Source organism: Neurospora tetrasperma (genome assembly GCF_000213175.1).
Source record: "Neurospora tetrasperma FGSC 2508 unplaced genomic scaffold NEUTE1scaffold_6, whole genome shotgun sequence".
NCBI lineage: Eukaryota > Fungi > Ascomycota > Sordariomycetes > Sordariales > Sordariaceae > Neurospora > Neurospora tetrasperma.
Window position 1 is genome coordinate 2758455 of NW_009799104.1, and position 72089 is coordinate 2830543.

Below are 72089 nucleotides of genomic sequence, written 5' to 3' on the forward strand. Positions count from 1 at the left end.
TAGGGACGTATATATAGATGGGTAACCCAGCTACAGATGTTACTAGACATTGAAAATATGGAAATATACAGCTAAAACTCCATACTTTACATAACAGCTAACATTTAGATTGAGAGGGTGCTAGTAGGAAAGGATAGGGTGCGGGGAGGGTTACTCTTCAGTAAATTCTGCCGGGCTACCCGGAAGACAATGTTCTACTCTAAATACTAACGTTTACTAGTTCTAGTAGCTTAGATAATTCGTTAGACGAGCTTAATAATAAGATTTCGATAACCGTATTGCTCTTCTATTTCGCTATCTATTCTCAAACCTTTACTTCTTAGTATCTACTTAATTTATTATCTTTATCCTCCTCTTCTATATCGTTGGTTATATTAATACAATTGTATATCATACTCTAAGTACGACTACGAATATCGTTATTATATAATTTTCCAAATATAGGACCAATCTCATACTATCAATAATTGCGCCGCCCTACGGCTCGGATGGGTTGGGTGTTCTTTGATTCACTACGCGGCGCCGCGGCTTTTTTACCAATCATGTTAATTTATTTTAGTAGAATGGCCTCGTTACTAAACGGGTTACCCTACTTAGGTGGGCGTCCTTTGGGTATAGCTTTGGCGGCCGGGCGAAAATATAGATATTTATCTATTATATTCTAGTATAGGTATTAGTATATAATTAATCTAAAGTGGGAATAATTGTAGTTTTACTCGCTATTAAATAGAATACTAGAATAAATAGTCGTCGTCTTCAGTAATCAAGGTTCTTTTACTAATTTCCTTCTTAGTTTCCATTTTGTAGGTATAAAGCAAATTAAATTGCGTTCTAAATTATTAGGTATACGGTTAGAGAGTTTTACTAGGGTAATTCGAAGTAGGGAGGCTACCCTTGAATTAGTTATACTAATTAATAAGTAAATTGTATACCTAGGTTGTAATACTAAGCGGAGTATTGCCTCCCTATAGGAGCCCGATTGCATTCATATATTCATAGGAGGATAATTTAGTAACGATCTCTTCAAAGTAGGTATAGCAGCGGAGAGTATATTGTGTACTAGTATAGTATAGATGAATTAAATTACTACGCGTAAATAACCTATATAACTTAAGTAAATTATCATTAGATTCATTAAGCAATGTAGGTTTCTACTTATAATTATAAAACCCTTTAATATAGTAACTAGCCTATTTTATCTTTAAGGGGAGTAAATCGTTTGTAGTCTGTTTAATAGTAGCTTCTTATACCTCCCCAAATTAACAATGTAGAAGTAATAAAGCGCTTTCAAACTTTGGTATCGATAGCGTGTAGATTATATACTACTATATATAAAAGAACCTTATTTTAGTATCAGTAATTCCATTAGCAAGCAGGCTCAGCCTAGTCTATATTCTAGTAATTATTTTAACCTTCTTGTACACACGGCGTACTTTGCCAAGATTATTTTAATTACGTTATTCTATTGCTTTCCATTACAGTTTTTATACTATTACTTCATTATTATTAGAATTGTTTTTACTATTGTCTTCTTTATTAATTAATCCTATCCTTATCGTCCTCTTTATTATTCGATTGCTACTCATCCGCCTTATCCTATACTACATCGTCTTAATCTATACATTACTAATTATCTTCAAGGTCCTTGACAATTTGGGAAGATTTGACTAATAGCTTTGATTAATTGATTACTACCGTTGATTATAATAACTATTAGTTTAGGGATTGAGAAGTTATTTATCGTCTTTTTAAAATACTTAATAGGCTAGCTAAGTCCTTTATCCCTCTCATTATTAAGAACTGATTAAAAGACTAGTATAGATAACTTCTCTAGCGTAACTACAATACCTTATACAATTGGTATATAATACCGGTTCGTTTTGTAAGTGGTATTAAGTAGGAGGGTATATAGGTATTACCTCTATATTTTCTTTTGCGTGGTTGGATACTACCCGTTAAGTCTTCAAAACCGACCGTCTTGTCACGATGCCGACCAACAAGGACTTTGGAAAGGGCGTATTATTGTACGAAGGGGGAAAGACTAGAAGAGAGCAGCGAAAACTCTGTTCTCAAACTATATATATTGTGGGGTGGAGATAATAGTTGAGGATATAATTCGGATTTGTAGTACTGCGGTAGGGGAACGCCAAGGCTTTAGTATTGTAAATTCTAGTATTGTAATTGTATACCAGCCTTTAAAACGCAATTAATTTTAATTATAAGCAAGCTTAATATATTAAAATATAATTATTACTATAGTATTAAGGGATGTAGTTTATATGTATAGTATTAAGCTGCGGTTATTCCGGGTAGTAATTACTTTATACGCTAAGTTTAAAGTAATTTAAGTCCTAGCGCCCGGGCCCCCTTAAATAAATATGTATATTTTGGCGCGTCTTTGCCTTTATAGTTAGGATTCGTCCTCCCCCTCTTCCTTCTCTCCCTCCTTCTTCTTCTTTCCTTTCTCCTTTAGTACGTACTTTACTCTACTTCTAATATAGAGTTACTATTATAGAATATAAGTGCGAAATTCCTTCTTCGTTCAAAAAATGCCTTCGTACTATTAATTCCTATTCCCTATTCTTTTTCTTTAAATTCTTAGCGCTATTATTATACCGCCTCGCTTTAATATCGACCTTAAACCTTATATAGTAAACTAATATATTAATAGGGTCGATCATATTAATAGTATTGTTATTAACAGCCTTAAATAAATAAATTATTTTTATATAGTTACGACGTATATTATTCTAGATGGGAGCGAAACTATTTTATTGTATCACTATTTCCCTCTCAATTGGCGCCGGAGTACTTTTTTTATTATAAGAGAAAGAATATTTACGTTTATGTGATTTTTTTTTTCTATGGTATTCTTCTAACGTTCCTAGGTCATTATTCTTATAGATAGAGATAGTACTAATATAGTAGCTATAATTTGTAAGGCTACTTTTCTCTAGGAGAGGGTACGTAATAAATTCGTATAGTCCGAGGAGGTAGGTATAGTACTATATTACTATTGAGTTAAGAGATTTAATAGTTTATTTTAATATTATATATAAGTTCTAAAAACCTAATAAATCCCTCATTAGTGCTATGAAAGCTATTGAAGATACTTTAAATTTATAGTTATAATATAGGTCCTATATTATTCCTTTAGTATTTTATTGATATTCTTATAGTACGCTACTATCAATAAAATTACCAACGTCTACTAATTTATAGTTTAGTAGTTAATTCTTTACCGGCTTAACTATAATATGCTAATAGAGGCGTACTATTATTGACGCAACGCGTAGCGTTTTTATTTAATCGATAGTAATATTAACTATATTAATTAGTCTTTTATTAAATTCCGGTTCTATACTGCTATTAAATTGGAAATAGCTCGTACGTTTAGCGAGTTGGGTACTACCTACGAAAAGCATATCAATTTTTAAATTCACGAAGTTATATTAGATTTCCCTCTCTTAGTAATATTTTGAATTGAAGTTTCTATTCATTAATATAGTAGTAGTTAGGTAATAATTATAGTAGAATAGTAGTTATTCGGTAGTTATTGACTAGTAGGGTTTTTATATTAGTAATTAAAGTTCGTAGTTAGGATTCTATAGTAGTATAGGGTAGGGTTAACCTTAAGAATATTAGTTTGAAATTGTAGTAAAATAGTAACCTTCCTACAGACTACGGATTAATTAGGTTCTTTCCGGGGTAGCGTTTAGTTTAGGGTATCTTGGGCTGAGCTAGGTTAATATTAGAAATAAATTACAATAATACCGCCCCATTATACTATTTAGAGAAATATATCCCACATACTTTATGTATATATATAAATTATTAGTCCGTTTTATTGTCGGGCGTCCTTCTTCCGGGTTTTAAGTTCTTTTTCTATTCCTAGGGAGTTAGCTTAGTATTCTTTTTCTAAATTCTAAATTATTTCTCCATTTCCCAGAAATTTACTAGGGTTAATTAAATAGTTTATTAAAGGTATTTAAGGGCAATTCGCTAATATTTCGGGGTAATTATTAGGGTAGTTGTATCGGTACTCCTATTCGCAGTCTATTATAAGCGTAGATTCCTACGGGTAATTTACTATCATTCTAGTATAGTTCCCTTATTATTATAATATTCTTATATTATTGTATTAATGTTTCTTTGTAAGGCCGGATTTAGCTTTATTAAGTTTTTAGTTTAGAAATCCTAAATATTGTTAATATTCTCCTAGAAGTCCCTTACCGACCTTCGATCGGGTCTATATAGTTTCGGCCATTTTATTTTATATTTTAAAGTATTATTTTGATTCTACTTCGAATTTGAAATCTATTTGAAATACTATTCCTCCTCTCTAAAGTTAATTAAGGATACTAGACGCTCTGACCCCAACCCCGGTCACCCCCCACCCTCGGTCATGTAACTTTATTACCAGAATCCAGATAATACTACAAATTGGCCACTTTTGTAAGGATTTCGAGGGTTTAAAATGTTACAATTCTATTCTTGATGCTTTTGAATAATATAGAATATCGATTCGAAGGCTCTCCCTAGTTCTTATAGTAGCCTTATCGCTGTTATTACTGTAGCAACCATCCTTCCCTTAGGGGCTTACTTCAAAACTTTACAAACTTCTAGAATTTTATGATTATATATACAAATCTATTTTTACTCACTTTTTTAACCTTCTTTTTACCCTTAGGTTTCATTGAATCTAATCAAATTTATAAATATTGAATTTAATGTTCTTCTATAGCGAGTTTAGTATTTTCAATATTTACGGACTTAGTCGCCTTGGTGTAAAGAGTCCTAATATTATAGGTGAGGTTAGATATTTCGTTGTAGATACTTTCCAGTATATTCTCAGACTTTTAGGGAATTTTCATTATATTATTAGCTTTAGATATTTCGCCCTTAGGTAGCGTTTTAAGTAATAATATTTGGGTTGATCAGGCGCTATTATTTAGTATAGCTTTAGGGTCGTGGATAATAATGGATGTAATTAGCTATATTTCTGGTTTTTTGAACCTTGATTCAAGGCTTTTAGTATTTACCCCCCTTCTTAAGGCTTCTAAATAATACTTGAGGAACTCTTGTTTATTTACTAGTGTAAATATTATGAAACTGCCGAAATCCTTAGTTAAATCTCTAAAGTACAATTTTATTGCTTAAAATATTGAGCGGTCGAATAGTTGGGTTTTATATAATATATAAGGAAGTAAAAAGAGTAGTTGAACTCCACATTCAAATGCTTCAATAGGGGAATTATTGGAAGAATAATTTGAATGCTTATTGAGGATTAAGAAAAAGTAATTATTAATTCAAGTCTTAGGAAGGTAAGTTTAGTTTAATTAGCGTAAAGTGATTTTCAAGTTACTCTATTCATTTATAGTGAAGGAAGAGACGAGATCAGTTCGCTGTATCGGCGGGTGAGAACCGTCATAACTATAAGCAAAGTAGGAGCGGCGTAGGCAAACCACAACCGAGATAAAGCTAGGGGTTTTCATCCGGCGGCGCTTAACGCCGTACGGGTTTCCCCTCCAGAGAACTGGAGAAGGACCTTATGCTAGTAAGGCGCTATAGTTATATAGTAAGGGCAAAAGAATATTATTATCGAATTTCTGATTCTTAAGTTCGTTATTTATATTATCAGGGAATTATTAACTTTGAAAGGTTGCCCTGAAGAAAATAATAATAAGAACTAACTGCTTATTTCTAGTAGCCCTATACTTAATAATAAATATTTAGGTTATGATATTTATCGTTATTAGGTATACGTTTCTTATTGAAAAACTTTTAAGAACTTTATTATTGTTGAATTCTAGTTTTTAGATTATATTCGTTTATATTAGTAATATCGGCTAGGGAAATAGTTTTGTCTCGAATCTAAGCTTCTAGAAGGTCGATGAATTTTGTAACGGCTTCCTTAGTAGACACTCTCATTCTCGTTAATTCGAGAGGATTAGAGAATTTAGTCCTAATATTAGTATTCCTTTTAATAAACCGGTCTACTTATTACGTCCCCAATTTATTATTATCTCCTCCTCTTTTTGAAATCAATATAGCAAACCCTACTATTTAACAATAATTAGAAGCCCGGTTAGCCTTCTCTTTATTCAATATCTATTTGTATCAAAAGGATTCCTAAGCGGGGGAGAGTCTTTATTGTAGTATTTTGACCTTATAAAGGAAGGGGACACTTCGAATGTGGTCGGATAGGGTGGATTGTAGAATCCCGTCCTTCTTAGCTATTTTACGCTGGGAAAGTCCGTTGCGGACCTTAGTAATCACTTCTTCGACTAAAGAAAAGTTTATTGCGACTGGAATTAATTAAATCATTAGTGTTCCAATAGAGTTGTTTTTATTGAAAGAATAAGGGTGTTAAATTACATAGGGAAATGGCGGTGTAGGGATGTGACCGAGCGTGGGGGGTGACCGGGGTCGGAGTCGCGACTTCTATAGGGCCCTAAGCCTACCTATCGAAGCTTTTATTAAATATAGCTTAACCCGGAAGGTTATTGTAATATAATTAGACGAAGGAAGTATAGAAAACTAGGGAATATTTTATAGAACGGATTTATTATAAGGGTAACGGCCCTCTTATAAACCTTCTCTACTACGAAGGGGTTAACCTATTTATTTAATAATTCAATAGAAGGACGGCCCTAATTTTAGTAGTAGGTATTAATTTAGATTTTATCCCATATAGTATAACGTAGAGGGTTAAATTTTTTACGTCGGTAAAATAGCGGTATTTCTCTTAAACTTCTTCTATAAATAATCTAATTCAGGTAATAATTCTATTTATTCTCTCTTTAACGTACTATATATCTAAAACTTACTGGCGTTATATATTCGGTATAGGGGCACTACAAGGTAGTAGCGGTTCCATTCCTATTTTAGGATATTATTTATGATTTGTAAAGAAGAGGTTTGGGCTAATTGTTTCGGAAATATAATTGTTAGTGGTGAAGTCTATTAGTAATAATTACTATAACTAGTTGTCTTCAGAATAAGAATAGAATAATTCGAAGTATTACTCAATAGTAGTATTAATAACTTTTATTTAACCGTTAGTTTTAAGGTATACCGATAATAAAAATCGCTATTGGATATCTAATTACCAATAGAATTCCTTTTAAAAAGAGGCAATAAATTAGGCGCCCCAATGGGAAGTAATAGATTCAGGTATATTATAAAGGCGGTAAACCTCCCCTAAAAAGGCTTTAATAGTAGCCCGGACTAGTAAATTATAAATAGGGACGTAGTAGTATATTCTTATTAAGTAGTCGACAACTACTATAATATACGAATAAATATAATTATTAAGTTTTACTTCTAGGAAGGGACTAATAAAATCTACTAAATTATCGGCCTAAGTTCGAAAGGGGATTAATAATATTTCGAAGAAGCTAGGGGGGGATAGTTTTTAGATTTTAATTCGTACCCATAAATAGTAACCCTAAATAAAGGTAACTATATTATAGGAGAGGTTAGGCTATATATGTAATTAATTAACTACATTATAGGTTATAAAGTAGCCGGGGTAGTTTCTAGGTATTGAATTGTGTGTACAAAAGATAGTTTAGAGCTTAGTCTCCGGAAGGGGGGGAATAAATATCGGCCTATTAATATAGATACGATTATAAAGGATCTTATAATTAATTATAGCCGCACTAACAACGGTCCTAAAATACTAGGGAAACGCTTTGTGTTTGGCGTTTTGGAGGGCCGCGGTGGCTACTAACGCCTTTAGGGACGCCCAGTAAGTGGCATTAATATAGTTATTAATAGGGGATTCCGCGTCTAAAACAAAGAGCCGTACTAGTAGTTCGGTTAGCAGTGTGTTCTCATTTTCGGGTAGTAGGAATATCTGTATTCTATTCGCAATACGATCGTTAGTTATATTCCGTTTATTTACTAATATATTACTAGGTAGGCGGGATAGTACATCAGGTATAGCGATATAGGACCTAGGGTAGTAGACAATTCAGAAATAAAATTATGAAGGAATTCGGACTACCGAACTTGATATTAATTAAGTAACTTTATAGGAATAAAGTATTAGAGGCCCTTATAATCCGTAACGATTTCAATTAAGTCCTTAGTACTTTATAATGAGTTAACTTACCGACACGCACTTTTGGGGTCTGACAGCCGACATGTAAAATAGGTCGTTTTGGGTGTAAAAATCGTAATTTTCAATGTCTTGAGGTGGGTTATGCTAGTGAATCCCCAGTAAATGCCTTATGAATTTTGATCTTCAGCGGGCAAGCAAATCTAACAGCACCAATCTAGTGATACTCTTATAGAGTTAAGAGGTTCTCTAATCTAGTCGAAATACTTATATTTAATAGTTCACAGCTTATATTTAGTAGAATAAAGAGTTTAGAGAATTTATTAGATACCTTAGACAGGTAGGAGGAGTCTAATAATAATTTAATAGTATTATCCTCCTTCTCCCTCCCTTTCCTTCGCTATTTGCTCCCTTACCCTCGCCTCCTAGTATCTCTCCAATTCGTTATCCTCCTCCTCCTAATCATTGTTAGCCACCTCGATATAGTTATATACCTTATTTTAAGTATCAAGCTCTTCAAAAATAAGCCCCTTCTCGTAGTGGGAATAGTTATGGTGCGCTAAAGCTCGAATAGTGCTTGGGTTATATAATTTACCCTTTGGCGCGGTTAGTATACGTATAGCCTTAGTTTTTGGTAGAACGACGAATATAGGCTTATTAAATAGCCCCCATTATTTACGTAGGGGACCTTGGGGCAGAGTAACCCTCCGCACACCCACCCCATTCCCTATATACACCCAAATACCCCTAAAGCAGCTGGCATGTACATAACCGTGTTTTGGGTGTAATCTTACTCGTATTGTAGGTAAGGGACCTTGGTCAGATTTCTGGCTCTCTACACACAATCAATACCATCTATAGGCAATTAAAAGCAAATGACTTAAGCGAAATTCGATACGGTGGGGATAATAATAGGTGTTAATATACGACGTTGTTAGTATGCAACGTTGTTGGTATGCGACGTTGTTGGTATCCGACGTGTAAATGGCTGGCGGTAATGGGTGCAATTGACTGTGGGAAAAAGCGTGAAAGAAATGACCCGAAAACGGGATTTACAATGTCAGGTGTCATCAGCTGCATGGTCCTACAATTTTTGGATTTTGGGTGTATGTAGGGAATGGATGAATGAATGAATGAATTTTACAACTACTTTCTACCAATACTAAATAATAAATCGTGCCCGCGACGGCGGTTGGGCATAGGTATATAAGTGCGGGGAAAAAGCCTCTTAGGTTAGCTAGGTCGGACCCTAGTATGACCATGGGCTGGAAAAACCCTTTCTTTTATTGGTGTGGTTTGTCGCTATCCTTATTCTAGGCCTCCTAATTCTAGGAGCGCGAGTAGCACTACGTATAGTAGTAGCTCGTCGTCCGGATTGGGAGTTTCAATACGTACTATCCTTATCCCTTTCGTAACCTCCTCCTTATATAACCCGGATGTATATATATCGCTCGTCCTTAAGGGCTTATACTTTTGCGAAAAATGTAGTATAATTAATCCCGAAGGCTATTAGTATATTTTATACTACGTTCGGATTACAGTATATAATTAGTAAGTAGACGAAGAAGTGCCCCTTTTCGTAGGCCGTACTGCAAAAGTAGTACCGGAAGGTCTTAGGGGGATAATTGAAATAGTTATAGTATAAATAGAAGTCCTAGTACCCTATTCGTTCTCCGACCTATTTCGCTAGGTATTTATATAGTAATCTAACGTATATATTTATTATTTTTATATTAAAATAGATTAGTAAAGCTATAAAGTTTATTATCGGCCTACTATAGGTTGGGGTTGGCTTAGGGTAGTAGTACCTACTATTTAGGGTAGTAGTTTTATTTTTCGGAGCCGGGCGTAAACTAATTATAGAGGGCTAGTAACTGGGGGTATTATATTTTATTTAATAATTCCTCTAGCGGGAATTATAATTCTACGAGGGAGTATAGTTTAAATTACCTTTTAGGAAGGGGTTTCCTTAGTCTCTACGTAAGTAGGTAATTGCTTAGGAGTATATATAATTTTATTACTATCTTTACTATTTCTTTTCCTATAATTTCTAGTAGTACTATATCTATTAGTTAGAAGGGGATTTACCTCGGTACTATACGCTAAATTGGTATAGTCTTTCTAAATATTTTTAACGCCGCTATTTTTAATTCGTATAAAGTAATTCTAATATTGGTAAATATTAGGTTGCCTCTTTTTTTAGGCTTAGTATACCCTAGGAATAATACCGCTATTCTATATACTAGTATTAATATAAAGTAGGAAGTGAAGAATTGTTTGGCCGAGTATAGGGTAAAGCCTTAGGAGACTTAGTTAATTTTCGCCGATAGTCCTATTACTATTATCGATTTAAGTATATATTTCCGGACTTATATAGTAAGTAAGAGCTTAGTGTTTAAGTGATACTTAATTAATATATTTCTTTTTATAATTATACTGGGCTAAATAGAATATTTATAATAGTACTAATTAGGTTCCGCTAAATCTTCTCTATATTTCTACTATAGGGTAATAGGTAGAATACTTCTATCTTCCTATAGTTTACCTTAAGGCCTAGGTCGGTAGCTTACTTATATAGGTCCGCTACTCTATATAAAGTGGTATATAGTATTTATATAGTATTACAGCCTACTATAAAGTAGGTAATATTATCCGTATATAAGAAGGCCAATCCTTAGTATTTCTTAGGTAAGGAGGTTATAAATAGTAGGAAGAGGATGGGGGATTATAGGGAACCTTATAGTAGCCCGTTATTCGAATAGAAGCGTTTTTTAACCTATTTAAATATAAAGCTTCTATCCGTATAGAAATCTATAATTAGTATAGTTAGGAGGGGTAATTATTTTTGGCCGGTTAGGACTTTATTAAGTTTGTTTATCCGCGTAGACGGGAAGGTTAAATCGATATCGAATATAGTAATAATCCTATATAGTCCGAGTCGGTTAGTTCCTTCGGCGTTATAAATTAGGGTTATTACTAGGTTTATTATAAACTAGGTTAATACTACCCCGGCCGTATCCTTCGGAATAAATTCGGTATTGAAGGTAATTATAATTATTCTTCTAACAACTAAACGTTCGATTCCTTTACTTATTATTAATAGTAGTACAATTAATCTCTATCCTTTATAATTATATAGGTCTCTTCCCAATTTAAAGAGGGTAATTATTTATACCCGCTTGAAAGCCGCCGGGAATTTACCTATATCTAGCGAAGTATATGTAATAGTATAAATAATAGGGAAGATTGGTTCCCAATTATCCTTAAGGGTAAATAGGGTAATACTATCCAGTCCGAAGGTATTCGAACTATACTTTAAAAAGGCCTCCCGGATTTCTTTATCTAATAGAATATTTAGAACCTATTATACAATATCCTATAAGAATATTAGGCTATAATATTAGTATAAGGGGAGGGGGTTTTATTCTACCGGGCGGAAAATTATTATAGTTAGGTATATTGTAATATCCTTTAAATTTATTAGCCTCCCGTCTTATATATTAATTAGGGTCGGTCTATTATCTAAAGGGTCTTTTCGCTATTAGAGTATATTTCTTAGCTCCTTAGGGGATTTAGTAATATTAATTTTATTATAGTAGAAGTCCGTCCGCCTTTCTTTCAAAATCTATTTATACGCCCTAGGATTTTCGTCCTTCGTTTCTACTAAGAATTTATTCTATTATAGTATACTTTTTAATTTCCCTTTGAGTATAATAGAGTATTCTTTAATTGTACCTTTAAGGGTATTTACGAAGGATTATATAAGGTTATTAAATTCTTCGGGCGATTATAGGGTTAGGATTACTTTAAGTAAACGCTTTATTAAAGTTTAATATATATCCTCCGTATTTATAGGTAGGAGGGTATATTTTTTGAGAGGAAGAATGTTCTTTTTCGCTAGGATTATAATAATAAATTTATAGTAGTCTAAAACCTACGCGTTTACTCTTATATATACCGTTTCAATACCGAATACGAGGTTTAAAGTAAATTACCTATTTGTGTATTTATATATCGGTATATTGGGCGTATTTAGGAGGTTAAGGCCCTATATTACTATAGTTTCCTTAAGGGCGTTTCCTTTATTAGATTTCTAGAACTAAGGGTTTTAAGTAGAATAGTAAATATTGAAGTCTCCTATTACAAGGGTATATTATAAATAGATTATCGGTAAATATTCTTTAGCCGGTTCCGCCTATCTATTTTATAGGTACTAATATATATAAATAATATTAATATTATTAACTATTACTATTATTATATATAATTAAGAATTGACTAGTATAATAAAGTTATATACTTTCGTAATATATATCGCCGCTGTTATTTCTTAATTATCAAGGCCGATATTATAATAGCCGGGGTATTTGCAGATTCTATTTTAGATTATAGTAGGTTCCTATATGTAAACTATTAGGGTCCGGCTTATAATTGCCTATTTAAGAATACCGTCTATATTCGTTAGGGACTTTTAAATATTAATAGATATAACCCTTAGTTTACTTATTATTAAGCGAAGGGGTCGGGGCTAGTTTCTCTAACGTTTAGCCTACTGTCGGCGGAGGTATCCTATTTATTTTTAGGGAGGGGCGGTAGAGAACGGATATTAAAGGTCTTAAGGATAGTAGGAGGGGTATTAAATACTACTAGGAAACGGCCTTTAAATAGGCTACTCTAAGTTTCTAAAGGCTTTCTTCCTTTGCTATAGCCTATAAATCTAGTCCGGCTATATAATTAATTGAATATGAAGGGTTTAGCCTCCGTTGATTTATTACTTATATTACTTATTAAGTTTCCTAATCCCTTAGTAATTTAGAAGCGGCGTTTAGAATTTTCCTACTATACTTTAACCTTACTATTTGGGCTAAGGGAAGCTATAGAGCCCAGTATTCTAATCGGGGCGGAGGGCGGGGATAGGGTATAGGGTAGGGAAATTAGGGCCGGAAAGGCCGGGGCTAGGGAGGCCCGGGGGGAGTCTAGGGGCAGAGAATTCTCTAACGTTGTATCCCCATCGTTATTAATTATAATAATTAGACTATTCTCCCTTTCGGGGCTATCCTTAACCTTCTCTCCTTCTAGTTTCTTATAGTTAATTATTCTAATTATATTACTTTTTATAAGGCCGGTAGGTTCTTTTCCTTTCTTTAAATTTCGTATAGCGATTCTATATATAGCTTTTTTGGCCTTCTAGGCTCCTACCTACTATTCGGCGGAGGGTTTTTTAATATATCCGTCTCTAATTTTTAAAAAGATAGGGTAGTCGGTATAGTTTAGCTTTTCGGGTCCTAAGTAATTAGGGTACTAGGGAATTAGTTTGTATATATCCTTATACGAAGTCTTAGGTGTGCTACAATTCCTACAAACTGTAGCGAAGGTATATTTAACTATATTGTAGGCGCCAAAGTACTTTTTGTACGTATAAATACGGGGGTTCCGTTTTATTAACCGGGCCGGCTCCGACCCGAAAATATAGAAGGGTTAGGTCTTCTTATTAAGGATTATAATATAATCCCCAGCTTTTTTTCTTTTAATAATTTTAGTATTTTATTTAGTAGCGGCCTAAATTTCCTAAGCGACGAGTAGTTCCGTATTTCTAGCGCTGTTATAAGCGTAGAATTTGGGCGGAATACTAGCTAAATAGTATAAAACTATATTAGTTTCGGGTTCGATAACATATTAGGGGGTATCCTTACTAAAATCTACTAATAGTTATCGTTAGTCTAATTTGACCGTTTCAATACAAAAGCTAAATTAAACGGAATAAACGTATTTAATTTATTAGTAGGGGAATTTCACTTCCTCTATAATATATAAAATAATTCCTTTGGGCGTCGCTTTCCGAAGTTCCGCGTCCAATACGAATCTAAGGAAAGTCCTATAGCTATTTTTATAGGTGGGGGTAATAGTATAGGTATAATTATCGGCGGGAATCGGACCGGTCTTTTTAACCTTCTTATTATTCTTTAATTTAACCTCCTACCAGGCAGTCTATTTCGTAGCGGCCTTAGTAGGCGCCTATATTTCCTTCTATTTAATTAGGGTAGGGCCTACGTAAGGGGTAAATAGGGATATATCTAGGGTAATTAAAGTAAGGGGCGGAGGTAAGTCTTTCTATGTGCATTTAATCGCGGACCCTAATTAGTTGCATTAGTTGGGTATCGTTGGGTAGGCGGGAGGGGGCGTTGTTCTACTAGTAGTATCAACTTGGAAGAAGGAAGAGAGGAGGGCATAGAGCTCCTCCCTAAAGGGGGCTACCGCCTTCTTCTAAGCGGGTATTTTAAAGCCTTTGTAAACTTCGTCGATAGCCTTAATAGTAATTTCCGCGACTTCAAATTACGCCTAGAATCTCTCGATGAGCTCCTCGTTTGCTTTGCGGATTGTAGCGACGATATCGTCCTTAAAGGGCGCCATCGTAGCCGTCTTATCGAATTGGACGCGCGCGCGCGCGTCCGCTGGTCGTAGAATAGCGACTATTCCTAGGTTACCTAGGCCTAAGGATGGTTAATTCTCGAATGCTCGTCTCTAATTGGCCGAAGCCGTCTCTGAAAGATGATGTTCGGGAGAAGGTGATGTAGGGAATGGGGTGGGTGTGCGGAGGGTTACTCACTGGGTATTACTCTAGCAGCTACTTTAAATCCAAAATATTTATTTAATATATTCCAATATAGTAGTTAATATAAAAGTCACTCGGAATATAAACAATAATATATATATTATTGATATAAGTACCAAAATAGATAGTAAGCTTCCTTAATTACCAAGGCCGTTTTACCCTCCTCCTTTAATAACACTTCCATTTTATAAGTACAAAGTAATCTATACTAGGCTCTAAAGCTCCCTATATAAAGCTTTAGAGGGATACTAGGGAACTTCAACCATATAGAGGGTAGTATTATATGAAATTTATAGTATTAACAGTCTGTAAAATTAATTATTCACGTAAATAACTTATACAGGCAATTACTTTTCTACTTACAATCAACCTACTTTATATATATATTATAATAGGCTAGGGTGCATATGCCTAGTTAGCCAAACCTAAAAGATAGGACGATGTTCTGCTTGCAAGGCAGAACACGTAATGCACACTATAAACCAATGTCAACCTGAAACATATATAACTATTAGACTTCGCTAATAAATCGATATACACCTTATAATAGTAATTTACATACTAGAGACAAGCCTTATAGAGCTCAACTAACCTACTACGAACTAACAGACTATAACTTTTAATGGGACTATTTTTAAATTTATTTAGTAACGTTATTTATTACCCTTAATTAAAGTAATTTAAATTTATTTAGTAACGTCATTTATCACCCTTAATTAAAGTAATTCTTAATAAAATAGCCGGCTTACTCCTCCTTGTAAAGCAAAAACTTCCCCTTAATCTACAAAACTACGTTTTCCTATATATTCCTAAACTAGCTATATAGAATGGACTAAGCACAAGTAAATTCTATAATATTAGAAGAGTAAACTATATACTACTATATAAAGAATAGTACGGACCTTATTTTAGTAACCTTATTTAGTAAAGGATGAAATCCCGCTTTAACTTTATTAGTTGTTATAATTCGAGTATTACGTTACTTTAAATCCTTAAGATACTCTTTATTACATTCCTCCAACTCTATATTGTAATTAGGGGAGAGATAACCTCTCTACACGCACCAAAAACCTCCATGTACGCACCCTCACAAAGAAAAATGGGGCGGTTCAGCTAATGACACCTAATATTGAAATCTCCGTTTTTACTCGCAAAATTTCGTCTTTTGAATAATGTACAATATTGTTCTAATGTGGTTATTTCTTTTCCCTTTTTTTTATACGGCCAATTACACTAGTACTTTGCACACAGTTGCACCAGCTAGCGCCAGCACTACAATCTACATATATTTACACTAATACTCTATACTATATCTATCAATATTACCCACGATGTACAGGAAGTTATCGTATTCAACTGATTTCTATACTAATCAATCGCTATAAATATCCTCTAGTAAGCGCCCTCATCGTGCATCGACCTCCTCAACTTCTAGCCTCGCTTCCAACGCCTCCTCCATCAATCGTGATATAATATGGATTATACTGGCGGATAACCCCCTCTTCTCAATAATTATCAAGAATTACAATAAGTTTTTTGCCTACCTCGTTGCTTTTTGCTATTACTATTGTCACGATGCCGACTAATAAGGACTTTGGAAAAGACGTATTATTGTACGAAGGGGGAAAGATTAGAAGAGAGTAGCGAAAATTCTACTTTTAGACTATACAAATTAAAGAATCGTTTCGTACTAAAATATTCGAGTGTTTAATAATAAATAATAATAATAAAAAGCTTCGACTACCGCAAACCGACGAGTTCGGGTCGCTAAATTTATAGGGCTCTAATAATAACGAATAATTCTTTATTATAAATCGGGTAATTATAGTCTACCTATTATATAGTCTTTAAAAAGTGGGTAATAGAATACTATTCCTTCGTATTTTTCTAATATCAGGATAGGACTCCCGCAAAGACTCTATTACTAACGTCTATTTTAACCCTAATTTAAGTATTGTAGCGGAAGTATTTCAATAATAGAACGTCTATCAATGATTACTTTAATCCATCGAATGCCGCTTAATACTTTTCGGTCTATACGAATACTTTACCCTTCTTAATTAAATTAGTAAGGTGCTGAACTACTTTACTATAGTTTTGAATAAACTTTCGGTAGAAATTATAAAAACCTAAGAAAAATTATACTCCTCTAAAATTAGAAGGTACCGCCTACTCTTTAATAACTTCTACCTTCTCTAAATCGACCGAAACGCTAATGTCACAGGGCTAGCCTGTGACTGTCATCTGGTCGCGGTATTACTACGGCTATAGTTGCCGGTTAATATACGCTCTCTAATTGGTTAATTCGTTTAGCCTTACTATCGCTACAGCGGCTACTAGGCCAACGCGGGCTCCCTAATTGGCTATACGCTCCCGGAGGCTCCGGTTATGTATACCAAGGACGCGGCTTACCCTCGCCTATATAGGACAAACCGCTACGTACAAATTCTATAATTTCCCTTCTTCCTTATATAATTATACAAATTATATTCTACCCTATACGTTTAATATCGCCTTACCCTGTAATAATTAATTGTACTTTATTATTATACTACGAACGTACTTTATTATAAGGAAGAAATACGAGTTTTAATACTATTCCATAATGCTATTAGTCGTTGGGACTCCTGTAATTTATTGAATCTAATAGAGCCTATAGCTCTTAATAATAATATTATTATTACCGACGAAGGTACCCTCCTAGAAGTATTAAATAAAGATATTAACGTCCTAGACGCTTCCTAGGATAGCGAGTCCGAGAATTCCGAATTACTAATAAATAAAGACGTTTATTTAATTATATTAGAAGGCGTATTGCGTAATTAGGCTATTGAATACTTTATTAATACTATTATAGAAAATAAATCTAGACTTTTATAAACCTTTAGAGGGTCCTTTATTAATATTACTATCTTTATAAATAATAGTACTTTCCGCTCTATTATTTCCCTAATCGCTCAGATAGTCTAAATATTTAACCTCTTTAATAATAGCCTTATAAATTAGTTCAGAAAGTTTAAAAATTAATTCTATATAGAGAAAACGAAAAATAAAAGGTTTAAAATAAATTTTAATAAAGTTCTAAAAATATAAAGTATTATAACTAATTAGGACCCTAATAGAAGTAAGAGTAGTTGTACTAACGGTAGATTAGGTACGGGAGGCGGAAATGTATTAGGATATAATTCGGGGGCCGCCTTTTTAATTAGTATTATTGGGGCTCCTCTTAAAGCTACGACCGTTTTTAGAAAGGCGTTATTTTCCGACCCTAACCCGTTTATAGCTAATTAAAAGAATCATATTCTATACAATAAGGCTTATATTATTTAGAAAAGCAGGATCCTAATAGTTTGGGAGCTGGATTGTTTCCGCTTCCCTAACGAATGTACTAAAATCCTTTATATAAATTATTTATTAAGTCCTAAGGTAACTATTACCTTCGAGAAGGATTTTATAATTATTTTACTCTAATTTAATACGCCCGAACGTTAAAAGTAGTAAATAAATAGGGAGTTTATTAATTTTTTAAACTCCTACTATAGTAATATTGATTTAAGACTTAATATGGTACGGCGTTTTAACGAATATGAATAGAGTAATAGGTTTTTTATAAATTTCGAGATTAAGTTCGGTAAAATAATTGACTGCTACTAATTTAATAATATTAAAAAAATCTATTACCTTAGAAATAAGATTTTGATTAAATTCCTTATAATAATTTCTAATTAACATTAATATTCGAAGGACAATGACTTTGAAAGTTGGCTAGCCATTTATAGAAATTTAGCGCGCTATTTGGAGGATAATGAATATTATATTAAAATTAACTAATTATAAATTAGTAAATCTAGCGGAAATGGTAATAATAATAATTCCACTAGGAATAGGAATAAATTTAAAAACTATACTATTAATTAGGGCAGCGATACTATAAGTTTTATTACGATTTATATATCCCGAACTATTTATTTTAATATTATTAATTAACGGATAAAGGAAGGCCTTTATAGGAAGTATAATTAAGAGGGTTATATTATATATAATTATAAGAATAATATTGATTATAGCGGTAAACCCCTACAATATACCGGATTTTATAATAATTATATTTACCGAAGTTGCGGTGGCCGAAGTAACTACGGAGGGCGCAGCGCCTATTCTAATATTAGCCGACCCTCCCCCGGCTAGTATAGTTATAGTAATACTAATTTGCGGGCTACCGGTATTAAAGGAGGCGGGAGTAAAGAAAATGAATATAATATATTTAGTACTAATAGTTAGGGAAATGGCCAAATTTTATAAATAATTACTTATAGAGGTACTAAGGGTCTATATAGGAGAATTTCAAAATACTAACGAGATATTCGAAATAATCGTTATTAGTTTACTAGATAATTTTAGTTAAAATTAAATACTCCTCTCTTTTTATCTCTTATCTAGATTGTATAAAATACTATATATTATATTCGTTGATAGCGCCTATTTTATTCTAACTTTCTTAAATTGTACTTTTATAAGGCGGAACGGCCTTATTGTATTCAAATTAATTTACCCTAAAAATCTTATACTAGCCGATAATATTATAAAGGGTTTTATCACCGAAGGTTTAGCAAAGAACTTCTTTATTGAGTACTATATAAAAGCCGTTGTCTTTTTAGTATACAACCTCTTATTAATTTACATTGTAATTTTAAGCCTATTATAATTAAAGTACTACGAACTATTTATTTTATAAATTAATAAAAAGGTTGTATTCTTTAATAAATATAATATTAGGTACTTCCTTATTAGGTTATTAGTATTTCTAAGAGTAGTATTAAGCGTTAATTACTATACCTTTCTTCCCTAATATTATTAGGCTAGCGACCCAAAAAATAATATAGTAAATAAATGATAGCCTTACTTCCTTTAGATATTAGACGAAAATAGGAAATTATATTATAAGGACGGGGGTATTTCCTTTAATTTTCAATTCCTAAAAACGGTTGTTGAATAAGGGTATTTTAAGCGCTTTACTATTTAATCCAATCTCCCTGTACTTAAACGACCTATTATAATCTACTATTTAGAACCGGTTCTAATAAATTAACCCCCCCCCCCCCCCCCCTTATAAATTCCCTAAAACCTTAAATAGAAATAGTAAATTATATTAAGAAAATATATAAAATTCCTATCAATTTTATTATTAGGGCCGGGAAGTTTAAATAATATTAGGAATCCGATTATAAACCCGACGGGACTACGAATAGTATAAAGACTAAAATAGAGGTTTATTAAATTAGAACCGAAATTAGGAAATTAATAAATATAAATTCAGAGGATTAACCGGTAGGAATTTAGTATAGTAAGGCCGGGTTAGTAATATGTAAAACGCCCTATTATAAGCCCGTTGAAACTAACGGGCCGGAGGAGTCGGATAGGAAATATATAATTTCTACCGCTATACCCTATTATAGGCCTAATAAAGCTTTTAAACTTAAAAAGCCCAATTAAGAGAATATAGTAAACTTCCCGCCCTCGATTAGAATTAGGAATTATATAATTAAATTAGCTACTAATATTAGGAAAATAAAAATAGTATCTCCCGGCCGTCCGGACGGGATGGAAAACCCTTTACCGGCCCTCCGGGGGCTATTCTTTTATAGAGTACAATAATTAGTAACCGGTTTCTTAAATATAGTTATACTATTATTTGAAAATAATAATTCCGTCGACCTCCGGCTACTTTATTTGAAATTATATTGCGGGAATAACCCTCCGGCTATAGGAATAATTATTAAAAAATATCTATTAGCGGCCGACGAATAGGTAGATCCTATAAATATTACGAATATTAATATTATAGCGTTTAATTAGTTTTATAAATAGGAGAATCTATAATTATACTTTATAACCTATATAGAATTCGAATAATTCGTAATCCTCTACAAAGGCGAATTATATAACGACTTTTTAGAATAGATAGTACGGAATATTTATAAAGGCCGGGGGTAATAGTATAAGGCCGAATTATTCAAATACTTCTATAGGTATATTGATATTTATATAGGAAATATAGAACCTAAAGAACTATAAGCCGTAATTATTACTAACGCCGCACCTCTCTTGAAATATTTAGATAAAAATATAGTAATTTATAAAACTATTATAATTAAAATTACGGAAGAGGATATATAGAAGTTCTATAAAAAGGCGGACTATTTAATTAAAATTAATAAAGAAATTAAGGCTAAACTCCTTTAAAAATACTAGAATAAGATTAAAGCTTTCTATGATTAAAATATTAGAGAACTCCCCCCTTTGCGTACTTACGATTATAAAATCGAATTCGCCCCGGAGGAACGGCCCTCCAATGCCCGCTATTAAATAATATCCCTAATAGAGGCCTCTATTATTCAAAAATAAATTGACAATTAATTTTATAAAGGGTTTATCCGACCTTTTAAATCCGTAGTAGTATTACTATTATTATTAATTAAAAAGCTAGGATGCGGAGTCTGTATTTATATTAATTATTAAGGTATTAATAATATAACCCTAAAATTCGTTACTCCTTCCTATTTATTAAGGAAACTTTAAATGTAATTTGCTATACTAAAGTCTTTATAAAACTCAATATTATAATAATATTCAATTATATTCGTATTGAGGAGGGCTATAAGTAGCTTACTATATTTATTATATAGTTCGGCCTCTACGAATCCCTTACACTACCTTTCGGATTATAAGGTACCCTAAGCACCTTTTAAAACTATATTAATAATATACTATTTAATATCTTAGATATTTATACTACCGCCTATTTTAATAATATCTTAGTATATTCTAAGAACAAAAATAAATATATAATATATATAGATGAATTATTGCGGTATATAATTGATGCAGGCCTCTAATTAGATATTAATAAGTATAAATTTAATATTAAGTAAATTAAATACTTCGGGCTAATTATTATATTAAGAGGTATTAAAATAGGTCCGGAGAAGGTGAGGGCCGTCGTTGAATAGGAGGTACCGTAATTATAACGATAGTTTTAATATTTCTTAGGTTTTATAAATTTCTATAAGTATTTTATTAATTATTTCTCTATTATTATAGCCCCCTTATATGATTTAAGTAAAAAGTCCGTTATATAATCCTAGGGCGAAATTTAATAAATAGCCTTTAAGGAAATAAAGAGGGTATTTACTACTGAGCTAATCCTTAAAATTTTCAATTAATCGAAGCCGACGGTCGTAGAGATAGACGCCTCGAATTAGGTATTAGGCAATATACTATCCCAATACAATAACGAGGGAGTTTTCTACCTAATAGCCTACTTCTCCTAAAAGTATTTTATAACCGAATATAATTATAATATTTACAATAAGGAGCTACTAACTATTATTAAGATATTTGAAGAGTAGTCCCTAGAATTCTAAGGCGCCTAAAACGGTTTTAAAATTCTAATAGATTACTATGGTCTATGAATTCTTATAATAAATAAGAAGTTTACGTCCTAATATATATACTAATTATATTTCCTCTCCTAATTTAATTTTATAATTAAATATCGGCCGCGTACTCTTTAAATACGATCTAATGTACTAAATTAGAAGCCGGAGGATATATTTGATAATATAAATAATAATTAATTATTAATTAAGAATAAAACCCTCTTCGATCCGTTTTTATTTGTAAATTATATTACTTTTTATAAGTTTAGTACGGAAGAAATATCTTCCGACGAACTAGTTGAAGTTAATTATTGTAATTTTATATTTTACTAAGATATTATCGCCGCTATTACCGACCTAGGCCGTTATAAGTAATTTAAAACTATTTCTTATAAAATAAGGAAGGTAGCGTTCGTTAAGTATTATATTATTAACGGACGAACGTATAAGTACTCGGTAATTATTTTAGACCCCGCCGGTACCGCCCTTTAATTATAGTTTATTTAGTACTATTACAAATCTACGCCGGTAAATTACTAAAGACGGGATAAAATATATATAATATTGAATAGGTCTTTCTATTAGCTTGGTATAAATAGAGTAGTATAATTATACTATAAAATATATTTATAATATACGAAAACGAAATATTTTCGCTCTTCCCTAGTAGGCCTTTTAAAGCCGCTACTAGTATTATTCGTACTATAGAAGGATATTGCTATAGACTATATTACGCTTATAACCCCGTATAAGAGAGGAGGCCGGGAATTTTGATATATTACTATCGTTATTAATAAGTTAATTAAAATACGGTACTATATCCTAGAAGAAATATTAATAATTAGTAAATTTATTAAATACTTTATAAATAAGGTCTTTGTACTTTACGGGCTACTAAATACTATTATATTAAATAGAGGCTCCTAATTCGAATTATAGTTTTAGAGAATACTTTCTATAAGGTTAGGTATTATACTACGGCTATCTTCAGCGTTCTATTAATAAATTAACAAATGAATAAAATATATTAATATAGAAATAGAATATTACCTCCGTACCTACGTAAATTAGGCCTAGGATAATTAAATTAACTAGTTACCTCTTATTGAATTCGTAAATAATAATACTAACTTAAACTCGACGGACGTCTTTCCCTTCTTCGCTAATTATAATTTCTACTTATAAATAGGCGTCGAACTTCTATAGCCCTACCCGCCCGGCCTTTCGGACCTATAACGTATAGAGAGTATTTTAAGGCCGGCGAAATTATTAAACGGTTTAGGAAAGTCCTTAATAAAATTATAGTAATAGCGAAATATATATAAGCGCGCTATAAGGAGAGTACTAATAATTATCGTTCTAATATATTATAATACTACCCTAAAAATAAAACACTCCTTGATACTATTAACTTTATTATTAGCCGCCCTTAGGCAAAACTATTATTCCTATAGGAAGGGCCTTTCAAAGTAGCTATAGCCGATAGCTATTAAATTATATTTAATTTACTATTAAATATAAAGTACGGACGTACTTTCTATATTAGTATAGTAAGGCCGTAAATAAAGGAAGGTATACCGGGGTAAGATAGTACGTAGGATATCCGGATTAATTAGAGGAGGGTAATAAAATATATTAATAATATTGAAAATATAATTGAATAGTCCTTTAAGGGAATTAATACTTATTATTTTAAAGATAGTAGATAGTAATACTATATCGTTTAGGGCAAACTATACGTACTAATTTGGGAATTAATTAATAATATAGAATATTATATTAAAATTTTCTATAAATTTCATACTAATAACCCGGAATCCCCCGTCCTTCTACAATAGACTACTATAGAGAAGAGGCGTAAATGCGCCGCTTAAGCCTTAAATAAAGCCTATAACCGCGCTAGTCCGGGACTATTAACGGCGGTACCGGCTATAAGACGGTCGCTTCGATATTCGATACCGGCTATAAATACCCTTAAAAAGGTTATAAATATAGTAATAGAACGTTTTAAATCCCTAGGGGAAGAGGATTAGTAATTTCTCTTCTATGTATTCTAACGCCCGAAGGTATTTTAAACCCGGGGTAATATTATAGGGCTAGCCTATAACTTTCATTTAATTGCAGTATTACTACGGCTATAGTTGCCGGTTAATACATACTCTCTAATTAGCTAAATCGTTTAGCCTTACTATTGCTATAGCGGCTATTAGGCTAATACGGGCCCCCTAATTGGCCATACGCTCCCGGAGGCTCCGGTTACGTATGCCAAGGACGCGGCTCACCCTCGCCTATATAGGACGAGCCGCTACACACAGGTTCCATAGTTTCCCTTCTTCCTTGTGCAATTACACAAGTTATATTCTACCCTATACGTTCAGTATCGCCTTGCCCCGTGACAGCTAATATATCCTATAATAAAGCCTAAAAGTTTAATTTTAGTAATGTAGAATTCGTACTTCTTCAAATCGGCCTACAAACTAACGTTTTTCAATTCAATTAATACTTTTCAGATATAATCTTTATATTTATTAAAATTTTCGAATAAATAGAAATATTATTAATATAGGCCGTACAAGAATCGCCTAAATATTCTCCCAATATAATATTAATAAAACTCTAGAAACTAACGGGCCTATTAATTAACCCGAATAATAGTACCTAATACTTAAAAGCTCTTATACTGGTATAGAAGGCAGTAAACTCTTTATCATTAAACCTTATACAAATACAATAAAAAACTAAGCAAATATTAATTTTAATAAACTACTAGGCCTTAATAACTTTGACCAACATCTCCTCAATAAAGGGAAGCGGATATCAATCCGTTCTAATCATAGTATTAAACTTTCAATAATCAATACAAAAGCAGAGGCTTCCATTAACCTTTTTTATAAATAGGATAAAGGCCGCCCAAAGGGACGAAATAACTTCAATAAATCCCTTTAATAGGTTCTCCAAAATATACTTCCTTACAACCTCTAACTCGTTTGAGGACATCTCATAAAAAGGGCTATAACCAAATTCCTTTAATCAGTAACCTTCTTCGAAATCGATCTTATAATCGTAAAGTCGGTATTCTAGCAACGTATTAGAATTATATTTACTAAAAACATCGAAATAATTATAATAACAATGGGGTATAGTTCTTAAAGCTTCTTCGCGCAATTCTCTTTCGTTTCGAAAGAATAATTCCTATATAGGGTCCTTATTTATTCGTTTAAATTAAATAAACTAATCGATTTCGAAGATACTTATAAAATATATCGTCCGATAGTCTTTAACGGCCGAGTAAGTAAAAAGATTGCTGTTAAAAATATATATCTAAATCGGTCTCTCTTTATACTATCCCGTCGAATCCCTTTTGAATTTATAGGTACTTTAATTATTAAAGCCTTATTTATTATTTCGAAATTCAATCGGCTTAATTCGGGCGGATTATACAGGTTCTATAATTAATACTATAAAGTAAGTAAAATTAATCAAATTCCTTTCTATTTTATTTAATAAATTAATCTATTTAAAAATCGAATTAGGGTTTTAGAATAAAATATAAGGACGGGTATAACCGAACTCGCTAGTATCTTTATTTCGAATATATTTAAAATCGGCTAATATAATAAGAACTATTCTTGAAAATTATAGTTAAAGAGCCTCGAATTCGTAAATACGTTTCTTAATTTATCTTTAAGAATATTAAACCTCTCTGTAGTATTAATTGTAAAATTTTTGACTAAATTCTTTTTAACGATAGTCGGGGAAAAACTAATCTGCTGGAATAAGCCTTAGAGCAACCGTATATCTACTCGTAAACCTATACGCCGGGTAGCTATTATTCTTCCCGTTAACCCATTATTTATCTTTTAATTCTATAAATATATTATAGTAGACTATATTCCTCTAATAATCCAAATTTACTATACTAAAACTTCCCGAATAAATTTCAAAACTAAAATTCCTTATCTATTTATAGTCGGATTTCTATTCAAAAGCGAAAATTAATCGTCGGTTCTTACAATCTACCTAAGTATCGTAGAGGTCGAACTATTTACGGCCGATAGTTATATTATAATTTATATTAATAATAATAAAATAATCGAAGGGTATTATTCGATTCCGAACCTTTAAAGCGGCTTTAACGACTTCTCTAATACCTTAGTTAGTCTTTCCTTAATAATTACTAATACTTCGCATAGGAAAGTCGCTCGTAGCTTCTACTAGTAAAGGTTCTTTCAATTTATTAATAAATATAGTACTGATAAACAAATAACTATTTACTCCTATATTGATTAAGGTATTAAATGTAAATAAAAATATTCCATTATTAATTATAGTATATTAAATAAATATAAAATCCCCTCCTAAGTAGGATATTAAATTGAATCTATTCTTTCCTTATTTTTATCTATCCTTTATCTATTCTGTAACCGATACCTCCCTTCGGAAAGAATCTAATTTACCTAAAGCAATTAATTTCCCTAATTATTAATAGTAGTAATAGTAGGTTCTCTAACTAGAGCTATAAGCGGAGTACCAATCTTATAAATTAAATAATATTTATTAATAGTAACTACTCGATCGCAACACTCTTAATTGTACTAATCTTTTGAAGGACAATTGTACTTAATATAATTATATTCCTTATAAAAGAAGCAACGACCTTTATTAAATAAATAAATAGTCTCTTCAATACAATCTATTATAGAATAATTATTTTTACTACTATTATTAACGGGTTTAAATATAAAAGAGCTAAAACCGCTAGAGCCTCCAATTCCCTTATTACTATTATTTCCTTTATTATACGAAAAAGAGGAAGAAGCAACCTTAGTTTCCTCAATAATAGTCTTAAATACTTAACTAAAACTAAAATAATCGATACAATAAAATTCGAAAGAAATAGAATAATTTCGATACTTAGCACTTATCTACTTCTTATATTCCATAAGAAGGCGTTAGAATAGTTCGTACTTCTACTTAATTTTAAAATATTAATATTTATTAATTATACGAATAAACTTATTTTTAAAGAGATTAAAATTATTATTATCCTTTATTTTTGATCTTATAAAATTAACGAAAGCCTATTATTTTAATTAAAATCGCTATGTTTATACTATAAATGGGTTATTAAACTAAAATAAATAGTAAGTTAATTTAAATAAATTTCGTAAAGGTAGAGTATTAAATCTTTGAAAATACATCCGGCTAAACTATACTAATATAGAAAAACTTATCGCGGTCGGTAAAGTAGTAATCAATATTAATCTCGAGCTTATCTTAAATTAATTTGTACTAAGCCTCGAAAGGTATATCGTTCTCCTTATTTTAATTATAAAACTTAAGCGGGTTAATCTATTTAGTAAAGAAGCGAACGCAATAGAGGAGGGCAATTATAACCTCGTTGTCGCTATTATTAACGGGTAGAATCGTTCTAAAATAAGTAATTAATCGGCGGAGGGGGGCCGTGCCTAAATTCTTCTTAATACTAGGGAGGACCGTTTCCTTTACTATAATCGCTATTCTATCTACAAATTAGCGGATACCTTTAAAAATACTCAATTTAGTAATTGTTTCTTTTAAAATTTAGATTTCTTCCTCTTTATTTATTAAGTAGTCCTTTAAGCATTAGATCATCCGGGGGTTAATATTTAAAATATTAGAAAGAATTTCCTTCAATTTAAAGCCCCAATTATAAATAGTATAGAACTTAATATTCAAAAACGAAAAAATCTATTACAATTCCGATACTTGTTCCCTTAAAGCTATAGCTATTATAACCTAAAATTTAAATTGCTAAAATATATTAGCGGATTAATTAGTATACAGTTCGGTAAATTTAATTTCGTTTAAATAACCTTAGAACGGAAGGTTTAAAGTAAGTAATAAAGCGTAATAAGGGACGCAAAGGACAGCATCCCGGATAAAGAGTTCCGTAAACTCCTCTATCTTATCCCTTAAATCCTTAATAATATCCTTTAAATTAAAAACAATATTATACTTATCAATCTCGCTACTAATATAATAATCAAACAGATTAAACAACAAATAAAATTCCTCCTCATCGTCCTTAATCTTAGTTAGAGCATCGGCTAATACTTCCGAGGGGGAATTAAATTAATAATAAGAGTATAATGAAATCTTCTCTTAGAAAATGGTAAATTTGCTATAGGATCTCCCCTTAAGGGGGTAGAGACTATTAAAATACTCCTTATTGAAGCGTATGAAGGATTTCGCATTTTCCTTAATGATAGAATCGACGCACTAAGGTTTGAGAGTAACCTTTCGGTAAATAATAATCTTTTTTTATTAATATTAAATTCAATAGTAGTTTATTCTATTTCTTCTAACAATTTAGCTTCTGCCTCGTTATTAACATCTCCTTCGTAGGAAATTTCATCGACTTAGTTATTGACTTCGGAATTTCCTTCTTCAAAAAGATTATTGATAGAATAATCATCTTCAAAGTAATTCTTAACTAAACCTTCAATTCTAGTACTAATACTACTACAAATATATAGGGGTACTATAATATTTATCGTAATTATTATAAATTACACTTACTTAAATTATAATAGTTAATTGAAATATTAATTTCGGTTTCTATTTCAAATCGTTGGAATTTAACCTTCCTAGGTATGGATTGGGGGGACCTAAAATAATACAAGGGTACAGGATAGGGGAATCGAAGGCAAAGCTAAAATACTATCTATAATAGAAGATTTTAGGTAAGGAGAAGAAAAGGAAGAGAACTAAATACAAATATACGAACCCAAATAAATACCCTAGCTATACAAGCGATAGCGGAACCTACATACGGGTCGCTATTAGCCAATCCCTTTACTCGTATCCCCATTCACTTATATGATGAATAAGAGCAAACACCTTCAATAGGCTTAGAGCTTATTTTAGTCCGTCTTAGTTCGGACCTTCTATATCACTCGTTCCTCCAACCTTCGTAGGCCTTCAATAGCACCAGAACTCCCCCTGGGAATATGGCGGTCGTGGCGGTAGAGCCTGGCGGGCGCCGTCACAAGTAGTATAAATAGATTTAACGGTTAAATTACATTACTTAAGAAGGCCATTAATATATACTATTTAGTGTATATTAATAACCCTTATACGAAATATAGAGTGGCTATATAAATAATCCGATGGTTTATAGCCTCGATATATACAATTCAACAGCTGTATAGTCTATTTGCAGCCGTTTCTCTCGAGTAATTCTATAACAATACGAAACGGGTAGTTTAGTGCGATCTATCGTATTGTAGTATTTCATTTCTTATATAGATTCGATTCTGGGTATTATTTGCATTAGGCGAGACTAAATTAAAAGATATATTTTCAATATTCACCTTTATTGTCTCCCTTATTGAATATGTACGACCCTTGAATAACAATACTAAATTGGTAGCGGCGATATAATCTAAGTAGTTACTTAAAAATGTCGAAGAAATTAGAGTTTAGTACTATATTGAAGAATCTATTGTCGGCTGGTATAACCTACTCTTACTGCGATAATAATAACAATAATAGTAATAGCGATAGGAATATGGAGGAGAAAGAAGCGCGACAGCAACGGCATTATTCCTAGTTGTATCGAGGCATTTGTATGGTTGTTAGTGTTTGAAAGTAATCAAAATCAATTGATTTGAGTGAGATTACGTACGTTGAGAGGTAGTAAGTATAGACTGTTGTTGTGGATACGTATAAAGTACTAGCGTAATAGCGTGTAGAGTGCTAGTATTAGTGCAAAGTGCTGGTGTAAAGTGCTGGTGCAATTGGCCGTGTGAAAAAAAGGGAGAAGAAATGATTAAGGTAGAGCGATGTTGCTTGTATTGAAAAGACGAAATTCTGCGGGTAAAAACAGGATTTTCAATGTAAGGTGTCATCAGCTAAACCGCCCCATTTTTCTGGGTGGGGGTGGGTGCGTGTAAATTTTTGGGGGGTGCGGGCAAGTAAACTCTAAACTATTACCTTTAGGAAGTTTAGGTCTAAATGGGAAGAAAGAATAGGAGGGTAGAAGAGGAAAGAAGTTATAATTAGAGTTTTATAAATACGATAAAAGTGAAGGAGGCCGTAGAGAAATAGATTTCGGTCCCGGAAAAGATCGATATAATAGAAGATTTCAAATAAGGTTTTTGTAGGTTCGACGGAGAATGTACTAACATTATAAAAGAATTCTTCCTATACTAAAAGAAAAGTCGGGGGAGGAAAGCGAATTAATAAACGTTGAAATATAAGATGGTTATAAAGGAAGCGCAGCGGAAGTATTAAATCGAGTTTAAATACTAAATACTATTAAATTGCAAGGAAATTATTAAAACGATAATGATAAAGAAGAGGATTATTTTAAAAGTATAGCGGGCTATATAGTGCAAAAGCATCGCCGAGGCCTTAAAGAACCCGAATTAACTCTAACCTTTAGAGAAATAAGTCCGGACCCGAAGTTATTATTCAATAGATCCGCCTAAATTACTAACCCTCTAAATGAGTAAAGGGGTAATGAAAACTAAAAACTATAATAGTAAGGCCGAGATTTTTATTAACTACTTTTTCTTAAGAGTAAATATTCCAATAAAATATTTACTAAATTAAACTAAATTAAAAAATAGTATTAATACGATAGTTATTAATAGATTAGTTACTAAAGAGAATATTCAAGACATTCTTTCCCGGATAGCGCCTAATATAGCTCCAGGTATCAATTAGTACTTAAATAGATTTTTAAAATTATATAAGTAACCATTCTAGTAAGCGATAGTATATTTAATAACCATTAACTTCCAATTGGGATATTTCCTATAATAATTCAATGACGCGAAAGTAACTATCCTTAAAAAGCTTAGAAAAAGTACCGCCTAGTAAAAGCTAGCGGGCGTATAGAGATTTATTTTATTATTTAATAACGTTAAAAAAATCTTCGAAGGCCTTAAAACTAAAAGATTTACGTAGGTAGCTAAAGAATTTAACCTTTTACTAAAGGGTTAAATAGGTAACTGGGTAGGTTATTCAAGAGTTAACCTGCCCGCACGCACCAAAAACCTTAAGGTACGCACTTTTTGGGATCTGACAGCTGACATGTAAAATATGTTATTTTGGGTGTAAAAATCGGGATTTTCAATGTCGTGAGGTGGGTCAACCCAGTAGATACCCTATAAATCTTAGTCTTCAGCGGGCAAGCAAAGGGAATCTAATAGCGCTAATCTGGTAATACTTTTATAATATTAAGGAGTCTTCTACTACTATTTATAATTAACTACCTTCTAAATACTTACATCTAATAATTTAAAGCTTAATTCTAGTAGCTTAGAGAGTTCAAAGAGCTTAGAGAGTTTAAAGAGCTCAAAGAGGTAAAAGGAAATTAATAATAATTTAATAACCTTATTTTTTACTACCTAGTCTCTTACTATTTACTCCCTCGCCCTTATTTTCCAATATTTCTCTAATTTATTATGATCCTCCTCTTTATCGTTAGTACTTTAATACAACTACGTATATTATTAGTATTAAACTCCTTAATATTAAATCCCTATTCGTACTTAGAATAATTATAGCGTATTAAAGCTCGTATAGTATTTAGATTATATAATTTACCCTTTAGCGTAGTAAGTATATATATATGTAAAGTCTTTAATAGTATTACGAATATAAGTTCACTACTAAATAGACCTCCTTACTTACGTAAGTGGCCTTTAGGCATTATTTTAGCAGCTAATTTATATTTAAAATATCTATCTACCGTATCCTAAAAAGGCAATTAGTATAAAATATACCCAGTATATAAATAATAATTTACCTATCGTTAATATAGGTATTAAAATAGATAGTAAACTTCCTTTATAACTAGGATTATTTTACCCTCTTCTAATAAGACCTCTATTTTATAAATATAAGGGAATCTATACTAGGCTTTAAAATTTTTAAATATAATTTAAAAGGGATACTAGGGAGCCCCAACCGCTTAGAGGGTAACCTTAATTTAAATTTATATTATTAAAAGTCAATAAGATCGAATACCCAAGCAAATAATTTATAAGGGTATTTACCCATCTACTCGTAATTAACCCACTTTATACGTATATAATTATTAAACTTAGCTAACAAACTTATATATATTATATAATAGTTATTAATATACTAGAAGTAAGCTTTATATAATCTAATTAGCCTACTACGAATTGAGAGACTATAATTTTTAAATAAACTATAACTTTATTTAATAATATAGTCCTCTATCCTTAATTAAAATAATTCTTAATATAATATCCTACTTACTCCTTCTTACAAAGTAATAGTATTTCTCGAATCTACGAAATAATATCCTCTTACTTTCCAAACTAACTCCGTAAAATAAACTAAATATACGCGAAGTCTACTATATTAAAGGAATAAATTATATATTACTATATAAAGAATAATACTAACCATATATTAGCAACCTTATTTAATAAAGGGTTAAATTTAGCCTTAACTCTAATTATTATTAAAACTCGAGCGTAACGTCGTTTTAATTCTTTAAAATCTTCTTTATTAAATTACTCTTATACTTCTTAATTATATAAAGGACTATAAATCTAATCCTTCTTAAGGTAATTAATAGTATTATAATTAATATACTAAATATATTACTATTTTTATATATTAGGGAAGGTTTAATCAATTATACTGATAAATTAAGGGTTGCCGTCTGTAATAACTACTATTAGATAAAGGATTTTAAACTTATTAACAGTATCTCTAATATACTAGGCTAAAAATATATAACCCTCCTCCCTCTTATTATTAAATACTACTTAAAGACTAGTATAAAAATTCTTTTTAGTATAAGGATTATTCCCTAGATTAAAAGGAGATAATACCCCATTAGTTTTATATATTATATTAATTAAGAGGGTATATAGGAACCTTAATTATATCCGACGTTAGTATTTAGTTACCCAAAAAGTATAATAGAGTGTATTATTATCTCCCTCAAAAACTTTATATTTGAATATAAGAACCCTGTTACTATTATAATTATCGTTAAACCGTTTAATGAAAATCTGGGTATTATTATAACTTTATTACTAATTACAGCGGGCGTTCTAATATATATTATTAAAATCTTTATAAGTTTAGGGAATCTCGGAATACTTTTCCCTAACTATAGCGAGAATAGTCTATATAATAAAATCTTATTAAAGTAGAAAGTCTCCGACAAAGTAATTAATTTCTAAATTAACTTCGTACTTAAAAGCCTTACTATAAAATATAAAATAACCTTCTAAAGTATATAATAGAGGGTAGCCTTCGTATATAAAATTGATAGCCCGGGTAGTCCATCTCTAACTAATACTCTTTTTAAATTAGAATATAACTTTAAAAGGATAATAGCGAGCCTTTTTTTATAATATAGAACGCTTTTTCGAATTGCTATTATAAACGGTTTAAGGGTAATACTCTATATAATCGCATCGAAATACAACCTTAATAATAAAACTATATGCTTTACAGCCTAATTTATTATACTTTTAATTACGCTAAATTAAAATACTAAAGCGGTAATAATAGTAAAAAGTAATAAAATAAATATATATTTTATTATAATTATTAGTAAATTTAAGAGAAAAGAGGGGGTCGTCGACTAGTACGGTCTATATTATATTAGGGTTAAAGGAAGCATTAGAAGCAAATATATTATAATTAAAGAGTACAACGTATAATAAAGGCGCTTAGGAAAAGGCATTTAGAGCGATCGGTTAGTCTAAAAATTAATTAAATACAATAATTTAACGTATATTAAGAATAACTATAAAATACTATTGTAAATACGTATAAAGTATTAATATAATAGTATATAGAATACTAGTACTATAGTAGTATAAGTGCGTACAATTAGCTGTATGAAAAAGGGTAAAAAGAAATAGCCAAGTTAGAGCGATGTTGCGTACATTGAAAAGACGAAATTTTGCGAGTAAAAACGGTAATTTCAATGTCAAGTATTATCAGCTGAACCGCCCCAGTTTTCTAGTAGGGGTGCGTACATGGAGGTTTTTGGTGCGTGCGGGCAGGTTAACTCTTATTCAATAGAATCTATAGTCCGGGTAATTACTAATATAATCTATACAGTCTAAAAACTTAAAACTATAATATCCTTTATACTCCTCGATCTAAAGGGCGCGTTCAATAAGGTTAATTATAGGTAATTTCTATATACCTTATAGGAGATATAATTCCTAATATAGATTATTAAGTGGGTAGCAAGCTTCGTTATAGGTAAGAGAGGCGCTCTCTTCTTTAATAATAAAATATTTCGCCTTTATACTATTATAATAAGCGTACCTTAAAGTTCCCCCCTTTTACCTATCCTTTTTATTCTCTTTATTACCCCATTATACCGGAAGTTAATAATAATCCCGAATATAATTACAATCGGCAATATAAATAATACTAATATTATTATAACAGTTTAGATTATTGAAAAGAATTATTGGACATTATAGATAATATAGAAAATATATTCGGAATAGGTTAAAGCGAAAAGTATAGAGTTCGAAGCGAATAAAATAGAATTAATTGAAGCGTGCTTCAACTTTGCAGAGGTGGTGGATGACTTTCACAGTCTGGGGGTTCCTGAACCCACATCCACCGGAGCGGCCTGTTGAAGGACGGTTCGTCTACAGCCAGGTTTCTTTGTTGAAGTTTCTTGGCCTCTCATTGGTCAAATGCGTGGCACGGCCTTACAACTGGTCAGGGCGTCTTGCCAAGCCATACTATGATTGGCTACTTTATAGACAGTGTCGACGATAGTCTGCGCCAGAATACACTGGGTCCTTCCGTTTCTGAAATCCTTCACTATATCGCCTATCGATAAGGTTATCGTCATCTTCTCTCCTACATTATGGAAGCTATCCCAATGAAGCAATGAAGCAATGAAGCAATGAAGCAATGAAGCAATGAAGCAATGAAGCAATGAAGCAATGAAGCAAGGAAGCAAGGAAGCAATAAAGTATAGGAGTAGAGTAAAAAGAAAGAACAGTGAAGCAATTGGGTGAGGGCGGCTACAGCCGTCCGAACAAGAGATATAGGTAGTATCCACGCTTCACTAATACAGCGGGCGTTGCTTGAACTAGGGATCCAGCATCGCATCGGTGTCTGAAAACTATTTTATATTTTATACGGATAAAAGTACTAAGGACGGAAACTCTTTAATTTAAGGATATAGTATTTTAAGTAATAGAATCAATAAAATTCCTAGGGGTCCAGCTGGACTGTAAATTCAATTACAGGGCTGACGCAAAAGTAGTAAAGTAAAAAATAAAGATTTAAATGAATATACTTACAAAATCAATAGCGAAAATCTAAGGTTACTCTTTTATTCGGGTAAGGGAAATATATATTAAATATATTTGCAACGCTATCATATATAGATCTTTAATATTCTATTAATTAATTGAAATTTAAAAACGACGCCGAAACCGGAAACGCCGATTTCTGGTCGAGGAGTGCTCCAAAACGAAAACTAACAACGGTAATCGACTTAAGAAGGTCGTTTACGTCCCTTACGATATCCTACGACGAATGTAGCGACGGTGTTGTATCGTCGTTGCCGATAGCTATAGATAATAGTACTTATAGGTTTGTAAATAGCGTTTATAACCTACTCGTAGAAATTTCTATATATAATAACCCTAAAGCTATATTTATTGCGAAGACTTCGGATAAAATAGGAAAAGATAATAAAATATTAAAGAAATTTATTATTAGAGTAAATAAATTCATAAACTATAATATTATTTCGACCGAAGACCGACGTTAAGTTCGAAAATTGTTTTTCGAATTCGCGTAGGCTCGTATCGGAAAAAGTAAATTTATGCAACCCGAGGTTAATAAGGCTAGAACCGACTAGTTTATTATTAAAAAGGATTTTAATAATTTGAAGAAGGATATTTTAAAGAAGATTCAGAAAGGTATTTAGGAGGTACCGAAATAATGGGCCGATATTATAGTAAAAGTTATCCTAAGTAAGATTAGTATTACCTTCTAATAATAACCTACTATTAATATTGAAAAGATTATCCCTTCTAATTTCCAATAGTAATTTACTATTAAAGAAATAATTATTATTGGCGAATTTATAAACCGTTCGAACGAAGATATAAAAACGGCCGTCGCGATAACCCTAGGCCGGAGGAAATTAAATCTAATAATTAAAATAATTACTAAAATATTAGTATTTAGAGATTATATAAATATTTTTAATAATTTACGTACGATTAATATTAGTAAAATTAAATATACGCTACGGAAGGTTTCGGTAAGGAGGCCTTCGTTATTATAAATATTATAAGTATATTAGTCCGGAGCGTACTTTAGAATAGTATTAATAATTATATTATATTAGAAGTATTAATAAATGCGGTAAGGGATAAAAATAACGAAGTAGCTATTATAAGAATTTAATTTTAAAAAAGAAGGAATAGAAAGAATAGAAGCTTATTCTTAATAAAAGTCGCTACTTCGAAGGTAGCGAGCTTCCTTTAGAATAATCTTTTCCTTTAGGACGGCGGCGTATACCTTTACGAACCGTTCTAAATTTCGAACAATATTCAATAGTATTTTGAATATTAGGGTATTAAATATACGGCGAGATTCTATTGCTAGGAAAATATTTACACTTAATATAACGGAATTAAATACGAAGGAAATCATTTTAGTAAAGTAAATTGTCCGTTAAATAAGGATAAGTTATTTATTTATTATAAATTATGTAGGAAGAAGGGATACTTCGCTTATAATTATAAGGAGTATCCCCTTATTTGGAAAATTATTATAAAAGCGTTTATTACGTATATTAAGAGGCCGCGGGCGTTTACTCCCTTTTGTAAAAATTTAGCCGGAAAGGTATTAAAATTAATAATAGAGATTATAAATAAGGGTAACCTACTAAATACCCCTCCTAACTCCCGTACTATTATTACCTTAAAGAAATAAATTAAAAGAAGTATAAAGAGAGGGCGGCCGAAAAGAATCGTTAGTCCGACCCCCCAACCGAAACCCCTAGCCTAATAAAATCCGATAAACGTATATTATATATACTCTTAGAATATAAGGAATTAAATATATAATAGTAATAGCGCTTATATAGTTATAACTCTCCTAAAGGAAATAATACTTTTATTTTCTATTAAGGGACTTATAGGAACCCTATTTTAGGGCAATTAATAATCCAATTAAAAATATTCTATTAGAATGTAAGGAAGTAGTATGAAGAAGAGAAACTTCTATTTAAATAAGAAGAGATTTATAATATTATAGTAATTTAGAAGCCGGGTAGAAATCTAAATAGGGATATTTACCGTCCTGAGGGCGGGAGGTATTTCGGAATCGACTATTCGGAGAATAGAAGGGCGGTAATATATATAAATAAGAAATAGAACCTAAGAAATTTCAATTTCTAGGCCGGAAGGGATTAAATTATAATAATATTTGAAAATTTAAAGGATCCTATAATCGTCTATTCTATTTACTTACCTATCCTAATACAAGGAATATTAAAATACTAGTAGTAATCCCCGCTCTTCGAATTCCTCGAGGCTGGGCCCTTGGTAGGAAATTAAATTATTACCGTCGGGGATTTTAACCTCTACTATTCCAATTTGTATTTAGAGAATAGGATTAATCTAGGGGCTATGTACTTCCTTATATAAATATAATATTAGAGGCCTAGTTTATTTACCCTCTGTAGTAAGCCGATAAGGTTTATTAATATAATATAAGGAGAGAGAAATACAATAATCGATTATATATAGTTATTACCCGGGGTTGAGGCTAAATATTAGCGGTACGAACAAACCGGCTCAAATTATTACCCTTAAGAAGTCTAAATTTAAGTAGGGAGAAGAAATAGAAGGGTAGAAGAGGAAGGAGGTTATAATTAGAGTTTTATAAATATATTAAAAATAAAGGAGGCGGCGGAAAATTGGATCTCGGTTCTAGAAAGGATTAATATAATAAAAGAATTCGAATAAGGTTTTTATAGGCTCGATAGAGAATTTACTGGTATTACAAAGAAATTCGTCCTATATTAGAAGAAAGGTCGGGGAAGGAGAGTAAATTAATAAATATTGGAATATAAAATAATTATAAAGGAAGTATAGTAAATATATTATATGTATTTTAAATGCCGAATATTATTAAATTAAAGGGAGTTTATTGAAATAATAATAAAAAAGAAGAAGATTATTTTAAAAATATAGTAGGTTGTATAGTATAAAGGTATTACCGAAGCTTTAAAGAACCCGAATTAATTCTAACCTTTAGAGAAATAGGCCAAGACCCGAAGCTATTGTTTAGTAAACCTATTTAAACCATTAGCCCTCCGAATTAATAAGGGGGTAATAAAAATCGAAAATTATAATAATAATAATAATATCCTTTTACCCTTACTATATAACTATAGCGCCTTATTAGCATAGGGTCCTTCTTTACTTCTCTAGAGGGGAAAAGTGTACGGCGTTAAGCGCCGCCGGATAAAAACCCTTAACTTTATTTCGGCTGTAGTTTACCTATACTATTCCTACTTTGCTTATAATTATAATAGTTCTTACCTACCGTTATAACGAACTAATCTCATTTCTTCCTTCGCTGTATTATTCTAATATTAAAATGATAGAAATAATAGGGATATAGTTAAGAACGTCGCCTTCCTTCGCCGCTTCTTTATTTTAATTTTTATTGCCCCTTACTCTATTTTCCTCCCGCTTCTCTATTCCATTCTCCTATCTATATCTCTACTCCTCCGTTTCGTTACTTCTATTTATATTTACCTCCACCCCGTGACGGCCCTTTACTTCCTAACCTTTAATTTTACTTCTATTTTTAATGGTATAAGAGCCCTCCCCTCTATTTATATAATCCTCCCTACAATATCCCTTCCTTATTCCTTCTTACTTTTTTTCCTCCTTATAATAATATTATTTAAAATAATTTCTTTTAATTATAATTATCCTAACCCGATCGATTTTACTTTCAACCCTAAAGTCTCCTCCCTAAAAGCGTTTCTAGGTTCTACAACTTCTCTTAATTTTGTAGCCCTAATTTATTAAAAACCTATAATATTTTTCTATATTCTTTATAATAATCCGGATTTCTAAATCCCCCAAAACTAATATATTTATCCCTTTTATTATTCTTAATCCTTATATTAATTTATATAATATTATCCGTAAAATCCTTTACCTTTATTATACTTTAAGTTTCACTATAGTTTTATAATCTAATAAAAACCTACCAATCCCGACGCTTTTCGCAAAATTATTATTAATAAAGCCTACTTCGTTTCGGCTTCCTATAAACTCTATATCCTTCTCTCTTTCGCCCTTCTTTTCTAATTATTTATTTTATAAATAATTACCGACCTCCAAACTACAACCTATATTTATATTATTAGCAAATATATATTAGATATTCCTATTGGTCTTTATAATATTTATAATATTATTTAGTCCGTAACCGTTATTATAATATTAAATAGCCCGGTTGGATATTATTAAAAAATTAGATACCTTCGTTTGTATTATTTAGTAATTTACTAAATTTATATATAATTATTTAGCGTAAAATAATCTCCCGAATACTATTACTAACCTTTTTCACGCTCTATATTATAGTATTATTATTTTTTAATAGAAGGGATATTAAATACTATATATAAAGGATATCCTCTACGGTCGTACTGCTTTTAGCTTTGATATTAGTAATTTAATAAATCCGGTTCGTATTATTCTTAATTGTAATAATAATATAATTACTCTCGCGAATATTATATCCAGTCCTAATAGTAATAATATAACTATTTCTATTCGTATAATTTCTAATTCTAATAATAATAGTATTACCCCTAGTAGTCTTATCACTATCAATACTCTTAACTGTCCTATTATAAATGATAATTATGTTTAATAACGTTATATTGTTATTACGAACTAAATTCGTATAATAGAAATTTTTTTGGAGTTTTTTAAATATAATTAAATATTAAATAAATAGTACTTCGGTTTTTACTATAACTATAATATAGATAGTATTTATAATTAGTATAATTATTTCTTCCCTGTCCCTTCGTTCTTTTATTCTAATATTATCGATAATTTATTCCCTTCTTAAAAATACTTCGCAAATTCCTTACGCCGCTCCTCCTCTAATTTAATTACTAAATAGTAGTCCTTTAATCTACCCAATTTTAATATTTATAATATAATCCTCTTGGTTTTAATTCCGTCGTCCAAGTAATCCTAGAATTCTTCTTTTATTAATAGCCAATTCTCAATATTTATTCAAAAAAGGCCTTCCGCATTAGAGCAATTTAGAATAATATAAATAGAAATCTCTTTTTTCAATTTATAAGCGTAAACGGACGTTTAAACGCTTAGTACCTTTCTCTAAAAAGGAAAAGCCTAGAGTCCTATAACCTCTATTCTAATTTAAATTAGGAAGGAGCTCTTCGCTTTAATTAATAAATATAATTCGTCGTTATCTTCCTGTAATATTCGAATTCTCCTCTTTTTCTTTTCTTTCTTCGCGCTAACTATATATTATCAAATAATTTTACCGCTAAATTTAGCGGTAAAGTCAATAATAATGAATTCGTACCGTCAATTTAATTTAATTACCGCCGCTATTAATTAATAATTATAATATATTACCTACTTTCTATTCGTTATATCCTATAATCATTCCTCCCTATTAATAGCCGTGGGTTTTAAAATTTATAATAATAATAGTAGGGACCTTAATTCCGGGAGGGGGCTATTTATAATTACTAATAACTTTATTATTAGTACTTATACTTTAATTTATTTAATTTTAATTATACTACTTTCAAATTTATCGGCGAATAGCCGACCTCTAATTTATTATATTTACATACAATTAACTACCTAAACTATTATTCCCCGGATAAATTTTACTTCATCCGTACAGACGAACTTTTCTTTAAAGGTTTAAATTCTTTAATTTAAATAGAAGTCGAATAATAAATAAAAGATTTCTATTTTTAAATTCCGTACTAACGTAGCTTTATATACCTTAATAATAATTTTCAAATATTTAATTTAATATTCTACTAATCCGATTACAATCCCTTATAGTTTCCTATAGATTCTAATTAACTAATAGAATATTAAAACTCTATATATAATAGCGCTATAAATATATTTAATATATATTTCCCTTACCCGAATAAAAGAGTAACCCTATTTTTAATTATTAACTTTATAAATATATTTATTTAAATTTTTATCTTTTATTTAATTACTTCTATTTCAGCCCGGTAATTAAACTTATAATTTAATTAAACCCCTAAGAATCTTATCAATTCTATCGGTTAAAATACTATATCCCTAAATTAGAGAATTCCCGTCCTTAATAACTTCGTCCGTATAAAATATATTAGTTCCGTCTTATTCACTTTAAATTCTATACCTCTTATTCCCGCCTATTCTAAATATGTTTTCTATACCGCCTATAAAGTCCTATAATTTTCTTCGGTAGTATAGTCTACGATAATAATATTAATATTATTTATAAAATTAACTAAAATTATATTCGGAATTATTACTAATTTTTAATATAATAGGGTAATAAAAAGAATAAATAGAATAAATAAATAGAGGCAGCCCTAAAATATATTTACTATAATAGTATAAGGGCAAAACGTTTTATTATCGAAAAATAGAGCGCCTCTCCTATTGGTAATAAAGTTCGCTACCTACTTAATAATCTATATTAGAAATTATATTACCTATAAAGTATATAAAAATTACCTATAATTAATTTTATTGAATGTACCCTTTAGATTAAGGAGTATAAGAGACGTTACAGTCTTAAGTTTTTGAATTATATAAACTATATTAATAATTACCCGGATTATAAATTCTATTAAACGGCCTACCCGGTTGCCTATCTAACCCTTTAATAAAGAGTTAAATTCTTTAATTACTTATATAAATTTCTTAACTATAAGGGTTTCAAGGACTTTTCTAATATTATTAATTAATAATATGAATCTCTATACGCTTATTAATTTTTATTCGGTAGCGTTTTTTTTTACTTTTTAAAAATGATTACTTTTATATCCTTAAATTACTATAGGAAATATCTAAATCGGAAGCTAGCGGTTAGTAAATATACTATTGCTTATTAGAATAATTATTTATACAACTTTAGAAATCTATTTAAATATTAATGAACGCTTAGGGCCTTATAAGGTACTATTTTGGAAAGGACGTCTTAAACGTCCTCCTTAATAACTAGTTTATTAATAATTTTTAGGTTAATACTATTTATTAATTTAATTTAATTTAATAAATACTCTATTAGAATATTTACCCTTAGGAAGAAATAATCGGTAAGAATTTCGGCCTTACTATTATAATCTTCGATTTTTATTACCCCCTTACTAATTCGAAGGGTTAGTAATTTAAGCGGGTCTATTAAGCAATAACTTCGGGTCCGGGCCCATTTATCTAAAGGCTAGAATCGATTCGGGTTCTTTAAAGCCTCGGTAATATTTTTATACTATATAGTTTATTATATTTTGAAAATAATCTTCTTCTTTTTTTTACTATTATTTTAAACAAATTCCTTCTAATTCGATAGTATTTAGTATTTAAATCATATCTAATACTTCCGCCGTACTTCCTTTATAACTATTTTATATCCTAATATTTACTAATTTACTCTCTTCCTCCGACCTTTCTTCTAATATAGAACGAGTTCTTCTATAATACTCGTAAATTCTCTATCGAACCTATAAAACCTTATTCGAAATCTTCTACTATATTAATCTTTTCTAGGACCGAAATCCGTTTCTCCGCCGCTTCCTTTACTTTTACTATATTTATAAAACTCTAACTATAACCTCCTTCTTTTTCTACCCTCCTTTTTTTTTTTTCCTATTTAGACCTAATCTTTTTAAGGGTGATAATTTAAATTAATTTACTCGTACTGCTATACTCCCTAATATTTGGCCTCAACCCCGGATAGTAGTTATATATAATTAATTATTCTATTTCTCTCTCCTTATATTATATTATTAAATTTTATCAGTTTATTATAGGGGGTAAATAAATTGAATTTCTAATATTGTACTTATATAAAGAAGTATATAGCCCTTAAATTAATCTTATTTTCTAAAACCCAATTAGGATATTAAAAGTGAAAGTCCCTAATAATAATAATTCAAATTCTTACTAAGGGCCTAGCTTCGAAGAATTCGAAGAGTAGAAATCCTTATTAGTATTCTAGTATTTTTTATATTAGAATAAATAAGTAAATAAAATAAACGGTCGTAGGATCCTTTAGGTTTTTAATGATTATTATTGTCTAATTCCTTCTAATTTAAAAATTAAAGTCCTTTAAGTTCTATTTCTTATTTATATATATTCCCGCCCTTTTATTCTTTATATAATCGACCCCGAAATACCTCCCGCCCTTAAAATAATAAATATCCCTATTTAGATTCCTACCCGGCTCCTAAATTATTATAATATTATAAGTCTCCTCTTATTCGAATAGAAGTTTCCCTGTTTTATATAACTTCCCTATATTCTAATAGAGTATTTTCAATTAAATTATTAATTATTTTAAAATAGGGTTCTTATATATCCTTTAACGGAGGATAAAGGTATTGTTTCCTTTAGGGGTATTATAATTATATAAATATTATTACTACTATATATCCAACTCCCTATACTCCAATAGTATAAATAATATATATTTATTAAATTTTATTAAATTAAAGGTTTTAATCGGGGGTCGGGCTAACGATTTTTCTTAGCCGCCTTCTTTTTACACTTCTTCTAATTTATTTCTCTAAGGTAGTAATAGTATAGGAGCTAGGAGGGGTATGCGGTAAATTACCCTTATTTATAATTTTTATTATTAGCTCTAATACCTTTCCGGCCAAATTCTTACGAAGGGGGGCGAACGCCCGCAGCCTTTTAATATATATAATAAACGTTTTCACAATAGCCTTCCGGAGAAAAGGGTACTCTTTATAATTATAAGCGAAGTATCCCTTCTTCTTATATAATTTATAATAAATAAATAACTTATTTTTATTCAACGGATAATTTATTTTACTAAAGTAATTTCCTTTATATTTAATTTTACTATACCGGGCGCAAATATTTTCTTAGCGATAGAATTTCGCTATATATCTAATTCCCTAATATTTAAAATATTATTAAATATTATTCCAAATTTAGAATAGTTCGTAAGAGTATACGCCGCTATTTTAAAAGAAGAAGTTATCCTAAAGTAAGTTCGCCGCCTTCAAAATAGTAACTTCTATTTGGAGTAAACCTTTATTCTCTCCGTCCCTTCTTTTCTAAGGCCGAACTTTTATAATAATTACCTCCTTATTTTTATTCTTCGCTATATTTATTGATACCTCCAATATAGTATAACTATTAATACTATTTTAAAATATACCCCGGACTAATATTTTATAATACTTATAATAATAAAGGCCTCCTTACTAAAGATTTCTATAATTTATACCTAATTTTACTAGTATTAACTGTATATAGATTTATTAAAGGTAATTATATAGTCTCTAAATATTAATATTTTAAAAATTATTCTAACTACTAAACCTAATTTCTTCCGGCCTAGGGTCGTCGTTACGGCCGTCTTTGTATCTTCGTCCGAATAGTTCATAAATTCGGTAATAATAATTACCCCCCTTAGTAGTAAATTACCGTTTAAAGTTAGAGGAAAATTTTTTTTTAATAGTAATAGTAAGTAATTATTAGGTAATACTAATTTTATTCCGAATAGCTTTTACTATAATATTAATTTATTGTTTTAATACCTCTAAAATACTTTTTTAATCTCCTTTAAAATATCCTTTTTCAAATTATTAAAATTCTTTTTAGTAATAAATTAGTCGGTTCTAACCTTATTAGCTTCGGGTCGCATAGACCTACTTTTTTTAATACGAACCTACGCGAATTCGAGAAGCAATTTTCGAACCTAATATTAATCCTTAATTAAAACAATATTATAGTCTATAGATTTATTCGCTCTAGTAATAAATTTCTTTAATATTTTATTATCTTCCTCTATTTTATCCGAAGTCTTCGTAATAAATGCGGCTTCGGGGTCATTATATACGGAAATTCTTGCAAGCGGGTTGTAAATACTATTTTCAAGCCTATAAACACCGCTATCTATACCTATTAGTAATAATCATATAACGCTATCGCTATATTCGTTGTAGGATATTGTAAGGGACGTAAACGACCTTCCTAAATCGATTACCGTTGTCAATTTTCGTTTTGGAGTACTCCTCGACTAGAAATCGGCGTTTCCGGTTTCGGCGTCGTTTTTACCAAGCTTATCGAAAATTATAATAGTAAAGCCGAAATTTTTAATAATTGCTTCTTCCTAAGAGTAGATACTTTAATAGAATATTTACTAGATTGGATTGGATTAATAAACGGTGTTAATCCAATAATTATTAGTGAATTAATTATTAAAAAAACGTTTAAAACGTCCTTTCTCGGACAGTACTTAATAAAGCCCCGGGCGTCAATTAGTATTCAAATAGATTTTTAAAATTGTATAGGCAATTATTCCGATAGGTAATGATATATTTAATAGCTATTGGTTTCCGATTCGGATATTTCCTATGACGGTTTAAAAATATAAAAGTAATTATCCTTAAAAAGTCTAGAAAAAGTACTACTTAGTAAAAATCAGTAAGCGTATGAAAACTTATATTGCTACTTAATAATATTGGAAAAATCTTCGAAGCCCTTATGATTAAAAGATTTATATAAGTAGCTAAAGGATTCAACCTCCTACCAGAGGGTTAGATAAGTAACCGGGTAAATTATTCAATAGAATTTATAGTCCGGGTAATTACTAATATAATCTATATAACCTAAAATTCGGGGCCGTAACGTCCCTTATACTCCTTAATCTAAAGGGCGTATTTAATAGAATTAATTATAGGTAACTTCTATATATTTAATAAAAAACATAATTTCTAATATAGATTATTAAATAAGTAGCGAACTTTATTACTAATAGGAAAAGTACTCTCTTCTTCAATAATAAAACGTTTCGCCCTTATATTATTATAGTAGGCGTACTTTAGGATTACCCCCTCTTATTTATCCTTTTTATTCTCTCTATTACCCTATTATACCGGAAATTAGCAATAATCCCAAATATAATTACAATCGGCTTTATAAATAATACTAATATTATTATAATAGTCTGTACTATTAAAGAAAATTACCGGACTTTATAGGCGGTATAGGAAATATATTTAGAATAGGTTAGGGCGAAAGGTATAGAATTCGAAGTAAATAAAACGGAATTTATATATTTTATACGGATGAAGGTACTAAGGATGGAAATTGTCTAATTTAAAGATATAGTAATTTAATCGATAGAGTCGATAAGGTTCCTAGGGGTTTAATTAAACTATAAATTTAATTATTAGGCTCACGCAAAAGCGGTAAAATAAAAAATAAAGATTCAAACAAATATATTTATAAGGTTAATAATGAAAATATAGGGTTATTCCTTTTTTCGGGCAAAGGAAATATATATTAAATATATTTCTAGTACTATTGTATATAGAGCCCTAGTATCCTACTAATTAATCAAAATCTATAGGAAATGACGAAGGATTATACTCGGGCTAGCGAAATATTAAATTAAATATTTAAGAATTATTATTAGGGCGTATAAAAGTACGCCGGTATAGAATTTAGAGACGGAAACTTTTTATTTACTACTCGACCTTTATTTAAATAAGAGAGTCCGGGCCTTCGAAGAAAAGTTCGCTTATATAAATTAAATAAAGTTCGTTTAAAGAATAGTAACTTAGGTAATCAATTATATTCGGATATAATGAATTAAAGGTCGGTTACCCGCTAATAAAATAAAGAATAGTATAATTAAAATTAAGTAGGTTGAAGTATAAGAATTAATGAAGAAATTATTAGCGATCGTAGCCGGCCCCCTCCCAAAGTTAGGGTCCCTACTACTATTATTATAAATTCCGGAACCTATAATTATTAATAGGCAGGAATAGTTAGAGGATATAACGAATAGAAAGTAGGTATTGTATTGTAATTACTAATAAGTAATAATAATAATTAAATTAGATTAACGGTATAAATTTACTATTACCGACCTTACTTCTAAATTTAGTAGCGAAACTATTTAATAATATATAGTTAGTATAAATAAAAAAAAGAAAAAGAGGAGAATTCGAATATTAGAGGAAAATAACGATGAATTATACCCGTTAATTAAAGCGAAGAGCTCCCTTATAATCTAAATTAGAACGGAGGTTATAAAACTCCGGGCTTTTCTCTTCCGGAGAAAGGTATTAAGCGTTTAAACGCCCGTTTATACCTACGGATTGAAGAAAAAGACTTTTACCTATATTATTATAAATTATTCCATTACGGAAGGCTTCTGCTAATTAAATATTAAGAATTAACTATTAATGAAAAAAGAATTTTAATATTATTTGAAGAATAGAATTAAAGCCGAGAGAATTCTATTATAGGTATTAAAGTTAAGTAAATTAAAAAAGTACCGTTTAATAATTAAATTAGAGGAGGAATAGTATAAAGAATTCGCGAGGTATATTTAAAAAAGGGAATAAATTACTAACAATATTAGAATAAAAAAATGAAGGGACGGAGAGGAAACAATTATATTAATTACAGGTGCTATTTATACTATAATTATAATAAAAACCGAAGTACCGTCTATCTATTAGAGGATATTATAATAAGGAAGAAGGAAAGTAGAAAGACGTTAGGAAGGGGCCCTATAGGGAGGATTATATGATTAGAGGAGAAGGCCCTTATACTATTGGAAATAAGAATAGAATGAAGGGTTAGAAAGTAAAGGGATAGGGCGGAAGTAAATATAAACAAGAATAATAAAATAGAAGGGTAGGAACGTAGATAGGAAGATAGGATAGAGAAGCGGGAGGAAAATAGAGGAAGGAATAGGAAAAACGGAGGAAGAGAAGTAGCGAAAGAAGGCGATATCCCTAATTATATCCCTATTATTTTTATTATTCTAGTATTAGGATAATATAGCAAAGGAAGGGACGAAATTAATTTACTATAGTAGTAGGTAAGAACCGTTATAATTATAAGTAAAGTAGGAGCAGCGTAGGTAAGCTACGACCGAAATAAAGTTGGGGGTTTTCATCCGGCGGCGCCTAACGCCGTATAGTTTTCCCCTCTAGAGAACTAGCGAAGGACCCTATGCCAATAAGGCGCTATAATTATATAGTTAGGGTAAAAGAATATTATTATTATTAACTAAGTGAGATTTATAAGAAATTACGAAGGATTGTAAGTAAGGTAGTAAAATATTAAATTAAATATTTAAGAATTATCGCCGGGGTATATAAAGCTATATTAATACGGAATTTAAAGGCGGAAACCTTCTATTTACCGTTAGACCTCTACTTTAATAAAAGAGTCCGGGCCTTTAAAAAAAGGCTCGCTCGTATATAAGGGATCTACGAGGTATACACGCAGGTAGGCCTTGAAAAGAGCTTAAAATAATCGACAAAGAGAAAGAGAGAAGTCTATACCCTACTGGCACAGAGCTCCAGCTAAATACACGAAATGCGGTGGGCATCGAAGGTACTAGAAATACTAAGACTAGAAATGTGGTCCGTACGGCTCCCGAAGGATGTACCTAATAGTACGCAGTGTATTTAGGCGCTGAGACGGCTACCGATAGCCGACCGGCCCGTACACCCAACTAGAGGGCACGCCGAGCTTATACGCCAGGTAAATAATATCCCTAGGCGCTAGCCCCGTAATCTTATTTCCCACCTCTCCCCTCGGAAAAAATGGCTAAAAATACTATATATAGGAAAGAATCCAAGCGGTCTAACAAGTTAGAATGCTCTAATACCCCCGTATACTCCCGAATACTCCTAACTCCTTACTACCCGGGTTTTTGCAATAGAAAACAATTAAATAAACAATCAACGGCCGAATTACTCGAATATATTTCCCTAGGAAAGTCCTATTAATTACCTTAACACCTATTATTTACGTATACGTTAGTACCAACACACCTCCAAATTGCGTAGTAGCTACTACGCCGGGCACTCGAATACCCTGTAACGTTTAGTTCTATCTATTTGTAAAAATTACCGCCTTACCGACCTTATTATAGGACCTGTGCGCCGCTAACCTTCTCCAGCGCCCAATAGTTGTATTAGTACTTAGTATATATACTTTTAGTGAGACTCGCTACTACCAACGTATAAGTAGGGTATACGCAGCCTTCCCGGGCATTTCTAAGCCCTACCGGCGCTAATAAAACTCTAGAATCTACCCTTCGGGTTTTACTAGGCTAATATCTATACCTTAGTACTCGTCGTTATTGTCAATCTTATTATCTTCCTCCGGGCCCCCTTCTAATTCTAGAATAACCCGGACGTACCGGATTTGGACCTTCTTACTTAGATAATCGTTAGCCTAATAGGAGGGTAAACCGTAAACTATATAAATACCCTTCTTTTTCTATTTCTTTTGCTATATTTCCGTTGGGCTATTACTATAATTATTCGAACTCCCTACCGGGGTAAGCCGAACCCGGGTAACGGTAATATTCATTGGCTCTCCTCTATCGATATAGATAGTAGCATTGGAATACCCTATACTCCCAAGGAAACTATTACCGTTAAGACGCCGGAGGTAGGACGTTAACTCGGCGTAACTTTCGGGCAATTCCGGTCGTTCTCGGAATCTGGAAAGCTACTTATTGTTTAAGCTACTCATTAGGGAATTAATAATAACTTAATCTAGCCACGTATTAGCCTTAGTACAGTTTAGTACCTCCTCAAAGTAGATAAGGAAATTGGAACTAGATTCCTATAATTTCTACTATAAGGTAAAGGATTCGAGGCCAACCTTCTTATCCGAATTAACCTCCCCGTGGGAGGACTAGAATTTCTCGAACAACCGGCCCGGGGTATAGTTAATTAGAGACGACGAGTAGGCAAAGGAGAAGAGATTCTTCCGGACCGGGGGTAAAAAGTCAGAATAGAGGTAGTAGAATTAGGCCTCCAAATTACTAATAGCCGGGCTATTGACGTACAACTTTACTTCAAGTATATGAATCTACGTATCAAGATCGTTTTTATCCCCTGTAAATTTATTGAGGTAGGGTGAAACGGGCTTCGCGCTAGAATTCCCGGCAATTGTCTAAAGACGGCTAATTTCGCTAATAAGGGTTTAAATGGCTACAGCAAACTACTATTAGCGTTCGGAACCGTTCTGAGCCCAAGGAATCGAAGCTATAACGTAGCACAGTAAAGCAAAGAAAAAAAGAAAGGTTAGTAGCCAGAGAATTCTTCGGGCAATTAGAGACATTGATGCGGCGAGTATGCTAGAGACCGTTGGGGAGCTAGAGTATTAAAAAGAGGGTCGATTATAATATAAGGGATCTACGAGGTATACACGCAGGTAAGCCATGAAAAGAGCTTGAAATAATCGACAAAGAGGAAGAGAGAAGTCTATACCCTACTGGCACAGAGCTCCAGCTAAATACACGAAATGCGGTGGGCATCGAAGGTACTAGAAATGCCAAGACCAGAAATGTAGCCCGTGCGGCTCCCGAAGGATACACCCAATGGCACGCAGTGCATCTAGGCGCGAAGACGGCTGCCGACAGCCGACCGGCCCGTGCACCCAACCAGAGGGCACGCCTGGCTTACACGCCAGGCAAACAATACCCCTAGGCGCCAGCCCCGTGACACCGTATAGATTAGATAAAATCTGCCCGAAGAATAGTAATTTAAATAGTTAATTCTATTCGAATAAAATAAATTAGAAATCGGTTACCTATTAATAAATTAAAGAATAGTATAATTAAAATTAGGTAGGTTGAGGCGTAAGTAATAACGAAGAAACTAATAGTGATCGTAGCCGGTCCCCCTCCGGAATTAGGGACCCTACTATTATTATTATAAATCCTAGAACCTACAGCTATTGACCCAGAGGAGTAGTTAGAAGATATAATAAATAGAGAGTAGGTATTGTACTATAATTACCAATTAGTAGTAGTAGTAACTAAATTAGGTTAATAGTACGAACTTACTATTACCGACGTTACCCCTAAATTTAATAGCGAAGCTATTCAATAATATATAGTTAGTACGAAAAAGGAAAGTAACGAAGGAGAATTCGAATATTAAAGGAGGATGAAGATGAACTATACCTATTAATTAAAGCGAAAAATTCCCTCCTAGTCTAGGTTAAAACGGAAATTATAGAATTCTGGGCCTTTCTCTTTCGGAGAAAAGTATTAAGCGTCTAAATACCTATCTACACTTCCAGGCTAAAAAAAGAGACTTTCACCTATATCGTTTTAAATTACCTTAATATAGAAGGCCTTTTTTAGTTAGATGTTAAAAATTAATTATTAATAAAAGAAGAGTTCTGTCACGGCACTGGCGGACAGGCTTTGGCATGGGGTAGCCGCGCAGCCGGACATGTGACCGACCCGTTGCCGGGCCGGCGCACAAGGCCGGCGCACAGGCTCTGGGTCAAAACCCTAAACCCCGCGTGTATTCTTTATACGTTTCCTTCTTTTCTTCTTTATCTCGTGATTCTATTATAGACTTGGAATTAATGTGTTTAGCTTTGTCTCTCGTGACTACGTCGCTCGTGATAATTATAAGATTAATTTATGAACTTCTAGGGAGGAATTCAAATATCCTATTACTATAAGTAATTGCGTCGTATTATTAACAATTACAATAGCATATACCCTAGAGGAAAAGGTAGGCTAGGCTTCACTTAAGAAAGAAGGATAATAGTTTACGTAGTTTATATTAAAAGTGATTGCCGCTGTGAGCGTTCAAACAAGCGAAGTTTAAAAGTAGGCTATTAAGGCTTAGAAGAATAAGGTTGCTGCCGAGTAAATTATTTTTGATATGAATAACGTACTTATTACCCCCGAGTTGGTAGTAGAATAGGATAACGCTTTCCATCGTTACTCAATTAATATTATCACTACTAAGGATAGGTAGGATGCTCAATTTTGTAGCCTCAATATGTCTAACCTCGATAATAAGGATATTCTTAGTGATATTGACGAGGCTATTACATTTTTTAATTAGGAAGTTACTATAAAGATGACCGATATGCGTTATACCTTTAAGAAAGAAGACGTATATATATTCTTATATACGAAGATTAGCGTAATCGCTAAGTACTATTCTAAGAAGGGGGACGGTCCTTCCTTCGCTTTCCAACTTTTTACTGCGGTAAGTAAGGAGTATTGGGCTTATTACTTGAGTTTACTTGCCGAGACGCACCAAAAACTTACACGCACGCACTTTTGGGATCTGACAGCTGACATGTAAATTATCTTGTTTTGGCTGTAAAAATCGTGATTTTCAATGTCATGAGGTGGGTCAACCCAGTAAATTCCCTGTAAATCTTGATCTTCAGCGGGCAAGCAAATCTGACAGCGCTGATCTGACAGCGCTGATCTGACAGCGCTAATCTGACAGCGCCGATCTGCCTGGTGATACTTTCAAGGCGTTGAGGGGCTCGAGACGGGCAGCTCGCATTACACTCTACTCGAGGTGGTAGAGAGTAGATGTTTATAGTATAGATGGGTGTAGTGTAATTGCGTGCAGTGCAGTGCATTGTAGTGGAGTATAGTGCAGTGTAGTATGGTGCAAAGTGTGGTGCAAAGTGCTGGTGCAAAGTGCTGGTGTAAATGGCTGTGTAAAAAAGAGTGAAAGAAATGACCAACGTAGAGCGATGTTGCGTGCATTGAAAAGACGAAATTTCGCGGGTAAAAACGGGATTTACAATGTCAGGTGTCATCAGCTGAACCGCCCCATTTTTCCGGTGGGGGTGCGTGCGTGTAAGTTTTTGGTGCCTGTTGGCAAGTTAACTCTATTACTTCGCCCGAGATAAGATGCGTGTGGGACCGCTACTGGTGGATTTCCTGACTTTTGAAAATATTTAAAGACCCTACGGGGGTCGAAGCAATTTTCTAGGAAATTGAGCTGCGTACTATCCTAGTAGAGGCGGCCTTAGCCTAGTGGCGGGGCTATTAGGTTATTACTATTAACTTAAATATCAATCTCGGTAAAATGTTTAAATATACTATATATTTCCTTAATTATTAGAAGGTTACGGAAGACGATAACTCCGAACTCTAGAAGAAGATTACTATTTTAGAAAATACGTTAAATAACGCGCGTAATAGTAGTAAAGCTCCGGCTACTAATGTAGAGGTAGCTTACTTATATTATAAAAATATTGTACTATGTAAAAAGGTCTAAAACCTAATTAAACAAGTCTAGATAGGTAATAACGAGCTTAACACCGCTATAAGTAAATATACCCGCACTAAAAACGAATATTTAAAGGAGTAGGAGGTCTACGAGGACTATAAAGACGCCCGGGAGACTATTACCCTAATAATTATAATAATTACAACCCCTCCTATTCTAACCCTCAAAGTCCGCCCAATAGCTAGAATTTATCGCCGGAGCGTTATTATAGTCGGTTACCTACCCCGCCAAAGGGCTATCGTAACTATCCTAAATTAATAACTAAACTAAACTATATTAAGGATAACTTGATTATAATTCAGAAGGAGCTAGTAATAGCCTGGAATCGTACTATTACTATTAAAATTCAGATTAAAAAGTTATGTATAAAAGTAGCCTTTAAGGAGAGTGAAATTATCGACTTCAACGCCATTATCGCTCGGTTTACTAAAGAGAACTTCAATTTATATAAATAAAGGAAGAGAGTTACTATCGATATAACCCCACAAAACTTAAAATAATTCAATTATGACTATTTATACTGCACTTATAAAAATACTAATAATTTCAATTATAAGGATACCCCTGCTACTACTACTTTAATTACTCATATTATTAGTCGATTATCGGCTAAGGAAAAGGACCCGCCGTATTCCTATAACGAAAAGGATAAGGATACTGTTTCTTTCGATGTTTGGTACCGCCGGATCTAAAACAAATTGAAGTTAAATGCCAATTACTTTACTAATAACGAGTCTAACAAGATATATATTAAAAACCGTACTACCGGCAAGGCCGCCTAGCACTTAGAACCGTATTTAGGAGACGGTCCCTACTATTTCAAAACTTCTTAGTAGTTATTAGACTACTTTAAGAACGAATATTACGACTACAATCGCAAAGAGAAGGCTATTCTCGAATTTAATAAGCTAAAGTTTAGGATAAATAAGGATTTCTAGGAATTTAGGAACGCCTTCGTACGATTAGCTGGCGAATATAACCGCCCGGTAGAGACTTGGAAGTAGGGATTCAATTGGAAGCTTCCGATTAATATTTAGAACGCGCTCCTCTCCGGATATAGCGAAGATACTATTAATTTTACGGCTTTCGCACGTATAGCCAAAAGATATATAGAGAATAGCTAATATTTATGAAAGTCTAAGTATAAAAATAGTAAGGGTCAGGGATAAAAATAAAGATAAGAATAATAAAAATACTTCTAATAAAGCTAGGGGTTCGTTTTCTTCCTCTTCGTCCGTAGTTAAAGGTTTAGGATCTTAGCGCCTCTCTAATATATTAAAGGAGGAGGTATATAAACTGTTAGAAGAAAATAAATATTTCGTTTGTAAGTAAACTAGCTATTATTTCAGAGATTGCTTTGATAAGTTTCGCAATTCGAACCGTATTGATGAATTAGTCGAATAGTTCGCTCGTAAGGCCGAACTAGCGGAAGCAAAAAATTAATTACCCTAGGAATTATAGACTCCCTCCTAAGGGTTAAATTAATATACGATTATCTAACTAAAGTAGTAAAAGGAGTAATAAAGGTAAATAAAGATTTTTTAAATAGTTATTTGAGGGGAGAAGTATTTTGTATTATAATCAGTAATAGTAAATTATTATCTACTAGTAATATACTTATTAATTCGGGAGCGAACGGAAATATCTTTGTAAGCCGAAACTTCGCTAACCGCCTAATCGACGAAGTTAATATAGAATAACTATAGGGATTTAAACTATATGCCGTCGGTGGGTATAATGGCTAATATAGTGAGATAATCGACTAATATTTACGCAGTACTATTAGGGTACAGAATCGGATCCTTTCCAAGGGAATTATAATTATTATCAATTCAGAATATAATCTTATCCTTAGGATGTATTGGATATAAAGTATAGGGTATTAATAAACGCCGCTAATCGTTTTTTCATCTTCCCCGAGATTAAAGAAGAGGAAGAAGCGGCCGAGAGATTAGAGATATTGAAAGCGATTATTATTGTCGGGTGGGTTCATGTCCCCACCCTTTCTCTGTCGTTCGTATGGGTCCATGCCCTCACACCCTTCCTATATTTTAACCCTCCACACTTCTTTTCCTTCTTTATTCTAATCTTTTCTCTATAGTATATATATTTACATATTGTTTTACCCTCTTATCCAAGAGGTTATAAGCCCTCTAATTGCGTATCACATTGCTATTACTGCGCGCATCTAAAATCAATCAATTAAATCGCCGTCGCACAACATAATCATTGCATACACACCGCATCACGACCCTGTTCGCCGATAAAAAAAGTCGACCTGAGCTAACGACCGAATAAAGACTTCAACGAATCGATATCTACCTCTATAAACCGCAACCTCGATCTTAATCCTAGAGAAAGTAATCCTACCCGTTAATTTAGTAACTTTGCCCGTTGATTATAATACATCTATTATAGAATACAACACAATTACGACCTTAATTTCCCTCAAGAGTAAAACCAACATTAACGCCTAGGCTCGCGCTTTATGCATTTAGTTCGCTTTACTCAGTTTAAAACCTTATATTACAATTACAATCCCTAAGCCTCAAGTTAAGGCCGTAATAAAGGCGGAGGATAAGAAGGCTATTACTAAATAGTATATAGACCGCGTAAAGGTTATAGGTATTATTGATTCAATGATTAATAATAATAATATCCAATCTACTCTAATAATTAATGGTTGGGATGAAGATAACGATAACCCCAAGTATGTCTTTAATTTAATTCGAAACAATATCTCCAACGTTACTAATAAAGCTAAGAACATCGTCTTTAATAAGTATTAAACCTTTAACCAAACTTCCTTTGCATCCCTTAAGGCTTTCTTTATACGCCACCAAACCTTATATAAACGTATTAAAGATATCGGCTATATTATTAATAATAATATCGAATTGACGAATCTCTTTAACGCTATTAAGTAATCCTATCCTATTAATACTAAGTTGTGGGCGGCTAATTTAAATAAAGGACTATTAACGACCAAGAAGTTCTTAACCTAATTATCGACTCTTACTAATATTAAGAAGACGTATAGTAATATAGTAGTTACTAAGATTAAGACTAAGGATGTAAAGATTGAGGGCAGTACTAACGGTAATAATGATAACTATAACGGTAGAAGCAACTATAATAGCTAGGAGCGTATTAAGTATAATAAATAAAATAAAAGGATTGTTAAGGGTTGGAAGCACTATCCTTATAATTATCATCGCGCCCCTAATACCGCCGAATATTGGTAGTATAATCCCGATAAGGTTCCGGATAGCTAGAGGAATAAGAAGAAGGCTTTTAAGGAGAAGAGTAAAGTTAGAGGAGGAACGACTACTATTATTATTAGTAATACTTCGAATATTTATAACCCCGCCACTTCTACTGCAAATTCCAATCTATTATTTAGTCTGGGTAGTTTATCCTTCAACGTCGACTTCCTGAAGGATTTTTATTAGAATTCCTAACGAATGATTTAAAACTGTTTATATATATACAGAGTAGCAATAGCATTCAATTTAATTTCGTCAAAGTCTAACAAGCTCCCGAGGCAATTACCTTTTCTTTATATAAGGATATAGTAATATTTAATAGCGGTTATACATTAAATATCTTTAACGATGTAAAATAGTTTATAGAATTTTATGTACTACTATAGTTAGTTAATTATTGAATAGGCAATAGCCAATCCTCGAAATTATATTATATTAGGAAGGTTGAACTATAACTACCAACGATTATAGGTAATTTTATCCTTATTACGATTTACAACACAATTTCTTCTTTATTAATACCGGCTAACCTATTAATAAGAATTAGTCCCTTAGACAGTAATATAATCTAGGGAATAGATAGTAATAGAATTACTTTTACGAAAGGGAGGAATGAAGGATGTTAAGTACAATACTAATAAGTTAATAACCTTCCAGTTTTACCAATTTCACTACTACAGGAAATCGATTAGAAGTACCGCCGTTGCGCCCCGGGCCTAGCTATAATAGTAACGATTAATTACGATATTGTACACTAACATCTTATATATATAGGGAGGGATCAGGTCTTAAAAGTCTATAAAGATGCCGGAATCAAACTAACTAACGTTCTACACTATAATAACTATAACGCCTATCTACGAAGTAAGTCAATAGATAATATTTATAAAGTTAATAACCCCGTAGCGATAAAACCTTTAGAGTTTGTAAGAATTAGCATATAGAATTATAATGTTGCTAGTCATTTGGGCTATAAATACGTAGTCTACTTCATTTATATAATTAATAGCTTCCATTGGATTAAAATAATTAAGGAGAAGAAGGATGGACTAGTTACTATTGAGGAATAGAAGAGGTATATAGAACTTTAGATTAGCTAGAAAGTAAAAGTTCTAGGTTTAGATAGAGGAATAGAGTTTAGCTTTAGTTCGAAAGACTTCTAAAACAATCCTATTGTTACTTAAGAGTGATAAGAGGGTATTAAAGTTATTAAAATACCAGCGCATACCCTATAGATAAACGGAGTACTAAAAAGGGCTAGGAGAGTAATAATAGAAAAGTTAAGAGTAACTATTTTGGAATATAATATTCCTATTAAACTCTAGCCGCTAGTAGTTGATTCTGTAGTTAAAATACTAAATCTTCTTCCGATAAAATTTAACGATAAAAATATTGGTCCCTATAAAGTTCTCTATAGAACCGCTAGTATCCTTAGTCCCAAGCTAAACCTAAAGTATTTACGGACGTATTTCTATATATTATATTACTATATTAAGAAGGAGAAGCGGGTTTAGGGCGATAAATTTAGGGAGCGAGTAAGATGAAGCTACTTAGTAGGATATAGTGATCTTAATAGGAAAGTTTTCTTAACTTAGGATTTAGACATAAAGTAATTTATTAAAGATAATATAGTAAGGTTCCTAGAGACCTCGGCAAAGGAGGGACTAGAGGAGGAGGCCTTTGAGTATATAGTTATCTTTTCTAACTAATATATTAAATAAGTAAAGGAGGTATTATAAAGTAAATGAACGTATAGATTACAATAACTAACGACTAATAACAATACCAATCGCCTCCTTCAATAATAATACTAATAACGAGGGATTTAATAATAGAAATAATTCTTAGTATTAAAATAAAACCTATATCAATTTTACCTACCCCCTTATTAAGCGTTACGCCTATACTAATCTCTCTAGGACTAATTCAATTACTAAATACTCTAATAGTATTACTTATAGGACCAATAAGTATATTTTTTAGTCCGGCTATATTACTTCTAGGTCCGATAAGCTTAGTCCTAGGACCGACTATACCTTCTATAGGCCTAACTATATTAAACCTAAATACGTAGCCGGAAAACGTATTAATTAAGAAAGATTCAAGTATATTAACCCTAATGATAGATTCTATATAGGAAATATAGTAATTAATACTATGAGGTCTATAGATAATGAATAAATCAAATATTTTAAAATCTATAGAATAAAATAAGGATAAAGGGGTAAACGATTAGTCTTTTATATTTTTAACAGTGAATTGGAACTATTTAGCGACCATAATAGTACTAAAAGAAATAGGGAGGAAGTTTATAAGGAAGATTTACTATTTAAGAAGTCCTTTTTATATTTATCCTCCTTTATTAACCCTAATATTCTTAATAAAGAAGTGCCCGTACTATCTATATACAACCAATTACAAAGGTAATCAACGCCTAATCCCCTAGTTGGAGAATTAATAAATCCGGGCTAAATTCAAGCTTCGTTAGAGGCGGCTCCGATATCGCCGGGGGCAGCGCCTTCAATAATAGACCAATTCGAAATTAACTTAGTACCGGAGAATTAAATAATAGAGCTAGAGCTTATAATATTAAGAAGGCTTCGTAGACGGGCGGCTCTAATAGTATAAAATATATCGGATAAGCTAAAGATTATTAATAGTAACCGTACGATTTGGAAGGATAAGAACGGTAACCCTATTATACTTACTTTCTACTATAGTTTATAAGAAAAAGGGATTGTAAGGAAGAACTTAGATATAGTATACTTAAGAGTTGCAAAGGTACTATATAATATAGATTTAAAACCGGGAGTCCCTAAGAACTATCGACAGGCTAAGAAACTAACTAACTTTGAATTATATTGGAAGCTAGCAATCAAGAAGCAAGTTAAGGCCTAAGAAGAAAGGGAAATCTATAATCTAATTCTATATACTAAGAATATAAAAATTCTACCTAGGAAGTAAGTATTTAACGAAAAGGATAATTTTAAGTTTAAAACGAAGGATCCACGTACTAGATAGGTTATTTATAATAATTTTAAATAGGGCTCGTAGGATATAGAGGAAGTCTATACTATAGTAGCTAACATGGTTAGTGTAAAGATATTCTTAGCGATTATAGCTGTACTTAATTTAGAATACTACTACTTCGACTTTAATATAGTATTCTTAATTACTCTAGTTCTAGAAGGGAAAAAGTACTATATTAAATAGCCGACTGGCCTTAAAAAGAGGTTATAGGATAGGAAGCTAATATACCTCCTTAGACGAGTAACATATAGTTTAAAGCGGGCGCCTCTCTACTAATTTTAAATACTTTTACCTATTTTAAAAGATTTGGGTTTTAAGCCAGTTAATAATAATATTTACTTATTTAATAATACCGGATTGGGAACGATATTGGTATTATACGTAGATAACTTCCTTTTAGTAGCGCTATTAGAGTTAATTATTTTTAATATTAGGGATAGACTACTAGCCTACTTTAAATTCAAGTACATTAGGGAAGTTAGAACCTGCCTAGGGTTTAATATTCTAAGGAAGAGGGAGGAGAGGATAGTATTCGTCAATTGGCCAAAATATATAGTAACTATTATTAAAAAGTTTAGTTATAACGACTTCTATAGGGTAAATACACTATAGCTACTTAATATTAAAATCGGCGACTATAAAGAAGGGGACGGGTTGCTAAAGCAATAGAAGAAATATATTAAAATGACTAGTAGTCTCAACTATTTGTTAAGGGGTATACGACCGGATATTATATTTACGGTCAATAGGCTTTGCGAAGGTAATATAATACCGACTATTAGTTTAATAGCGGTTATAAAGTATCCTTTCTGTTATTTAATAAAGATAAAGGATATAGGAATAATTCTACGTAGTAGGATCTTACTAAAGGATATAGATTTAAAGGTATTTAGAGACGCCTTATTGATAGATGACCTAGCAACGAAGTATAGTACTAGTAGTCATATTGTATTTCTAATTAGAGGACTAGTATGCTAGAAATTAAAAAAGCAAACCTTTATTACAACGAGTATAATAGAGGCGGAGTTCACGAACTTAGTATTAATAGCGAAATTACTGTAATAGATGGTATATATATTGGAGGAGTTGGGATATATTTAATTACCCTTAAAAGGCCTATATATAAATAGTAAGAATACGAAGGATAGAGTATTGAATTGTAAAGTACCGGGAAGGAACCGGTGTATAAATATACAATTCAAATGGATTATTAAAAACGTCGAAGCGAAGGAATTCAGTCGCATTTATATTAAGGGAGAGGAAATAATTGTAAATAGCTTAATAAAGCTAGTAAAGGCGGATAAGTATAATAAATTTCTTTCGATACTAAGACTGGAAATTAAGAAGGTTCTATAGGCCTGATTTCATACTATGGTTATTTACTGGTAATGTCCCCTGTGAGCTGTTTCGGGCTACGGGGGCGTGTTATCGGGTAGGTTTATATCCCTACCCTTTTTCTATCGTTCCTATAGGTCTATGCCCTTATACCCTTCCTGTATTTAAGCCCTCCACACTTCTTTTCCTTCTTTGTTCTAGTCTTCTCTCCATAGCACACACATCTACACCTCGTTTTGCCCTCTTGTCCAAGAATTATTTGTTACATCTAGGAATTGGAGGCAATACTATCATTATAGAATTAAAAAGAAGCGTTCCTAATACCGAAATACCCTACTAACTTATTCGAAGAACCGAAGGTCCGCCCGATGAATAAGGGAAAATATAAGGATTTTACTAAAATAGAATAGGCGTTTTACGATTAAAGGGCGCTGCCGGTAGAAGAGGACGAAAAACTGCCTAACCAATACGAGTATATTACAATATTGGAAAACAAGTACCAAACCGACCTATATTGAAGAGAGGGAGGTATAGGCTAAAGCGAGATAGCGTTAGTTAGTATAAGTATTATAACGATCTAATTGTTATAGGAATTGAAGTATTTCTCCGATTCGCTAAGAAAGAACATATGGGAATTACTAGCCTATACGAATTGGATCGATTTATCGATGACTAATAGCGAAAAGATAGTTAGTTAGCGGAGGACGAGGAGGAATTGAGAGAGAGGGTAAAGAGAGAGGTGCCCGAGTACGCCTGCTAGTATTTTAATATCTTTAATAAGAAATAGTCTAATACCTTACCCAATAATTAGCCGAGTGACTATAAAATTGAATTAGAAGAAGGAGTATAACCTAAAGAGTTTTATAATAGTCTACTCTATAAGATAATAATTAATAAATTGGATGCTTATGGAAAATATATTAATAAAACCCTTGTTAAAGGTTTTATTAAAAGTGATTTAGCACTATAGGCCGCACCTATACTATTCGTACCTAAGATTAATAGTAGACTTCGTTTCTATATAGACTATTAGAAATTGAATATTATTACTAGAAAGGATTGTTATCCCCATCCGATTATCGAAAAAATAATCGTTCGTATTAACTAAGTAAAGATTTTTACAAAGATTAATATACAATAAATGTTCTACTGAATTAGGATGCATTTGGATAATAAGGAGCTAATGATATTTAGGATTCGTTACAGCGCGTATAAGTATAAAATACTACTATTCGGTTTGATAAATAGATTTTCGACTTTCCAATAGTATATTAACAATACCTTGATGGGTTACTTTAATAATTTCTATAGCGCGTATAGTAACAATATCCTTATCTTTTCGAATAGTTTAGAAGAATATAAAACATATATAAAGAAAGTATTAGCTCGTTTGGAGGTAACTAGGCTATAAATTGATTTGGACAAATATAAATTTTACATTGAAAAGACTAAGTTCCTCGGCTTTGTTGTTGGTAAAGACGGAATTATTATCGATCTATGGAAAATTACCGTCGTAAAAGATTAGTAAGTCCCTACGAACATTAAAGGAGTATAATCTTTCCTAGGATTTTGCAACTTCTAAGAAAGTTTGTAAAGGACTATAACTATATAGCGAAGCTATTGATTGCTCTTACTAAAAAAGGGGAAGAGTATAGTTAGAATAAGGATTATTAAGCGGCGTTCGAAGAGTTGAAAGTAAGGCTATTGAGCGTACTTATTTTAATATATACTAAGTATAATTACCCTACTAGGGTTGAAACGGATACCTCTAATAGTATAATAGCCGGAGTTCCCTCTTAAGAAGTCGACAACGATTAGAAGCCGGTCGTTTTCTTTTTAAGAATAATATACAGCGCTAAATATAACTACTCTATCTCCGATAAGGAATTTATAGCAATTGTTAGGGCCTTGCAGTGCTAGAGATCGGAATTCGTTAGGCTCTAGAGCCCTTTCCTAATTATTACGGACTATGAGGCCTTAAAGTACTTTAGTATAAAATAGTTGCTTAATTTCCATTATGTTAGGTAGGCCGAGTTCCTCGCCTAATACTATTTTGTGATTTCGTACTGGCTAAGTAAGGATAATAGGGTAGTAGACGCTTTGTTAAGGAAATTTGAAGATTTGAAGATTTAAAAGGCGAAGTAGGACGCCTATTGTACGAGCCGCATCTTTAAAGAGAACCTCTATTCGCACGCGGAAGAAACTCCATTGCACGGGGATCCACTTGCTTTTCTAGGTATAACTTAATCAGACCTTATTATATAAGGCTGAGGGTGGCACCAAAATACTTGTTGATTTTTTGCGGATTTTTGGGTTTAGGTTTCAGTTTCATAGCCCAAGTGTGACCTAGATCTTACTTTTCTAGGTTTTTACAACAAAAATTATTTGTATTATTTTTAATAATTCACTTTCTTTCTCCTGGAGTTTCTCGAGCTACTAAACACCTACAGCTCTTACAAAGGTTATAGTAAGTAGAGAAAAAAATGAGAAAAAATATAATATACTTTACTACTCTCTACTAGAATTCTTAAGGTATAAAAAGATATAGTCAAGTTTCACTTTTTGCCCCCCGTGCGAATAGAGTTTTATCCCCGTGCGAATAGAGTTTCTCTTTTTGAAACCTTCGAGGACTGAACGATGACCTATTTTAATAATAACCCAACTATTTCGAGTATCTAACTGTTACCCTCTATAATAAATATCGATATTATAATTATAGAGGTTAATTTAGACGTCGTTAGGAAGTAGGTAGGGGGTAGCCCAATATCGAAGGAGGATCTTTTGGAAGGATATATTCTATTGCATAGGCTCCTCCTCGAGAATAAGATCAATATTGAATTAGAAATTTATTGAAATATAGTTCGTTGGGGGGGAGGCGGGTACTAATTCGTCGTATATAATAAAATCCTGATATAATATAATAAATTGGTAGTACTACTGGGGATATTAAGGGTACAGGTGATTTACGAACTATATATAAAAATTATAACCGTATACTTTGGTTACAATAAAACCCGACGACTAGTATTTGCCTAATATTAGTAGCCCGGTATAATTAGAGATATAGACTGTCATGTTGCAAATTGTATGATATACTATACTTCGAAAGTCCCGCGCGATAAAACGCTAAGCGAATTATACCCTACATTACTAATAAACTAAATATAGTAATACTTTGTAATAAACTTCAAATTTATATTCAAAGATTATTAAAGTTTTAATAATATATTAGTAATAGTAAGTCGATTGAATACAGTATTATAGACCATTCCCTACTATATTACTGCTAGAGTATATAATATAGTTAGAATATACTTTAAGGGGCTATATTATATATATAGTCTATTATAAGGAGTTATTTTGGATTAGGGACTATAATTCATAACTGATTTTATAAACGAATTAGTAAAGATCCTTAATATTAAATAGAAATTAGTATCCTTAGGATATAGTTAGACGGCCGGCCAAGCCGAGATTATAAACGAATACTTGGATTAGAGACTTTGTTTATTAATTTACTAGTTTTAGGATAATTAGTCCGACGTTATTCTAGTAATAGATGTTATTTAAATAGGAATATTATATAATAGTTTGGCAGGTATATAATTTTATTAGGTTTTACAAAGGTTCTCTATACCTAATACCCTAAATTAGGAAGCGAAGACAAATATAATATAGTTATCCGCCTATAAGAAGTTTAATTGTAGGGAGGTTCAAAAATTAATCAAAAAGATACAAGAGTCTATTATTAAAGTAAGGGAATTTATTATAGTATTTTAAAAGTGTATAACGGAATAGGCGAACTAATACTAGCGTTTGCCTAATTTTAGTATAGGCGATAAAGTTTTTATTATAGAAAGAAACGAACTTTTTGATGGGCCTAGGTATAAATTAAATTTCCTACTTACGAATCGATAGTTTAAAATTAAGGGAAAGTGTGGATACTCTTTCCGATTCGAAGTTCCGGGAGGATAGCGCAGTATAAATATGTTCTACGCAGACCGCCTAAGGAAGTACCTTAATAACCCATTGTTAGGGTAATAAGTAGACGAGCCTATAGGCGAATGTATTGGAGATAATATTAAGTAGGAGGTAGAAGGTATATTGGTATTTAGGGTATATTAGGGTAGGCTATAATATCATACTAGTTAGAAAGGATATAACCTAGACCCGAAATATTATAATGCAAGCAATTTTAAGAATTCACTCTACTATCTTAAGACCTTCTACAAGGAATACTTTAGTTAATTAGGACTGCTAAAATAATTAAACTACTAATTATAAATAGCCGAAGTGGATAACTTTAAAGCGGATTATAATAATAATAATGTTCTATAATAAAAGGGGACGAGATTAACGTGGTTAGTACTATATTAGGGTAAGGAAGTAAATTAAAAGAGGAGAGAAATTGGTTTTTATTACTTCGTTTTTGGAACGGAATGGAAATTATAGATTCACAATTTAAATAATATTGGGGAGCTAAACGTTTAATATACTATAGTAGATAGTTAGTGTAATTAGAAAAGGCTTAGGGGTTTAGAATCTAACTAATTAATCGGAAGTCCGAGGATACCCCCCCTTTATTTGGATAGCGATTGTATTCGAGCTAAGGTAACGGCGAGTTTTTTGCACAATTTTAATTGGCGGGATTGGAACCCACTTTGCATGTATGATAGTTTCTTTGTGGTTTTCGCACGGTTCGGGACGAGTCTTTGTGTACCGGGGGGGTGATGTTACGGTACTGGCGGACAGGCTTTAGCATGGGGTAGCCGCGCAGCCGGACATATAACCGACCCGTTGCCGGGCCGGCGTATAAGGCCGGCGCACAGGCTCTGGGTCAAAACCCTAGACTCTGCGTGCACTCTTTGTACGTTTCGTTCTTTTCTTCTTCATCTTGTGATTCTACTATAGACCTGGAATTGACGTGTTTAGCTTTGTCTCTCGTGACTACGTCGCTTGGACAAGTTCTAGGATTATTTGGACGATGTAGTTAAAGCCGAAAGGATTCTTTTATAGGCGTTAAAGTTAAGTAAATTAAAGGAGTACTGTTTAGTAATCGAATTAGAAGAGGAGTAGCGTAAGGAAATTGTAAGGCATTGCTAAGAAGGGAACGAATTATTAACGATACTAGAATAAAAGAATTAGAAATAGGGAGGAGACAATTATACTAACTACAAATATTATTTAAACTACGGCTATAGTAAAGATTGGAGTATTGTTTATTTAATATTTAATTGCGCTTGAAAAGTTCTTCGAAAAGCTCTATTTTGCGAATTTAATTCGTAATAATATTATAATACTATTAAACTCGATTATTATTTAAAATAGAGCGGCCGGGGGTATTGATAATTATAGGGCTGCTAAGGGCAATACTATTACTATTAGGGCCGGAGACCGTATGAATAAGAGTAGCCCTACTACTACTATTGAAATTAGATATAATACGCGTAGGAGTAATTATACTACCACTAGAACTAAAAATAATATAAACCGGGTTTATTATACTACTAATATTAGGACTGGAGGGAGTATAATCATAGAAGATATCCTTTACATATAGCGTATAATATCCCTTCTATTAGAAGGTAGTAGTATTATAGCATAGGGTACAAAGAAGATTAATAATATTATACGGGAGGTTATTTTGTACTAAACGAGTATATATACGCTTAGAAAAATATTAGGCGGTGCGAACGAAATCTACTAACCTTTAACGAAATCCGGCCGGACTACCTATTATTATAGTAATAACTACGGATTAAATAGCGTTATATATATTATAAAGACCAATAGGAATATTTAGTATATACTTACTAATAATATAATTATAGGTTATAATTTAGGGGTTAATAATTAGGAGTAAAGATTAATTAGAAAAGGAAAATAGAACAGAGAGGAAAGTAGGACTTATAGGAAACCGAAATAAAATAAATTTTACTAATAATAATCTTACGAAAAGCTTTAGGGTTATTAAATTTTCAATTGGAATTCGAGATTATAGTAAGATTAAAAATATAGTAAAGGTGAGGGATTTTATAAACGGCGCTATATAAGTTAGTAGAAAGATTGAAAATAATAGAAGAAATAAATATACTAGTTTAGAGGGATCTTAAAATCTATATTACTACAAAGTGTGCGGGAAAATATTATAGGTTTTAAATAAGCCGGGGCTATAAAACTAGGGGAGGATATAGAATCTAGAAATAGTTTAGAGGAGGAGACCTCCGGGTTAGAAGTAAGGTTAATCGGGCTAGGATAGTTGCAATTAGAGGAGGCTATGTTAAATAACATTATAATAGAAAAAAAAAGAAGAAAATCAAGAAGGGGCGCCGCGGGGAGGATTATATAAATAGAGGAGAAAGTCCTTATACAATTATAAATAGAAGTAAAGCCGAGGGGTAGGAAGTAAAAGAATAGGGCAGAGGTAAATATAAATAGGAATAATAAAGCGGAGGAGTAGGGATATAAATAGGAAGATAGGACGGAGAAGCGGGAGGAAGGTAGAGGAAAGAATGGTAGGAGTTGAAACGGAGAAGCGGCGAAGGAAGGCGATATCCTTAGTTATATTCCTATTATTTTTATTATTTTAGTATTGGAATAACGTAGCGAGGGAAGAGACGAAATTAATTAGCTATAGTAGTAGGTAAGAATTATTATAATTATAAGTAAAGTAGGAGCGGTGTGGTGAAAACTACGACCGAAATAAAGCTGGGAATTTTCATCCGGCGGCGCTTAACGCCGTACGGTTTTCCCCTCTACAGAATTAAAGAAGGACCCTATAGCAATAAGGCGCTATAGTTATATAATAAGGGCAAAAGAATATTATTATAATTCAACTTAAATAGTACCTATAATCAATATAATCGTCTCTTCCCCACCCCTTATTCTCGTATTTTAATATCATTAATAATTCGTTCCCTTCCTAGAAATACTTTTCAATCTCCTTATACTACTCCTCTTCTAATTTAATTACTAGGTAGTACCCCTTTAATTTACTGAACCTTAATACCTATAATAGGATTCTTTCGGCTTTGATTCTATTATCTAAATAATTTGAGAGCTCTTCTTCCATTAGTAACTAGTTTTCAATATTTAATTAGAAGAAGCCTTCCGTATTAAAGCAATTTAAGATAATATAAATAGATAATATCTATTTGTACGTACTTGAAAGTCTACTTGTACGGACTAGAAATTATAATATTGATAATAGCTCTACGGAATAAAGTTGGATGAAATTAAAAGTAGTACTATTCTACTCGTCGATTTTTAATGGATTTAGTCCATAATACCCTAGAGCTCAAGGCCTTTCAGAGTGGAATATTTTCTTGATTATTGAAATTATTATTATTCCTTAGAATTTTTGAAATATTATTTCCATTCCTAAGGTTCTACCTTGCACTTTTGTATAATATAAATATCAAAAAATGTACAAAAAGAACCTAAATTCTATAAGCTAGTTTTGAAATATATACTTCTGCACTATCTTAGAAAAATCTTTAAACTTACAATTTTGGAGTCCGTACAAATAGACTTATAAGTCCGTACAAATAGATATTCTCTATAAATAAAGGTTTTTTTTAGCCCGTAGGCGCAAATAGGTATCTAAACGCTTAATACTTTTCTCTAAGAGAAAAAAGCCTAGAATCCTATAACTTCTATTTGAATTCAAATTAGGAGGGAGTTCTTTACTTTGATTAGTAGGTATGATTCGTCGTTATTTTCCTCCGGTATTCGAATTCCCCTCCTTTTCTTCTCTTTTTTAGCACTTACTATATAATATTAAATAGTTTTACTACATTTAGGGGTAAAGTCGGCAATAGGAAATTCGTACTATCGATTTAATTTAATTACTGTTATTATTAATTAATAATTATAGTATAATACCTACTCTCTATTCGTTATATCCTCTAACTACTGCTCTCAATAAACTGTTATAGATTCTAGGATTTATAATAATAATGATAAAATTCCTAATTCTAGAGGGGGATTAACTACAATTATTAATAGCTTCTCCGTTAGTACCTACATCTCAACCCACCTAGCTTTAACTATACTACTCTCTAGTTTATTAGTAAATAATTAACCTTTAATTTATTATATCCGGATATAGTTAACTACCTAAGCTATTATTCCCTAAACGAACTTTATTTAATCTATATGGGTAAACCTTTCTTTAAAGGCCCGGACTCTTTTATTAAAATAGAGAACGAGTAATAAATAAAAGGTTTCCGTTTCTAAATTTTATACTAGTATAGCTTTATATATTCTAGTAATAACGCTTAAGTATTTAATCTAATATTTTACTAATTTAATTACAATCCCTTATAATTTTCTATAGACTTTAATCAATTGATAGAATACTAACGCTCTATATATAATAATACTATAAATATACTTAATATATATTTCCCTTACCCGAATAAAGGAGTAACTTTAAATTTTTATTACTAACTTTATAAATATATTTATTTGAATCATTATTTTTTATTTTATTACTGCCGTATATACCCTATAACGAAATTTATAATCTAACTAAACCCTTAAAAATCATATTAATTCTATCGGTTAAATTACTACGTCCCTAAATCAAAGAGTTTATATCCTTAGTACCCTTGTCCGTATAAAATATATTAATTCCGTTTTAGTCGCTTCGAATTCTATACCTCTTACCCCAACTTATTCCGCGTATATCCCTTATACTATTTATAAAGTCCGGTAATTCTCGTCGGTAGTACGCGCTATTATAAAAATATTAATATTATTCGCAAACCTAATTACAATTATATTTGGAATCATCGCTGATTTCTAATATAATAAAATAATAAAGAGAATAAAAAGGATAGGTAAGGAGGGGGGGGCCCTAAGGTATTCTTACTCAAATAGTATAAGAGCAAAATATTTCATTTTCGAAGAAGAAAGCGCCTCTTTTATTTATAATAAAGTCTAATACCTATTTAATAATCTATATCGGGATTTATATTTCCTATCAAACATATAAAAACTACCTATAATTAACCCTATTAAATATACCCTTCAAATCGAGGAGTATAAAGGACGTTATAACCCCGAATTTTTAGGCCGTATAAACCGTATTAATAATTACCCGGATAATAAACTCTATCGAATAGTCTACCCAATTGCCTATCTAACCCTCCGGTAGAAAATTAAAATCTTTAATTACTTACATAAATCCTACAACTATAAAAGCTTCAAAGATTTTTCTAACGTTATCAAATAATAATATAAGCCTCTACACGCCCGCTAACTTTTACTAAATAGCGCTTTTTCCAAGCTTTTTAAGGATAATTACTTTTATATCCTTAAACTACTATAGGAAGTATCTAAATTAGAAACTAACGGCTACTAAATATACTATCGCCTATTGGAATAATTACCTGTATAATTTTGGAAATATATTTAAATGCTAATTAATACCTAAGGCTTTATTAAGTACTATCTAGGAGAAAACGTCCTAAACATTCTCTTTAATAACTAATTCGCTAATAACTATAAGGTTAATACTATTTATTAATTTAATTTAACATAATAAATACTCTATTAAAATATTTACCTTTAAGAAGAAATAATTAATAAGGATTTTTATTTTTACTACTATAGTCTTCGGTTTCTATTACTCCCTCGCTAATTCGGACGGCTAATAATCTGGGCGGATCTATTAACTGATAACTTTAGGTCTAAACCTATCTTTCTAAAGATTAGAATTAATTTAAGCTTTTTAAAGCTTCGGTAATACCTTCGTAATACGTAGTTCGCTATACTTTCAAAATAATTTTCTTCTTTTTTATTATTATTTTAACAGATTCCCTCTAATTCGATAGTATCCGGCATTTAAACTATATCTAATACTTCCGCTATATTTTCTTCATAATTATTTTATATTTTAATATTTATTAATTTACTCTCCTCCCCTAGCCTTTCTTCTAATATGGGATAAATTCTTCTATAATACTAGTAAATTCTCTATCGAATTTACGAAAACTGTCCTCGAATTTTTCTATTATATTAATCCTTTCTAAGACCGAAATTGATACAGGACATGTACAGTAGATAGATGGAATCCCCCCTCGCCTGCCCTGCCGGCCAATAAAGGTTCTTACAACCTTTGTTGACCGCCTTTGCTAGGATAGCCATTTATAAGTATAGTAGAGGCTTCTAGAAGCCTTACAAGCGACCTATTCAACTATCGCTTGCAGAGCTACCTCTAGCCTACTCCTTCTAGGGGCATTACTTCCTATATAGAATACTAGAATATATAGTCTTCTCTAGGAATCCTAAACTTCCGCATTAAATAGTAATTATAATGCGATGGTTAAATTAACCGCCCATTTTTCAAAAACAAACTTTCAACGTTACGATTAATTAATATCTTCACTGCTACACGCAGCACTTCCCCGATATAATTAATACTACCTAAATTATAGCATTGAGTTCCAATTTAAGTACGAATAAATTTATAACTTTTCTACCTACTTATTTAAATTGTTTAATTATAGTCTTGAGCCCTAGTTTTAAACCAAGACGTAGTTACTCTACTTAATAATCATCTATCTTAATTATTAAAATATTAAAGAATAAGCGCGATAGTACTATAGATATTTAAAATATCCTATTGCGCCACGCAATTTAAGTACTCTTAACCTATTATTATTACTATCTCCCCGCTTTAATGAAGAATTGATTAGTTAGAAGAATAGTAATGCGTCTTTACTACCTAGATCTAGATTTAATTTACCCCTCGTTTAACGCCAAAGGTTTCCCCCGCTTCTATGACGTATACAGTAGTAGGATAGCGGCCCTACTTTCCCTATTATTAATTATAAAACCTAATAATACTAAATATTTTCCTACGGTAATAAAGATAGTTAACCCCCCGGATAACTATCCTAAGTACCCTCCTAATAACCTGCTACTTATACTACCTCCCTGAAAGCTATTACTCGATAAT

General features: G+C 31.7%; 2 protein-coding genes across 2 annotated transcripts; both read right to left on the reverse strand.

The window, feature by feature from the left end:
* Positions 1-14404: 14404 nt before the first annotated feature.
* On the reverse strand, positions 14405-24439 carry NEUTE1DRAFT_140941 (uncharacterized protein; the record flags this gene model as incomplete). The annotated part of the gene is made up of 2 exons (XM_009856282.1): positions 14405-14517; positions 24400-24439. 2 exons carry the CDS (start codon positions 24437-24439, stop codon positions 14405-14407), a joined length of 153 nt encoding a protein of 50 aa, XP_009854584.1.
* Positions 24440-24964: 525 nt separating this feature from the next.
* NEUTE1DRAFT_49002 (uncharacterized protein) lies at positions 24965-25135 on the reverse strand (the record flags this gene model as incomplete). Its single annotated transcript, XM_009855536.1, has 1 exon — positions 24965-25135. A coding segment is annotated over one exon (171 nt), but the record flags the coding sequence as incomplete, so codon positions are not given.
* Positions 25136-72089: the final 46954 nt, after the last annotated feature.